This window comes from Benincasa hispida, chromosome 12, assembly GCF_027475165.1.
Source record: "Benincasa hispida cultivar pf3 chromosome 12, pf3_genome.v1.1, whole genome shotgun sequence".
NCBI classification, from domain to species: domain Eukaryota; kingdom Viridiplantae; phylum Streptophyta; class Magnoliopsida; order Cucurbitales; family Cucurbitaceae; genus Benincasa; species Benincasa hispida.
The window spans coordinates 67345518-67417606 of NC_143489.1; the positions used below are offsets into that span (position 1 = coordinate 67345518).

Sequence of the window (72089 nt, forward strand, 5' to 3'; positions counted from 1 at the left end):
TGGGAAGGTTACCGCCCGTTCACTATATGGGTTTCACGGAAATCCTTGTTATGGTAGCAGATGGCAACGTTAAGGATCCATTGTCTTATCAGAAGGCAATGGAGGATGTTGACTAGGATGAATGGGTCAGGGTCATGGATCTCGAGATGAAGTCGATGTACTTCAACTCAGTATGGGATCTTGTAGATCAGCCTGATGAGGTAAGACCTATAGGTTGTAAATGGATCTACAAGCATAAACAGGGTGCTAATGGGAAGGTACAGACCTTCAAGGCTCGACTTATGGTAAAGGGTTATACCCAGGTAGGGGGAGTCGACTATGAGGAGACGTTCTCGCCTGTTGCCATGTTAAAGTCAATCCGCATCCTCATGTCCATTGCAGCTTATTATAATTATGAGATCTGGAAAATGGACGTCAAGACGACCTTTCTGAATGGCAATCTTGAGGATACCATTTATATGGTGCAACCCAAGGGATTCATAGCCCAAGGTCAATAACCATCGATCCATTTACGGGCTGAAACAGGCATCTCGATCTTGGAACATACGTTTTGATACTGCAATCAAGTCGTATGGCTTTGACCAAAACGTTGATGAACCTTGTGTCTGGAAGAAGGTCATCAATGCTTCAGTAGTCTTCTTAGTGTTGTAAGTAGACGATATACTACTCATTGGGAATGATGTAGGTCTACTGACTGCAGTTAAGAACTGGCTAACGTCCCAATTCCAAATGAAAGATTTGGGAGAGGCTCCGTTTGTTATAAGTATACAAATCTTTTTGGGATCGTAAGAACAAAGTGCTAGCACTGTCTTAGGCATCGTACATTGACAGGATGTTGCTCAAGTACTCGATGCAGGACTCCAAAAGGGGCCTACTTCCGTTCAGGCATGGAGTCACTTTGTCTAAGGACATGTGTCTTGAGACCCCTCGAGAAGTTGAGGAAATGAGACGGGTCCCATATGCGTCTACCGTTGGCAGTTTGATGTATGTGATGCCCTGTACTCATCCAGACATCTGTTACATTGTGGGCATAGTCAGTAGGTATCAGTCTAACCCAGGACAGGGTCACTGAACCGCAGTGAAGAACATCTTCAAGTATCTTCGGTGAACGAGGGACTACATGCTTGTGTATGGACCTAGGGATCTAATCCTTACTGGATACACGGATTCTGACTTTCAGACTGATAATAACTCTTGTAAGTCCACATCAGGGCCAGTCTTTACTCCTAACGGAGGGGTTGTAGCGTGGCGAAGTACTAAGCATGGGTGATCGCCGACTCCACTATGAAGGCGAAGTACGTAGCGGCTTTCAAAGCTGTTAAGGAAGCCGTCTGGCTCATAAAGTTCTTAACAAAACTGGAAGTTGTTCCAGATATGTCTAAGCCCATTACCCTTTATTGTGATAATAGTAGGGCAGTGGAGTACTCTAAGGAGCCTATGAGTCATAGGCACGACAAACACATCGAGTAGAAGTATCATTTGATCTGCGAGATAGTGCATCAAGGAGACATGATAGTCACGAAGATTGCTTCAGAGCACAATGTTGTTGACCTATTTACGAAGGCTCTCGTGGCTACAGTATTTGAGAGTCACCTACAGAGCATAGGTCAACAGGATCGCCCACGGGTGGACTAGGGAAAGTGGGAGGTTTTCTTGTACTGGGCTTTTATGCCTTAGTTTATTATTTTGTACTAGTTTTCTGTACACCCCACTTCGCTTTAGGACAAGTGGGAGATTGTTGGGGTTGATGCTCTAAAGTCTCGTGTCCTATAGTTTATAAATAGTTTGTACAAACGCTTATGTTGTATAATATATGATATTTACTTCACATCTTGTTTTTGCTCAGTTGTATGTTTTATTTGCTTTACCACAAGCCAATAAACATAAAATCCCTAGTTATCTGTATGTAACTTAAGCATGTATGTGGTGACATATAAGTGGATTATGTCTTGAGTGATAACCAAAATGATTTGTAGTATATGGATATAGGAGGGAAACCTAATCCTGGTAACGCTACGGATGTGACCCGCTTTGTGGAATGGTCACAATTGTTGTGACTTGTCACAGATGGTCTGATCCTGATCGTTCGTGTAGGGGACATGCGAGTGGGGGCGTCCTATACAAAAAGTTTGTATAAGACCTGACCACGAAGTGTTAGCGTCCCGTTATATAACACTGTTCATGACAGAGACTTTACTTCACTAGGATGACCATAGGTAACATGACTTCAATCTTGAGTGAGTTGGGAACTCCTGCCATTGAGAGCGGTTCTTTGATTTGTATAGGTGCGAGTGGCCAGATCACCGATTCAAACCTACCATTTTAGGGATTCGTCTAATTTGGGAGTTGAGAACTCAGCTACACAAGATGGAATTCACTCCTTCCCCGAGACAGGGGCAAGTAGATAGATAGCTCCCTTAAGGGCTAATTCCAAGGCTTGGACGATGTGGTGCCACACACATTCTGTTGGCCTGAGAGGTGTTCACACATAGTTGGACTATGTTGTATTGTTCATTAGAGGAATCAGTGGTACTTAAGGAGTGAGATGTAACTATAGAGACAAAACAGTAAATTGGCCCAGTTGTACTTACGAGCATATGTGAAGGATTGTCGTACTCATGATTGGTTATATCTGATAGACACATAAATATATCTGTGGTAAAAAGAGTTTAGCTGCTGGTCTTTAGTGGAATATCTGGCAGTTAACAAATGGTGGATCTCGTGGCTAAAGAGTTTAGTCAGCTATTTAAGTATCGTTGGAGTTTCGAGCCACAAGTCCATAAGGTCCCCTAGGTAGCTTGGATAAAGTCGAAAATCAATTTTTGAGTTAATTTGAAATGTTCAAATTGACAAGAGTGAGCTCGATTATATAATTGACTAAATGTATGAGATACATTATTTTTTGAGGAAATTAGATATAAATATGATTTATATCAAATGGAGGAGAAATTACTGTAGTAGATATATGACATCAAACTATAGGGTAAGAATATAATATGATTATATTCATTTATTAATTAAATTGATTAATTTTATGATAATTGGCTGAAATCCTCTTCTTGATCGGGCGTTAGTGGGAGAATCCGTATTCGGTTATTGTAACTGAAGAATAAAATTAAAATTTATTTCATTTTGCAAGGGTTCATAAAAAAATTCGCAATCATTGTGAAAACGCCTTGATCGCTTAGTTGAGAGCCTATACGATAGAGCTTCATCGGTTAAATGATCTCACGTCTTTCTCTAAACGATCGCCTAGCGTGCCGCGTTTTTTTTACTAGAAGATCGCTTAATAAAACCTACATGATCGTGTAGCTTTGTCTAAACGATAAGCATCCCCGCTATACGATAGCTTTCTCTCCACTTGCTTATTGTCTACACGATCAGCCCATTCCTCCGACCTCTACCAAATTCAACAAATACCACGCTTTGGATTCTCACTCCGAAAATACCTAGGGCTCTAAGTGGTGGTGTCGCCCCACTTCTGCTTGCTCTTGCTTGTTCTTGTTGATGTCGTTCATGTAGACTATCGTGCTGCTGTAGCTGACTATTTTGCTGGGCGATAGAGAACGTAAAGGTTCTTCCGCTGCATTGAGTTTGAAATTGAAGAGAGTCTTCAATTGGTATGTGAACTCAATCCCTTGTATTTTATTTATCAAAGCATGCCATTAATAAGTATAATTTACATAACTGTTGATTAGAATGTGTGTGTGGTATTTCGGTCACAATGAAATCGGAAAGATCCGAACACGCTCATGGATGCTCTTCGTTAAGAGTTCCTTCAGGCCTTTAGCCGAACCACTTAAACACAAACACTTGTGTTATTTCTTTCTTACTCTATGATCATTTAGTATTTACTTAAGTATCGTTTTTACGATCGCTTAGTTCCTATCGCATAGTGTACTTGATCGTTTAGCTCCGCATCTCATCGTCTATACGATTGTCTAGCTCTTCAATTGTTGTCTATACAATCGTTTAACTCTAATCAATTATCGTCTACAAAATCGTCTAGTGCTTTGTTCTATCATTTATATAATCGAACTATCGTCTAGTTCTTTGGAGCTTCATTTACACGATTGAGCTGCCATTAGGTAATGACAGAAGAGTTTTCAAGCCTTAAGCATATAGCCCCCCCCTGAGTCTTGAAGTGTACTTGACCGTTAATTTTGTGTAATTTGTGATTGCAAACAAGAAGATCGTAGTCATATGGGACAATAGGTTGGTTAGTTGCTTCCACCATCGTTCCATGATCCTCTTCCTTACCCATGAACATAACCTCTTTGTCCACTATTTTCTAGAGGTGGTTACCTATTGGTGAAGTTTTGTTGTTGTCGTTGTTTATTTCCACTAAGGTTAATGGTTTGTGGTGAGTTTCACAGATGAAGATAAACTCCCGAATAAGGTTGCTTTGAGAATATTTTGCAGATCAAAACGATTTTTCAAGCTCAGTATCTCAAACTAAAGTTTAGACCATTTTATGCTCATTCGTCCTTGAATTGTTGCAACCATTGGATATATTATTCATCCAGTTTGATTAGGACTTATGAATATTGGGGTTGATGCCTTAAATCTCGTGTGTTTTGTAATTTGTAATTTTTTTACAAATTATTTATTTAATAAAATAAGATATTATTTTATTTGATATTTAGTATGTATTAACCCAATCCAATAACTTAAGTTCCAAGGTTATTTTATGTAACTTAAACATGTATGTGGTTGACATACAGGTAGATTATGTTTAAATAGTAACATAAATGGTCTGTAGTATATAGATAAGGTTGAGTACCTTATTCTGGTGACACTACGGATATGACCCATTTTCTAATTATTACAATAGTGGTAAAATGTTACGAAAATCTGATCCTGATTGTTCATGTAGAGATATATGAGTGGGATATCCTATACAAAGAGATTAATATTTCATTAAGATGACCATAGGTGACTTGACCTTGATTATGAGTGAGTTGTGGACTTCCGTCTATGAGTGTGATTCTTTGATCTGTATGAGTGTGAGTGACTAAATTCGCAGACTCAATAAGCCTACCATTTTGAGGATTTGTCCGAGTGGGAAACTGGGAACACAACTAGACAAGATGAAGTTCACTCATTCTCATCTTGAGAGTAAGTAGATGAATTATTCTCTTAAAGGCTGATTTCGAGTATTGAACAATGAGGCGCTTCACCCTCTTACTGGCCAAAGAGGGGTCTAGTTTATAAATAGACTATAACTAATTGTTCATTAGAGAAATCAACGGTACTTGAGGAGTTAGATGTAACTACAGGTGTAAAATAGTAATATGATCTAGCTATAGTTACGAGCAATTCGTGAAGAGTCAACTTACTATCGATTGGTTATATTCATGGATGCACAAATATATCTACAATGCGAAAAGTGCAATTGTCGTTATTTAGTAGAGTGATATACAGTTAATGAATATTGGTTAATTTAATTAAATAGTTTAATTAATTAATCTTGAATCATTAAAGTTTCTAATATGTAGGTCCATAAGATCTCATTGCTAGCTCAATGAGAATAAAACAATGAATAGTTATTTTTGGAATAATTTGAATTGTTCAATTTATTTAACAGAATTAAAGGTATTAGTTATATTAATGCGATTAATATAAAGTTTAATATACATTAGTATATAGTTAATTGTAAATATGATTTATAATTACAACTATATAATATGTGAAAGATAAATATATGAATGAGATTCAAATATTATTTATATGAATGAGATTTATATAAATATTATAGGTTAAAATTTAATGTGAATATGATTCATATCAAAATTATAGATTATAAGAGAGGTATGCATTTTAACGTGATCAAAATACATATTATATGATTAATTAAGTTAATTAATCATTTATATTATATTATATAATATAATTAACGGGGAGTTGTTCTTCAACACGTGAGTGGGAGTTACAATAACTCCCTTCCTTCTTCTTCTTCTTCACATTTGATCTGTATTGATAATACTAAAAAGGAGTGAGAGTGAAGTGGTTAATGTGAAAACACATAAGGAAACCTCTCTGAAAATTCCCTCTCTCGAACTCTTAGTAATCTTCCTTCCCTTCTTCCAAGAATTCTAAGGAGCCCACCCCACACATCCTTATTCCTTGCCGGAAAATAGCAAGGTTGTGTGGTGGTGTCATGTATGTTGGAAGAATACCGGTGTTCGTACAGAGATATTGTTCGTGATCTTAGAGAGGAAATTCGTGAAGTAGAGAAATTTTACAAGGGTGAGTCTCCCCTTCCTATTCCTCTATGTAGAAAAGCATGCTTATAAGTTTTAACATGTATATCTTATGAATTTTTGTATACATTCTTCTTTGTTATTTTATATTTTTTAAATTGATTGTCAATTACACGACGTTCACACGTTTTTGCGAGAAATTCGATTCCTTTAGTGAAACCATTGACCGAGGTGGGATGGGACTTTCAGCTTGCTCCAAGTTATGTGCATGACTTTCCATAATACGTGGATAGTTATTCATCCTCATACAACCCTTTCGGGTGGATTGAGATAGTTGGAAAAAAAAAAATTCTTCGTCACGAGTTTCCAAACATCTCTCGAATAGCATCTCATAGATTCTGGGCACTTTCATGGCCCATTACTTAGGTCACAACCTCTGTTGTCATAGGTTGTAGAATCATCCTAATAAGGTTGGTCAATGGCTAACCAAGTTTCATATTGAGGACTTCTTGCAGTATTATTCATCAAGGACGCTATGTTTTCTATACACTTTGAATAATGGGAAGCAGACCAACCAAATATATACATAAATAATGAATAATAAATCAAATAATAAACCAATTAAGTAATATGAATAAAACAACATAAATCTATACGTGTAACAATCCTATCGAGGGAAGGATAACAAACGTTAAACCACAAATATATTTATACAAGCCTTCCTCGGATTCCAAATACAGAGTTCCACATCAGCAGCCATGTCAGCTGCCATATGGCACCAACTTATCAAGTGGACTGCTTTGCTGTGGACTAGTTAAGTCCTCAATATCCATATATAGAAAATGAAAGTTGCCCTAATTTAAAAAAGCAAAAAAAAAAAACTTTATCCAAAATTTTAAATAAAAATATCTAAGTAAAAATAACCCATAAAGTTATTGACCAGACAAATAATTCAATTCTTGATTTCCTTTTTATAGTTGAAATAATTGAAGGTATTGTTTGACGTTTCGAATGAATTATTAAATGAACTACGTAAATTTATATATTCATCTTTATATTATTTTATGTGCTCAGTATTTTTTTACTAGTCAATTTCGTAATAGAAATAAGAACAAATGATAAAAAATAGTACCTTCCAAATCTGAGCAAAAAGATAATTTTTTTTAATGAAATCAAATAATAAAAAATTCTAAATCAGATAAAAAGTTCCTCTTCCAAAATAAAAGAAGGAAGTTCAAGATTTGTTTTCCTCAGCTATGGGAGTGCCAGCGGTACCGTGACGGTGGAGTGGCTCAGACGACAGTGATGGCAGTAATGTGGAATCGTTGAGTTGTGGCAGAAGATGATGATAAACTTGAAGAGTAAAAAAAACAAAGAATAAGATAAGAGGGTAAAAATTTAAATTCCACCTCATTAAAAAATTGTCACTTTTATGTCAACTTACATTAGCTAAATACAGGCACTAACACATCAACGTAACTAAAGGACCATTTTTAACTATTTCTCAAATGTGAGGGATTAAAATATTTTTTTAAAAAAATTTTAGAGAACAAATAGACATGAAATCCATACTCTAGGGATCAAAAGTATATTTTACCTAGATTTGAACCACGATCTCTTGGTCTCTAACACTTTTGTATGCTATACTCACTTTAGCAAGATTAATAGATACCTCCCCCTCCTTTCAATCGCCATAAATGTTGTAGTATTTAAATGATAATATTTAAATTTTAATTTTTAGAAATTATATGATTAAATTATATTTTTACCCATACAATAATATTATTTTTATAATGAAATTTTATACTATTTTCTTTGAATGAAAAAATTATTGGAAATAACTAGTTTAATATATATAATTTTATTTGGTTGGGAATAAACAAAATTGCTAAAATGCATATATTAAAAAATAATAAACGAGAAAATTTTCCTCGTGGGGAACCGATCCCCACGAACTCCCTCACGGAATCCTCGCCCCGATCCCCTCGAGAAATTTTGCAAGGACGGAGAAACCTTCACCGTCCCTACTCATTGGACATCTCTAGTTTAATTACTGATCTTTTATTTTAGTTTTTTTTTTTTTTTAAAAAAAAAACATGTTTGATAATTGTTTGGTTGTTTTTTGTTTTTTTAGATAATTGAAAAAAATATTGGTAATCATGGTTTTTTTAATAAAATATTAAAATAAGTTTTGGATGACTTTTTTAGTTTTATACTTTTTTATATATATAAAAATAATGTCAAACTATTTTTACAATAACTTATCATTTAATAATATATATAGTTAAAAAAAATATATCTTTACTTTTAATTTTTTTTAATCCATGAATGAATATTTTATATGCATCAATTAATCATAAACCAAAAGAAAAAAAATAACAGAAATAAACATATTGATAAAATACAAGTTTCATTTGAGATGTAAAAATGAAAATATTTAATCTAAACCCGACTAATTTACATTTTTTATACTTTTATTTCATATATAGTACTCAATGTGTCACAAGATAGAATTATCAAAAGGTAACTCGACAAATACTAGTATAAATGCATCATTTAGAAGTTGAACTCAAACCATAAGGCACACGTGATTAAATCCAGAAAAGGATTAAAAATTAGTAAAGAAACAAAAGTAGAAATTTTTCACACATCTTAGGAATTAATCCATATGTGCTATGGGAGACGAGTAGAGATGTCTACGATGCAGGGTCGGGATGTCATTCTCCATCTCCATCCCCGTTCTCCATTTTATTCCCCATCCCATGAAATTCCCTATGGGGATCGAGGTGGGGATTTACAATGGGGAATTCGCGAAGATCGGGTTCCCCACAATAAATTTTTCCTGGTATTTTTTTTTTAAATCTCATTAATTTAAATCACTAATGTGAGCAAATTTTAATTAAATAGTAAATTTATCACTAAATGAATTTAAAGATAAATTACTCAAATTTTGGCCTAAAAAGCTAATTAATTTTTTTAATTAGAAAGAAATAAATATAAATAAAATTATTCACATACATAATCTAAATTTAAATATATTCATTAACTTTCCCAAAAAAATAATCAAATTTGAAATTTAAATGTAATATTTATATAATAATAATAACATAACATTAGATAACTATGCTAAATAAATATGTAAAAGCTAATCGGGGTGGGGAATGCATTTCCTATCCTCGTCCCCTTTTACCCGTTCCCTTTTAGGGATTTTCCCCCAATCCCTCCTCCATTCCTCGCCTAATCAGAGAACCCGTTCCCTTTTAGGGATTTTCCCCCCAATCCCTCCTCGCCTAATCAGATAATCCTGTTCGAAGTGGGCCCCACGAGTTTCGTCGGGACATTAGACATCTCTAAAAACGAGCACCTTTACCATCAGAGCACCAACACAACATGCTTATTAAATTGTTAACCTTGTATTAAAGACGATAATTCTCTTTATTTTTTTCTTTTTAATTCTTTAACAATTTAAAAAATGTTTTTAAATTGAAAAAATAGAAACCTTAACTGGGTATAAACAAATTTATTTTTCAAAAACTAAAAATAAAAAGCTTCGTTTGATAACCATTTTATTTTTTATTTTTATTTTTAAAAATCAAGCCTATAAATACTATTTCTATTTTCAAATTTCTTTATTTGTTTTCTGTCAAAATTTGAGAACTAAAAAAAAATTAACTTTCAAAAAGTTGTTTTTGTGTTTTGAATTTGGCTAATAATTCAATCATTGTACTTAAAAAAGTCGTAAAAAATGTGGATAAAATAGACTTAATTTTAAAAAATAAAAATAAAAAATCAAATGGTTACCAAATGGGCTTAATTGTTTTTACTTTCAACATTTGGCTAATAGTTCAATTCTTATACTTGAGGAGAATGTAAATCATGGTAATAAATTAGAAAGAATTAGACTTAATTTAAAAAAAAAAGAGACTAAAAACGAAATGATTACCAAACACGATCTATTAAATAGACCCATAATTTTTAGAAAGTAGCTTTTATTTTAAAATTCAATTATTTTACTCACGAAATCTCAAAATAGCAATTGAGAATAAATAAACTTAATTTTTAAAAATTAAATACTTATGAAAGGGAGGAAAACTAACAATAAGAACCACAAAACCCAAAAAAAAAAAAAAAAGGAACAAACTAAAAATTGTCAACGAGTATGAAAAACCAAATCATGAAGTGAAATTACACTTCAAACAATGGTTAGACCATATTTAAATTTTGTTAACTATGTTGTTATTGAGATGGATTAGATTTTGCACCAAATTGTTGTTTATGCTAATTAACGACTTAAGATGTGTTTAATATAATTTTTCAAATGTTCCGATTTTAAAAATAAGTTATTTTTAAAAAAATTGAAATGTTTCACAATCACTTAAAATAGTTATTGAAATATTTTTAAAATTCATTTTAAATCGTTTTTATTATAAAAAGTTAAATAAAATAAAATTTTGAAATTTTTTCCCTCTCATCGATCCAAACAGGCCGTTAATATTTAAAAAAACAATAAAATTAGCGACTTAATAAGCCAGTAATTATTAATTATTAAATACACAAACTTTATTAATTATTAATTTTAAATTTTAAACTCCTCTGCAGTTGAAAAAGGAAGAAAATGGAACCAAGGTTGACTAGACCATTGATGACGCCCCTGTGTGCCGCCGGCCATGTCGTTCAAAATTCTCGCCGCAGGAAGAAACTCCGGCACCGTCCTCAAAATCCTAAACCAAACTCATCTCAAATTCACCCCCAAGACAAACGCGAAGTCTTCTGTACTGGAGATCTTCGGCGTTCGCAGCGTTCTCTCTCGAATCGGTTTCACTATGAAACTCCAACGTTAGAAACACTTTAATTTGTGGTTATGGTTCCATTAATTGTTTACAGCTTTCTTCGTTCTTCGATATACCGTTCTTCTTTCTCTGCTACATATATATACTTCCAATGGAACTCTTCTCTTCACTCATCTTCTTCTGTTTTCTTCTCTTCACATGCGAGCGCCAAAACGTAATTGGTAATGTTTCTTGTAATCTCGTAAGCATTCCTTCTGATCGACTTCTTCCATTTCGGATTTTGTCGATAACTCATAGCAATGGCTTTATTAGGCCCTGTGACTCACGCTCAGGTTTGTATTCCAATCACTTTGCCACCTATTTCAATTCGTTCGATTAACTTGATGATCCTGTGATTTGAAGGAAGTTAGATTCTAATGTTGTAGTTTTTCTTATAATTTCGTTCGCTAGCTCCATTATCGGATAATGACATTTCATTATGAATGGAACCTACTTGAATGTCATTATGGATTTATACTGGTTCTGTCACTTAATTGATCAGGTTTCGTGTCTTATCGGATTTGTAACCATTATCGTTGCGTGGATTTATTCAGAGTACTTAGTATTTAAAAAGAAGTCGATCTCTTCCAAAGTGTAAGTTTGAACTATCCTTTTTAACTGTAAATTTTTGTTGTCCTCTCTTTTCTTAAGACATGTTCATTTTTATGTCCTCTCTTTCCTTTTAGCATACTTTTACTTCTGTAAATTAAGAGGAGTGCTGAAATTAGGTTTATTGGGAAGGAGCAGTAGATTCTGCAAGAAAGCTCTTTAACTTAGTTCTTATCTACCATTTTCTACAATTCCAAATTTGTCTCTACATCTATAATTTCTTGCTAGCAACAGTCTTGGAAATCATTTTACTAGCTACATTACTTTTGATTAGAACATCAACTTAATTTATTTTCCCCCCTTTTTGAACCCTCCCCATTTCTTGTTTACTTGAACTCAAATATAACTTTTCATCTATCACTGAAAAGTTTGGTTTCTTGTTAAAAAAGTAAATCAGCTTATCAGCTTAATCAGTAAAAAGAGGAAGAATAATTAATAACAATGAGAGAATTTAGTTTATTAGAAAGCGACAATATCTGGTGCTTTTAGTTAGATATGTTGGCTTTAGATGTCAGGATATTATAGTAGAAAAGTCGTTCATCTTTTAACATCTTCCATACTGAAACTGGATTCTTTTTCAGAAGGCATTCTGATATTGGCTTGGATGAGGTAGAAAGTCATACTGGAAAAGAAGATGATAGAGTTGTTTTATTAGAAGGGGAGGCTATCAAGTCTATTCCTTCTGGAGCTCGAATTCCACCTTCATTCTCTACTTTTATCAGGTTTACAAAAGGAAGCATTAGTTTCTTCCTACATCAGCTGCTGATTCTTTAGGTTTGCTTATGTTTATTTTGCCTGCTAGGTTCATTACGCTGGAAGAGTCATTCTTGATAGAAAATCGAATGTTACTCAGAGCAGCGTACGTAAACCCTTGTATAGAATTTAAGCTAAATATTTAAATGTGACATCTCTTGAATGTTGAATTTTATCCCTTTTTTTTATTAATATATTTCTCTCTTTCTCACTTTCAGATCTGAACTTGGTCTTCTTGTAGCATACTTCTACACTTGTGACCGTACTGATATATTTGGAACAGGAACAAAGGTGTCTTAGATTCAAGAACTCTATTCTTCCAATTTCTTTTAGTAATTTTATTTTTTACATTGTTCATTAGAAACCATTCAGATATGTTCCTATTACATATGTACTTCTTCGACATTAAATGTATTATATATATATATATAAATAAATAAGTGATTTTCTTTTACACTTAAGATTGAAATTTGTAATTTATATGAACTTCATTTTGTTGACATACACCAGTTGTGATTTAATCTCTCTTATATGGTCAAATTTTGCAGAGTTACAATCGAGATCTTTTCTTCTTTCTCTTCCTTATTCTCATCCTAGTTTCAGCAATTACTACGTTCAAGATACACCTCGATAAATCGCCATTTTCAGTGAAAACCTTACTCTTCTTGAATAGGCATCAAACCGAGGAGTGGAAAGGATGGATGCAGGTCAGTCAGTCCTACACATAATTATCAGTGTTCTCTTCAATGAAAGCACAGTTTCTTACTAATATGTGTGTGTTTTTGAAATAAGTTTCAACAAACTTTCATCCATTGGACAGGCAGTGGTTTTTATGTTAGCTGCTGAATCACGTCAACTAGGAGATTTGAATTTAGTGAAGCATGATTCCTGACTACGTTTTGTCTTAATTTCGTCTCTAATCTTCCCAGCCATAATGTGAAATTGCTCACAAAGTTACAATTGCTAACTTCATTTTCTTTTTGTTCCTCTACAGGTAATTTTTCTGATGTACCATTACTTTAATGCAAGAGAAATTTACAATGTTGGTCGTGTATGTGTTGCTGCCTATGTGTGGATGACTGGATTTGGGAATTTTTCGTATTACTATGCTCGTAAAGACTTTAGCCTCTCTAGATTTGCTCAGGCATGCTCTCCTATTGATTCTTCAATTTTTTGCTAGTATATTTTGAAAGAGAAGATATTTGTGGTCAAACTAATATTTCATTGACTTTTTACATTTTTTGCTGAGCAGATGATGTGGCGGCTTAATTTCTTGGTGTTCATGTGCTGCATTGTCCTTGACAACAGTTACATGTCTACATCTGCCCCTTGCACACTTTTTTCTCTCTCGTGGTATATGGTACTATTGGTGCTCTGCACAAGTACAATGAGATTAGAACCGTCATTGCGGTGAAATTTTTTGTGGGAAACACCGGGAGTGTTTGACGTGCTTTGGGAACCATTTACCTTCATTCTAGGTAGCTTTAGATCTATTTTTATCTTTTAGAGGATAGAGAATTTCCTCCAACCAACTTAAAATTTCAAATTATTATTGCAGGATATAAAGATCCAAATCGATTGGATGAACACTTGCCTCTTATGTATGAGTGGCACTTCCGCACGGGGCTTGATCGTTATATTTGGATATTAGGCATGATATATGCATACTATTATTCAACTGTAAGTTTAAACGTGCTTGATGTTGTACTATCTTCACGTTTTTAGTACTTGGAAATTGTAGTTCTTTCATGGCATCATAAGGCGTCTTAACGTCTTTGATTGATCCAATCCAAATAAGGCTGCATTTTCCTTTAAGATATTCTTTATGATGAAATGCTTTTGATAGATTGAGAAGTGGATTGAAAAGTTAGACGATGCAAAACTGAAGCCCAGGATACTGATCAAAACGACAATTGTTGTGACATCCGCAACGGTAGAATGTTTATTACTTTAACATGTAGCACAGTCATTTATTGGTTTTATCCTCCTCTAGTTCAAGCCGTTTTGTGACTTTTCAGGCCGCATATCTATGGTTTGAGTACATATTCAAATTGGACAGTATTACTTACAACAAATATCATCCTTACACTTCTTGGATTCCCATCACGTATGTGAACCTTTTCTTATATAGAGCTTGAAATAGAAAAGCTATATATGTTAGTTAAGTATTATCTTGTTCACGTGGAGCAGGGCTTACATATGTATACGAAATATTACCCAGAGTACCCGTAGCTATACGTTGACCCTTTTCGGGTAAATCTTCTTGTTTACTATTATTATTATTATTATTTTAAAACCCATTTACTGCTTTTTTTAATCATATAATTTAACTTTTAATTGCTTTAAACCCATCCAGTTGGATTGGAAAGATTTCACTGGACACATCTCGCAGTTCCATATTTGGTTAAGGTATGAACCTCCTTTTTCAGCTGGTGTTTTGTTCCATACATAAAATGGTTTTGCAAGAAACATAATACATTTTTATGAATTTCTGAATTCGACAAGCCTTGGTGGCAAATGCATAAATAAAGATAACAATATATCAACAATTAAACTGATAATTGGAAACTGATTTTGTAGACCGATTGATTGGACTATTTTGTATATCCTTTGGATTATTTCATTCATCAATTAAATCGTTTCTTATATAAAAAAATAATCATATACTAAAATATGTACATGCTATAGTGGTCTCTACTCTACTCGCTAACTTTATCTTCCAGATCAAATGCTCCGGATGCCCAGCCGAAGAAATTACTCATTATCATCCCAAATTATCCTTTATTGAACTTCATGTTTACAACTATCGTATTTATGACGGTAAATAGTATCAGTTATTTACTTTTTACGTCTTGAAGCCTTTGAATGTGCTAAATTTTGATCCCATGTTTGCTTGTCTTGTCTGCAGATTTCCTACAGGCTCTCTGAGCTGACAAATACATTTAAAATGGCTTTTGTACCTAGCAAGGACAGTAAGTGCATTATGTATAACATGATTACCGCAGCTGCAATCATGTGAATCTTGTATGCCTTGTCATTTGTATTCCTTAAAGTCCCTCCAAAGTTGGTAAAGTCCCCTCTACTTTGTTTCTTAAAATATTTTTCCATGCTAGGATATCTCTAAACAAGAACACTCCAGAACGATATAGAAAATTCAAGAACACTAAAATATGGGAATAGAAAAGTAATGAGATAACCTAATCTTTTGAGAGGTCTAGTCTTTTCCAAATTCTCGAAAGAAAATCCCACAAGATTCTTCACACTTTTGCTCCCAACACCACTCTCTCTATTTATAACTAAAAGCATTAGAAAACTTACCATCTAATTACTAATATGCTTCTTCTAATAACCATACTAATAATCCTAATATTTTCCTAATCGAGGGACTTACATAGGCTTAAAACTTAATAGTTACTGTTTTAAAAAGATCAAATCAAGAGACACTCTCATGTGTATCAGGAGGAAATATTGGGACATGGAAGACTCATACTTCACCTAATAACGGTATTGGGTATATTATTTGATAATCATGTTCCATTTTAGTGTGATTTCAAAATGGTTCAAATCGTTTGTATCATGTTGAAAATCACTTATAGACATGTTTTTAATAATTCAAAATAAGTTTAATGTTTGACTTTACACTTTCAAACGTCATTTTCATATCATTGAAGTTGATTTTGATGGTTGAAGAGATGTTGTCACTGCAGGTTTGAGAGTCGAAGATAATGAAAGATTGTACAGAAGGGCAAAGTGCACTACAATTTTGTGTGGAAGACACATTTTAAAGGAGAGAGTGCTGAACCATGAAATATTCTTCTAAGAAAGAAGGGAAAAGAAAAAAAACGAAATTTGTTTGATAGGTTAATCCACTTTGTTCTTAGTGGGTTATAAAATGAAATAAAGTACGTGTTGCCACCACTTTAGGGCATAATTAATGAAATTTTGAGATAAGGGTCCGGTCTTCCATGTTCTTTTCCCTTTCAATTTTGTTACTTTTCAATAGTGAAATAAAGAGTAAAATTTCACCCATTTGACGCATAGGTCAATTTGACATATATAATATTATTCTATTTTCTAAAAGGATGTTTAATTACAAGTTTAATTCCTTATCTTTTAAATTTATATATCCTTAATAGCTTTTTAAACTTAATATACGGTTGAATAAGTAACTTTTTAAATGGTCTCTAAACTTTAATATTGTGTATACTAGATTCCGAAAATTTAAATGTATTGTAGGTATTTGGACTTCCAATTTTATCTAATGGTATTACAAATTTTAATCTTATGTTTAATAATTTCAATGATATATCATACACAAATTTAAAAGTAAAAAATTTACATTTTAAAGTTTTAACTGCCTATTAATTACATAGTTAAAAGTATAAAGATGATGGGTGGTAGACATTTTATAAATATAATTAACTCTAATTTTAGAATATGTTTGATACATCCATGAACTTTCAAGTTTATGTCTTATTCAATTAACTTTAACTAGTGTAATAAACTTTTAATTTTGTGTCATACATATCATTAACTAGTTTGACGTTTTTTAAATTCACAGAATTACCAAATTGAAAGTTTTAAGTCATAATAGGCATAAAGTTCAATTTTAAATCTAATGTACCAAGTATTTAAATGTTTTTTTTTAATTAGAAAACCTACTAATACAAAATTGATAGTTTATACGGTTGAGTCCGTATCGTCGCGGAGCAACAGCCGCGTCTGGATTTGATCTATCTACTCGGCAATTCATCCGGTGACTTCACGGTCACCAAAGAAGCCCCATGTATTATAGAGACCGTCAAGCACATCCGACAAAGATCAAGGGGGATCTCATTGTTGCATAACTCATGTCGAGAGGTGTAAGGCTCTTCCAATTGAAAAACAAATTCTAGTCATTTATGCTGCTGTCAATGGATTCTGTGATCGAATGAGCTAAAAAAGGTGTAATTCCATGTTGGTTCGGTTCCTCCACTAGCTGAAGCGATTGGTCAAAAAGACATTTGATAGCCTGAAAAACGGGAGTTAACAACTGCCCCCAAAAGACGCTGTTTTAGCAAGAAGTCCGATTTCAATCATTATCTACGAGGGAAATTGACTTGACGCCCAAAAAGATGGGGTTTTTTCAACTTTCACAATCTAAATGTCTGTCTACGAGCGAAAATACGTTGATACCCATTTTGACGGAATTTCCTAAAAAATGCAATCCAAAATGAAGTCTATGAAAGAAAAGTTAGTTATGCCCAAAATCACGAGAAAATGAAACTGGAGTGATTATTTGATTTTTATTTATTTTTAAAAATAAACCTATAAAAATTAGGATTGTTTTTAAATATAGAAAAATAAATCAAAATATTTACAAAATAGAGCAAAATTTTACAATTATCACTATCTATCAACGTGTATCATTGATAGTTCTAAAATTTTATTATATCTTATAAATATTTTCAACAGTTTTATCATTTAAAATAATTTTCCTCAAAACTACTCACATTTATTCATTTCTAGGTTTTGCCCAAAACTTTTTAGAAATATTTGTAAGATAAAACCCAAATTTTGAAGAGTAAAAAAAAAAAAAAAAAAAGTTTATGAAAGAAGTGGAGCTGACCCGAAGGATATAAATAAGTGGGAGCATGGTCTATCTTGACAGAATCATTGTTTGGATGAGCCGAGTTCTTGGGATTTTGATTGTGCTCTAAGTTAAGTTTTGAAATTCAACCATTCTTCTAAAATGTATTTGAAAGAGGGGTGCTCCTTATTGTTGAAGATTCAGAAACCCTTAATGCCGTTCGTGCTAAATTCCAACCCCATCATCAATCCCCGTGATCTCAATAAACAACACCTTTTGCAAGAATCCGATGTGCTCAAACGATTGAAAAAGGATCGGAATCTTGCGTCGGCGTTAGAATTCTTCAGCGCCATAGCCAATTCAAATGCCTTCAAGCACACCGCATCGACGTACAAAGTCATGATCGAGAAGCTTGGGCATGAATGTGAAATGGATGTGGTGCAGTACATTTTACAGCAAATGAAGATGGATGGAATTAGTTGCTGTGAAGATTTGTTCGTATGTATAATCAATAGTTATAAACGCGTTGGTTCCGCTGAGCAGGCGCTTAAAATGTTCTATCGGATTAGAGAATTCGGGTGCAAGCCGACGGTGAAGATATACAATCATCTTTTGGATGCATTGCTGAGTGAAAACAGGTTTCAGATGATTAATCCGTTGTATACTAATATGAAAAAAGATGGTTTAATTCCTAATGTCTTTACATATAATATACTTTTGAAGGCGCTGTGCAAGAATGATCGTGTTGATGCTGCACACAAGCTGTTTGTCGAAATGTCAAGTAAGGGCTGCCCACCTGACGTGGTTAGCTATACGACTATGGTGTCTTCACTGTGTAAAGAAGGTAAGATTGATGATGCTAGAGAGCTAGCGGGAAGATTTAAACCGAGTGTTCCTATTTATAATGCTTTGATTTATGGGATGTGTAAAGAAGGAAGAATTAAGGTAGCGATTAAGTTGTTGGGTGAAATGATGGATAATGGAGTTGATCCCAATGTGGTCTCGTATTCGAGTATTATAAATTCTCTTTGTGATTCGGGGAATGTTGAATTGGCTTTTGCGTTATTAGCTCAAATGTTTTCAAGAGGTTGTGATGCCAATATCCATACCTTTACGCCATTGATAAAGGGTTGTTTCATGAGAGGAAAATTCTATGAAGCTCTTGACTTGTGGAAACTTATGATACAAGATGGTTGTGCGCCAAATGTAGTTGCTTACAACACCCTGATTCATGGTCTTTGTAATAGTGGGACTTTGGAAGAAGCCTTACAAGTATATGATCAGATGCAGAGGACTGGCTGCCTCCCTAATGTGATTACTTATAGCACTCTAATTGATGGTTTTGCTAAAAGTGGTGATTTGGTTGGTGCGTCTGAGACATGGAATAGGATGATATCCCATGGCTGTCGTCCTAATGTGGTGGCCTATACTTGCATGGTGGAGGTTCTTTGTAAAAACTCGATGTTTGACCAAGCCAATTCAATTATGGAGAAGATGATTCTTGGAGGTTGTACTCCAAATACTGTAACATTCAACACGTTTATCAAAGGTTTGTGTGGAAATGGAAGAGTAGAATGGGCAATGAAAGTGCTTGACCGAATGCAAGGACATGGGTATCTTCCTAATATCACGACTTACAACGAGTTACTTGATGCTCTCTTCAGGATGAACAAGTATGAAGAGGCTTTTGGACTATTTCAGGAAATTGAAGAAAGAGATTTACAGCCAAACTTAGTGACATATAATACCATTTTATATGGTTTTTCTCGGGCTGGCATGCTCGGGGAGGCGTTGCAGCTTTTTGGTAAAGTACTTGTGGATGGAACTACCCCTGATCCCATCACGTATAATACTGTGATACATGCCTATTGCAAGCAGGGGAAGGTTAAGATCGCAGCTCAATTGGTGGAACGAGTTAGTTCTATGAATGAGTGGCATCCAGATATCATTACATACACTAGCCTCATTTGGGGTGCCTGCAACTGGATAAATATAGAAGAAGCCATTGCGTTTCTTCACAAGGCAATTAATCAAGGAATTTGTCCCAACTTTGCCACATGGAACGTATTAGTTCGCTGTTTCTTCGACTCTTTAGGTCATATGGGACCAATTCACATTCTGGATGATATTCTGAGAAAGGGATAAGATGGCCGAGGTTGGAAGATGATCATACAATCAACTTCGGTTGTTGCTGTGACGTCATATTACTTATATTGAGAGATTTTTGCTTCAACCCAATTGTAATGCTCGAGGAAAAGACTGAAAATTTCAATTATCAGGCAGTTGGCACTCTTCATGAATGTGCAGAATACTTACCTTTGTACTTCCCTTCCTGATCTTATGCTCCCTGTCATCGCATCTACGGCAAGGAAAACTCAGACATGGATATTTCTCGGCTGCACTTTCTACCACTGCAATTTCATCTGTGTATAATCCAAATTCCTTCAGAAAGACAGATATCTGACACATAAATCATATATATGCTTGGCTGGTTATGCTTGTCTTCACTTACTCTCTAAATAGACTTGGGGGGAAGTCAATTTACATGGTGCGCATGTCAGTGGAGCAACAGGCCATTGTTGAGTTCTTCTGGCGGCATATTCTTGTTATCATGATAGCATCTTCTCGCCGTGTGATGTTTTATTGCAGAAATAAATCGACAAGGTAATGTCAGTGCTTCTGCCATCAGTCAAGAAGCGTACATCTTTTCCCATAAAGTGCATGATTTGCAAGGTTTGCACTATATTCATTTAACGTGATTTTTAGTTTTTGTTCTAATCTTAATAGGACACAGACGTAATTCGTGATTACTATTGGAATTTTATTTTTATTTTTATTTTTATTTTTATAATAGGAAAGAGAGACCATTTATTGATTAATGAAATCATGAAATACAATAAAGAGTCGTATCTGTGGAAGAGTTACAAAAAACACCTTCGTTGTGATAGAACGGTAGATAAGCTGGGAGGAGAAGGATGACTCCATGATAAAGCAAGTGAAATCCTCTTTATTGATGATCTAGAAGTAGAAAACATCTAGAACAGCATTATTTGCTACGTGCCACTAGAACAGCATTATTTGCTACGTGCCATGGATTTAGCGATGCGGCCATCGGCTCCCTCTGGATAGAAACCCCCAGGAACATGCTCATTACCCCCACCATACAAAATCCTTAGAATTTCCTGGGGCGTTCTTGGAAATGAGAGTGAGTTTTGATTTCCAGCAAGCACGTTCCCTGTAATCTTACCCTCAGCACCCTCGTTTTTGGGTACCACAATGCCTTCATCTTTTATACCTGCACGTCCTAACTTATTCCGCAGATCTGAAATGCGCTGCGTGAACACTGCCACTGTCACTCCATATGGTTCAACCTTTTTAGTTGCATGTTGATAAAGTAGCGCTCTGATTACTGCATCTTGACCTGATTCAACACCCAGCAGTCCTGCAACAAGCTGAAACATTGGTCGTAGAATTGTGGTTAGTGTTATGTATGCATGTTAGAATTAAATTTATCTTTGAATTTCAGGGAATATAATAGGAATGCTAAGCATTCTTAGGGATATTATAAAGGTATGTTAGTGATTAGTTAGAAATGTTGTTATGGAGTTTTGGTTATAAATAAAGAGAGTAGGAAAGGAGGACGTTAGACGCTGATTCAGTTGGTTTAGTTGGCCAAATTTCTCAAATACTTGGTTTATCTTGTAAGTTTTATCTTTTATCTTGCAATATAATTTTTACCTTCTTGGCTACAGCAGACTCAAGACTTGGATTTGCTCCAACATACCCAGTGAGTCCAATATAAGGAATAATGTAGGATGCGAGAAGGAAATTCAAGCCATTAGCATAAGGATCAAAAGGTGGATACAACGGACGACCAAATGCTTTATCCATCACTTTGGCAAATGACGCTGAACTCAAGTCTAGCAATGGCCTTGGAAATCCTTCGACTGTATCTTTAATTGCCCTGCATAAATTGTGTGATGTGAAATGGCCTGCAGAGACTCGTATGGAAGTAAAAAGTCAGTGGATGTCAACTAGGAAAAAATAAAATAAAATAATACCTCAAGTGACCAACTTCCTGATAGGCAAATTGCAATATGATGTCCTTGATGAAAGGACCCAACTTAGCCATTTTAGCACCAATGGGGGGTGGCCCTCCCATGGTTAGATTTGGTGCAACTTTATCCAAACCATATCCCAGAGAGCCATATAAGAAGAATTCTGCTTCTAGGTACTCTAAATTCAGTGGGAATTCTAAAAGATCAACATCTCCTTGGGGAATGGAATGGTTTGCTCTTCTAACAATTGCATTACAATAAGTTGGCAGATAGAGGATGATGAGGAAGCTGACAGCGGCGGCGGTAATGCTCATACCATATTCTCCCATGGTTTGATATTTACTTTTCTACTGTTGTAATAATTTGGATTTCAACCTCACTTATGCCCTTTTTATAGGCTACTGCTTGGAGTTGGTAAATGTATGAGAAGAGTAGATGGCAGGCAGAGGATGCAGATTTAAAGTTTGATTGCCACGTTGATTCGATATGCTGACACCAACACCAACACCAACACCAACTGACGCAAGAACAAACAAGGTAAGTAGGTGGATCCTTACTTCCGCATGAATGGATGTTGTCTTTGCATGGCCATTCGGCGACCTTGTTTTTATGATTATCGAACTTAAACCTGTAACATAACTTCTATTGAAGGAAAAATTATTCAATTCGGTCATTGTAGATTTGGATGTTCTCTAATAACTACTCAATATAACTTGAAACACTAATCAGCCAGGTCATCTTAATATGACTGAAAATTTACATGTTCTCGAATAACCACTCAATATAATTTAAGATACTTCTCTCCATAACCAACTTGAAACATTAGTCAGTTAGGTTGTCTTAATATGACTGAAGATTTGCATGTTCTCTAGTAATCACTCGATATAAATTCAAGTTGTCTCTCTCTACAACTAACTTGAAAAATTAACTAATCGTGTTGTCTCAATATGATTAGAGATCTGCATGCTCTCTAATGACCACCTAATATAAACTCAAGTTCTTTCTCTCTACCACTAACTTGAAAAATTAGTCAGCAAGGTCAAGATTTTCATGTTCTCTAATAACCAGTTAGTATAAATTCAAGTTACTTCTTTTCGCAACTAACTTGAAAAATTAGTCAGTTGGGTTGTCTTAATATGATTGAAAATTAGCATGTTCTTGAATAACCACTTAATATAAATTCAAGTTACTTCCCTCTACAACAAACTTGAAAAAAAATTAGTTAGTCAGGTCGTCTTAATATGATTGAAGATTTGTATGTTCTCTAATAACTACCTGATATAAACTCAAGTTACTTCCCTCTACAACGAACTTGAAAAATTAGTCAATCAAGTCATCTTAATATGACTGAAGATTGTTAAACATTGTCGATCACATTGTAGTCGCTTCATTGAATAATTTCTTCCATTTGAGAGTTTAACACATGGCACAAAATGACTCTTTAATTTTTGTCATACATAAATTTTTTTTGATGTTTTATGCATGTTCTCTAATAATCACTCAAATATACTTTTTTTTTTTTTTTTTTTTTTTGTCCCTCTTGCACTTTCTCAATAAGAAAATTTTTATTAGTTTCTATCACTTATAGACATTGATAGACTTCTATCTGCTTCTATAAAAAAAGATTAAAATTTTATTACTTTGTGTAAATAGTTTCTTTATTTTTCTATTTTTGAAAATTTTCTTCCTAATATCTCTCTTGATCGATGGATAGTTTTCTACGTCTCTTTGCATAAAGTAATTGTTATCAATAAAGAAATTATTATCATGAAAAGGAGAGTGCATCCATCAACTTTTATTGAAATTAATTGAAGGCAAGAAAACATATGAATGTGTCCAAAATTTATGAGACATAGTTAATAGAAATTAATTTGTTTTGAAAAAGTTTAAAATAAATACTAATTTCAAGATAAAAGTTTTAGAAATTAAAATTTGATATTTTAAACTAAAGAACTAAAATAAGAAAAAAAATAAAAAATAAAATATAGAGATCAAAATGATTATTTTACGTATAGTAAACGTAATCCATCAAGCTGTTCCATATCATTGCAAGCATCATTTATGATCTAATCCAAGTTTCCGTCTACAAGAAGCAATAACAATCCCAAAATGTTTAAATTGGGTCAATAAAGGTATATTGGAAAACTTTGGGGTTAATTAAAGGAATATTGCTATTAATTTAAATAGTAAAAAGGAGTCCTTTTCAAAATACTTAGGTAAAAGGTTGTTTTTTTTTTCTTTTTTTTTACGTTTCTACGTCGATGAGTAGAAAATGGATTATATGAATGTATCTCTTGAAGTGATACATTCATTTAAGCTAATATTGTATTTGTACGTGTTGTTAGCATGGCTTGTGAGAAAAGAGACGTATTCTATTAGATTCTTGACACCACGTTGATGTCGAATGGTACCAAGGTTTAGTGTTTACTATTTACATCTTCTCTTCCCTTCTCTCGATTTCACTATTAAGAATCGTTTATTTTTTTAGGAATATAGATAATAAGAATCTTTAGATGCCCAAAATTATAGATATTTGACATCCTTAGAAAACTATGTTTGTTTTGTTAGAAATATTTTTGAAGATTTTTGAGAATTCTTGTGTGTGTCTGTTTTTTTTGTGTAGCATTTCTAGTCAGGAATGTCATAAATTTACATAATATTCCAAGAATGTGCTTACGACTAATCATTAAATTATAATTAATTTAATATAATTTTGAACTTATACAACATATTTGTTTTCATTGATTTGATTTTTTTTCAAATTAATATAGTTTTATTATGAGTTGTTTTCAAATATAAAAAAATAAACAAAAACATTTATAAATATATCAAAATGTCATTGTTTATTAGTGATAAACATTGATGGACTAATATCATCTACCATCAATAAACACTGATAGGATGTCTATTAGTGTCTATTACTCATAGATTGTGATATTTTGCTATATTTAAAAATATTTTCGGTAGCTTTTCATTAAAAACAATTTTCTTTTTATTATTTTCTTTGTTGTTTTTCTCAACAAAATAATATATATTAATTTAATATTCTTTATAAAAACAAATATAACTTTAAATTTAAATCCGAATATCTTTCTAGAATTTTTTTTAAACTGCAATATAACTAAAAAGAGTGAAATACATAGTTCACATATTTATAGTACAACGGCCCGGTGCAACAAGATGCACCAGCTTGACTTGGGGGGAGGGGTGGTGATTTAGTTGCAATGGGCGGCAAAGTGGCTAAATGATTAAAAAGTAGAAAGGATTCCTTCAACACAAGAATTCTAAAAATCCACGTTTCAAGAGAGTATCCAAAACTCTTGAGATATCCTAGAATGTTCGAGAATCTCAAGATGTTTGGATATCTTAAATGCATTAATCGAGATGCCCACCCATAAAACAAATGACCTCATAGTATCATCTCCCTTGAAAAATGCGTTCTATCTCACTATCTGCTTCCTTTTACTCTCAATATGATCATCTTCTTCTTTTCATATTTTTCTACCAACAACATTTTTTTTGTTCACTTCTCTTCTCATATTTTATCACTAGAAACCCATACTTACCTGCTGTCATTTTATAATATTTTTCTCTCTTCTCATCTTTTAAATTTTCAAAGGTTATCTTATTTTTCATATTTTAGTGTAGGTTTTATTTTTTAAAAACTATCTTTTTAATGATTTTTCTATTATTACTAATGTACGTTTATATTTTCTACTGTGAAAGATATATAAAAGAAAAGTTGCACAATGGTTCTTCTAAAGGTTACGTGTTTAGTTATTATTATTTTTTAGAATTTAATTATTCATTTTTCCTCCAAATGAATCTGATTTTTTATATTTCTTTACTAGTACTACTATATTTTTTTGAAACTTTGACAGCAAAAAGACTAAATAAAAAAAAGTTAGAGATTAATATTCGTCAAAATAAATTGGTGTAGAAATTAGCATGCTTAATCTTTTTCCAAATGAATTGTTTTAATATTTTATTTTTTTCTGTTTTTTTTTACAAGTACTAATATATATTTTTAAAAGTTTGACAGCATAAAAGACTATATAAGACACCATAAGAAAGAAGTCCGAGATTATTATTTGTCCAAATAGGTTGTAGAAAACAAGGTAGGTTTGATTTTAATTTTTAACATGTTTTTTTTTATGTTTTTATTTATTTATTTATTATTTATTGTTTTTTTTTTCAAAGATATTGTAATTAAAGTGTGGAGTGGGGGGATCGAATCTCTGACCTTAAGATCGATTGTATGAACAATATGTTAGTTAACTATGTTCTTGTTGGTTATGTTTTTATAATTGAATGCTTGTGCCAGAAATTTCCCGAATTGGTTTGTCATTTCCATAAAGGATATAATTGACAACTCTAAGCTCCAGATTATCCCTTTCTTGCAATAGATCATGTGGGAAAAGTGTTACTAAATTTATACCGTCGACTAGTTCATATATGATTACAGGTCGAACAAAAACAAAATACGATATTGAGATTTTTACCGAAATGCGATTGGTTTCTAAGATCGTTTCTGGTTTTGGGCCTTTTACTAGTTAGTCCCGGTAAAGCCCCCAGACGGCATATTTTTTTGAAACGAGGTCCTCTGTAACGTGATATAAAGACTTCTTATTTTTATTTTATGTAAATTTCATAAACCTAAATTAAAACTAAACTAAATGATAAATATGATAAATGAAGCGAAATCCGGTAAAGTATTGTACTACAAAACAAAGAATAATTAGATGACTTGGATCAATATCCGGATCCTATTGTATATGTAAATGATATAAAAAAATAAGAGTTCCTTTCTTGATTCTTGATTTGTTCTACAGAAATAGAACCTCTCCTTTAGTCATAAAGGGAAGTTCCTACGACATGATAGATCGGTGACCTTTGAAAAAAGGGTAAGATGTCGTTTTTCTATTTATTTGATTTTTGACATAATTGATAAATCAAATAAATAGAGAAAAGTCGGCTATCAGAATCGAATCGATGACCAAATGCGATGCTTTAACCTCTGAGCTAAGCGGGCTCACATAACAGAAATGTTACATGCATAGTAATTTACTAAATTAATGAGATCTTAACTATTCCTAATTAATATGAATATAGGATCTAATTTCATTAATAGAATATAGCGCTAGAAAATTTTGATCTATTTATCAAATGGATGTGTATCAATAATTAATGTGTTAATCTCAATTAGATAGCAAATTTTTGTTTTTGAATTTAAATGACATTTAAAATTCTTATTATTTTTCTGATTTTTGGTTATTTTGATTTTTGATTTTTTAATTATTTACTCTTTTCTTTATTTTTTTTTACTATGCTATTTGAATGTCGGTCTATTTAAATGAAATGAAAATATTACAATATTTCATTACATAATTTTGATTTTTTCTTTTTATATTATATTTTCTATTGATATTGAAATTTCTTATATTTATTTTATATTTATATAATATAATTATAAATTATATATATAATATAATAATAATATAAATATATTATATAATATAATGGGTTATAGAATAATTGGTTAATGGCTATTCTATTAATATAATAATCATATACTATATTAAATAATTTATTGAATAATAAAGTTATTTTTAGTTATGTTATAGAGGATCTGCCCTAAGGGTAGGGTAAGAATAAATAAAAAAAAATAAAATGAAAAGGTGCAATCCAAACCAACTAAATGTAATTGAGATGATAATGAAGCATTTCTCTGTTTTCATTCGAAAAGGTGGAAGCTAAGACGAAAAAAAGAATCGACCGTTTAAGTATTCAAAATTTTACTAAGAAAAAAATAGAAAGAGGGACAGATATATATGTCTATATATCTATCTATATTGAATTATATTGAATTGCAGATACAGAAATGATAGAATCATTTTGGATCGGACCAAATACGGGTCTCCGATAGAGAGATGAAAGAAGATACACAAGAAATCCAATAGGAGGAAACACTTTTCAATAGAGGAATCGGTATTCTAATGACTTCAGTGGTTCCGGTATAATACAAATGAAAGAAAACGGGGAAGGGCAACATAATGCAATACTAATCTTAAAAGAGGGGGATATGGCGAAATTGGTAGATGCTACGGACTTAATTAGATTGAGTCTTGGTATAGAAACCTGATAACTTTCAAATTTAGAGAAACCCTGGAATGAAAAATGGGCAATCCTGAGCTAAATCCTTTTTTTGAAAACAAAAAAAAGTAGGTGCAGAGACTCAATGGAAGTTGTTCTAACAAATGGAGTTGACTATTAGTAAAGGAATGAATCCTTCCATTGAAACTCCAGGAAAGATGAAAGATAAACGTATTACGTATTGAAATACTATATTGATTAATGACAACTTGAATCTCTCTTTTTTGATATTTATATATAAATATTAAAAATGATATATCAAATTGTTATGAATCGATTCCAATATCTCCAAGTTGAAAAAAGAATCGAATATTCATTGATCAAATCATTTACTCCATCATACATAGTCTGATAGATCTTTTGAAGAACTGATTAATCAGATGCGAATAGAATGAAGATAGAGTCCCATTCTACATGTCAATACCGATAAAAATGAAATTTATAGTAAGAGAAAAATCCATCGACTTTAAAAATCGTGAGGGTTCAAGTCCCTCTATCCCAAAATCCTAAAAGGCCCGTTGGCCTCTTTAATTTAATTATTTATCCTTTCATTAGCAATTCACAATTCGTTATGTTTCTCATTCATTCGACTCTTTCACAAGCGTATTTGAGTGGAAATTTAATTTTTTATCACAAGGCTTGTGGTATGTATTCTATACGATACACGTACAAACGAACATCCTTGTGCAAGTAATCCCCCTTGTAAAATTTGAATGATTAACAATACTGTCTACTGTACTGAAACTTCCAAAGTCTTATCCAAGCCTTGAAATTTCGTGGATCTTCAAAAAGAAGACTTTGGAATACTTTTTTCTGATTTACAATTGACATAGATCAAAGTCATCTATTAAAATAAGGATAATGTGTTGGAAATTGCTGGGATAGCTCAGTTGGTAGAGTAGAGGACTGAAAATCCTCGTGTCACCAGTTCAAATCTGGTTCTTGGCACATCATGATGTCTGGAAATCTATTCTTTAACTAAACTATATATATTAGATAAATGGCCAAGATTCATCTTAGATACAGTACAAATAGAATCCGATTCTCTTTTCTTATTATATTTCTTCATTTCCCCCTATGTGACTTTTCAAAACACATCTAAGTCATATGCGTGATACATAGTTCATAATGCATTTAGTTCATCCTATTAGCTCGGCTCATCCAAAATAAGTATGTTAAAAATTTGATAATCTCACCAAATCTCTAATTGTCTTTTTTTTTTATATTTCAAATCAATAATAATAAGATGAATGAGACTTCAATTACTATGCTATATCTAGAATAGAACGTACAAATTTATTTGAATATCTTGAGTTGTCGAAGTGAAGATTAGTTTCGTATTATTTAATGAGCATATTGTATTTCATAAAAATTGGAGGCAATATAATCCTTACGTAAGGGCCATTCTACCCAACTTCCAGGCATTAAAATACGCTTTAGACGTGGATGATTATCATAAGAAATTCCCAACATATCATAAGATTCCCTTTCGGGAAAATCCGTACTTTTCCAAACCCAGAAAACAGACGGAATTCTAGGATTTATCCTTGTGGAAAATACTTTTATACCTCTTCCGGTTGATCTATACCATACTCGATTCTCGTAAGATGATACACACTAGCTAACAGTCCGCCTCCTTCAACTCATTCTAAGGATTTTGTGTAGGTTTGATAAGTATGAATCATAGTTCTAATATTTATTCTAATATTTTGGAATCTATTTCATATATTCTGTGCTCCAACTAAAAAGTGTATCATGCCTGAATCTAACTGGGGTTCGCTGTGGTGGAGGAACTGGATCGGAAAAAAGAGAGATTCCAGTTGTAAGATATCTAATGAAACCGTTGCTGGAATTGAGATCTCATTCAAAGAGAAAGATATCAAATATCTGAAGTTTCTTTTTGTATATTATATGGATGATCAGATCTGCAAGGACCATGATTGGGAATTGTTTGATCGTCTTTCTCCGAGGAAGAGGCAAAACATAATCAACTTGAATTCGGGACAACTATTCGAAATCTTAGTGAAAGACTGGATTTGTTATCTCATGTTTGCTTTTCGTGAAAAAATACCAATTGAAGTGGAGGGCTTCTTTAAACAACAAGGAGCTGGGTCAACTATTCAATCAAATGAGATTGAGCATATTTCCCATCTCTTCTCGAGAAACAAGTGGGCTATTTCTTTGCAAAATTGTGCTCAATTTCATATGTGGAAATTCCGCCAAGATCTCTTCTTTAGTTGGGGGAAGAATCCGCATGAATCGGATTTTTTGAGGAATATATCGAGAGAGAATTGGATTTGGTTAGACAATGTGTGGTTGGTAAACAAGGATTGGTTTTTTAGAAAGGTACGGAATGTCTTGTCAAATATTCAATATGATTCCACAAGATCTAGTTTCGTTCAAGTAACGAATTCTAGCCAATTGAAAGGATCTTCTGATCAATCCAGAAATCATTTCGATTCCATTAGTAATGAGGATTCGGAATGTCACACATTGATCAATCAAAGAGAGATTCAACAACTAAAAGAAAGATCGATTCTTTGGGATCCTTCCTTTCTTCAAACGGAACGAACAGAGATAGAATCAGACTGATTCTCTAAATGCTTTTCTGGATATTCTTCAATGTCCCGGCTATTCACGGAACATGAGAAGCAGATGAATAATCATCCGCTTCCAGAAGAAATCGAAGAATTTCTTGGGAATCCTACAAGATCCATTCATTCTTTTTTCTTTGACAGATGGTCAGAACTTCATATGGGTTCGAATCTTATTGAGAGGTCCACTAGAGATCAGAAATTATTGAAGAAAGAACAAGACGTTTCTTTTGTTCCTTCCAGGTGATTGGAAAATAAAGAAATAGTTAATATATTCAAGATAATTACGTATTTACAAAATACTGTCTCAATTCATCCTATTTCATCAGATCCGGGATGTGATATGGTTCTGAAGGATGAACTGGATATGGACAGTTCCAATAAGATTTCATTCTTGAACAAAAATCATTTATTTATTTATTTCATCTATTCCATGACCGGAAGATACACATTACACCACGATTTTGAATCAGAAGAGAGATTTCAAGAAATGGCAGATCTATTCACTCTATCAATAACCGAGCTGGATCTGGTGTATCATAAGGGATTTGCCTTTTCTATTGATTCCTACGGATTGGATAAAAAATAATTCTTGAATGAGGTATTCAACTCCAGGGATGAATTAAAAAAGAAATATTTATTGGTTCTACCTCATATTTTTTATGAAGAGAATGAATCTTTTTATCGAAGGATCAGAAAAAAGGGGTCCGGACCTCCCCGGGAATGATTTGGAAGATCCAAAACAAAAAATAATGGTATTTGCTAGCAACAACATAATAGAGGCAGTCAATCAATATAGATTGATCCGAAATCTGATTAAAATAGTTTTAACGTCTAATTAGATCGGGGAATCATTCGAATTAAGAATATAAGCTCGTTACTTTTTATTTCTCTATAATTGGAGCATAGTGCCCTATCCATTTATTCATTCGACCTGACTTGACTTTTTTTTTTTTTTTTTTTTTTTTTTTTTTTTTTTTCCGCATCAAGAATTCAACAAGGTTTGGCCTAACCTAGTAAGGTAAAAATATTACTAGAATTTTCCATTGATACGACATGCTACTTTTTCCATTCATTCCTTTCAGGATCAGTCGCGGTCTTACAAACTCTACCGATAGTATGGACGAATCCATTGGAACCCATGGTTATGGAACCGAATCCATTAGTATGGAACCGAATCCATTAGTATGGAACATTTTCTTTTCCAAGTGAAATCCCCTAGTTCTTGGAGCCAAAGCTATTTGCTTAGCTTTACATCTGCCCCAAGGTATCATTTCTAATACATCTATGGGGCAAGCTCGGACACATTGAGTACACCCTATACATGTATCATAAATTTTTACTAAATGTGACATTGGATCTATAATTTTTTTTTAATGACTATAAAACTTCGATGGAGTAAATTTGTAAATGAATTATATATTTAGATATATAAATTATAGAATTAGAAATTCTAGAATCAAAATAATAAAAAAATGTGTCACTATGTAATTTCTAATTTTGAGTTTCTAACTATAATTACTATTATTAGCAATTTCATAATTGATTTCGTTAATATGTTATAAATAACATCTAATTGTTTTTTAAAAAATTACATAAAGACACCAAAAGACCCTAATTAAAATTTCAAAAAAAGATTTTAAAAAGAAAAAAAATTATATAATAAGATTTATAAAAACATGTAAGAAGTGCAAGAAAAAAAAAGTCTTATTTGCTTAATCAATACAAAAAATTTTCTTTGTTTTTATTATCAGGAATTAAATTGCTATAAATTAAAATAAATGAGTTGGTACAAAAATTAATTATGGCTCAGAAACGTAACCCTAACTATAACTCTAAACAAATATAAACCTCAAACAATGCTAAAACATTATAGATCTTAAAACCCTGGTCCCTTACGCTAAAAAAAGCCCTAAAACCTTTAAAAAAGAACTAGCTTAATTCAAACAAAAACTTCCTCACATTTATTAATAAAAATTAAATTGTTATGAATTAAAATAAGTACAATGCGTCGAGAAGTTGTAACATATACGAAATTAATTATGATTCAAAACCGTAACTCTAATTAAAACTCTAAATAAATATACCCAAACTGAGTTTATATCAATGATAATTGACATGACTTTCTTCTCTAAAGATTAAATATTTGATGTCCTATCTCACAACTGTTGTACTTAAAATAAAAACTTTAATTAAATAAATATAAGGGCTGATTTCAGATATTGAAATTGACCAAAATATTAACAAATATAGCAAAGGTTAAGTGAATATTCTAATTAGTTAGAATATAGCATTTCAAAGAATGTTGCATTTTGTTTGTGTTGTTATCTATTCAAATAAGAAGTAAGTGAACAATCAAGATCAATTTCAAAAGATGAAAACTCGTGGAGGACAATTGTAATGTAATAAATTAGTAAACATATAAAGTTATGAATGGTTTTTTTTTACATTTATATATATATATTTTGTTAAGACTTGTACAATAGTGTCCCTATATAAAATTTCTGGCTCGGCCACTTAGAGCAATAGAATTCTATAAAAAATGGTCTCTTGAAGTTTAAAGTGGTTCCTTTCTAAGCTCATACCATAATTCAATCTAACTTTTAAGGTAATTAGGCATCGTCATAAATTCTCCGTATAAGCAATAAATTTTGTTGTTGTTCAAACTCGTTAGCTTTGGGTAACATATTCTCCATGGGTCAAGTTGTTTTAGATTTTTAGAATATAACCCTCTTTGTATATTTTTTTGTTTCACATAGATTTACCTAGAATCGTTGCTTTAGTAATCAATATTATACTTATGAGGTTCTTTTGTTAATGATGGAAGGCTTGAGATTCTTTTGTTCTCATAATTAATTTCAAGGACCATGTTGTGACCGAAGAAACTATGAGGTTTTTGTATGGATGACCTAAATTTTGGGAGAAAAATAAAATTTGCCTCACTTTTGAAGATGAGTATTTTTTTTATTCTTTGTTGACGTTAAATTCATGTGAAATTACCAAAATGAACTCTTAAACACAGAAAATTCTATCTTGCTTTCATTCCATTTCCTCTATCGCTTCCTTTCCTCACTCACATATCGCTCTCTTCTCTTTTGTTGTCTCACTCTTGCACTCGCACTCTCGTTCTTTCTCAATGTTCTCTCTCACTTTGGTTTCACTGAAGTTGGTCAAAGTTGTACACGCAAAGAAGGAGGAAAAAAAAAGAAATATGAAGAAAAGGTAGATCTGTAATTTCACTCGTAAATTAACATTGCTTTTAAAAAAGTGGAACATATTTCATTTTAAGCCTCTATGTCAGCTATGTAATTTTCTAAAAAACCATAGTGGTGAAAATGAAAAAAAAAAATGAATATTACCAACATTACCCATGCCAAGGACTAGAAGAGAGAGGAGGGAAAGAAGAGAAAGGAGAAGAGGGAAGAGAAAAAAAAAAAATTAAAAATATACTACTTTTTTCAAATCATATTGCTACGTCATTGGTTAGTCTATTAAATTTAATGGTTTTATTAGTAGAGACCTCGAAAATTTAAGAACAAGCATAGACAATTTAAAACATTTGGAACCAAATTAATATATCCTAACTCATAGACCAAAAAATATTTTTTTTTCTATGAAAAAAATACACTTTTGATTTCGAAGTTTGAAATAGGTGTCTATTAGTCATTGAGATTTTATAATGGATATTTTTAGTCTCTAAACTTGAATAAGACCTCATTTGATCGTTATGTGACTTAACAGATTGCTAACTAATGTTTACTTCAATTTTTACTCCAAAATTAGATTAGTTATAAATTTATTAGGTGAAAATTTGAGAGAAAAAGATTTTAAAAATTGAGACGTGAAAGATTTAATTAAGAAAAAAAATTATTTTTAAGTTGCTTCGAGGAAAACTGAGCTTTTGAGATTTGAACAATAGCAGGCGGTGACTTCAGGCAGTACCTAGGAGGACAACGACAAACACTTCTATTTACATTTCATTTAGGTTCTTTTCTTTAAAATTTTCTTCTGAACTTTTTGTTTTGATTTTTATTTAGATTCATGGTTTGGTTTAGATTAAACTTTGTTTTAAGAAGAAGCCTCAATAGGTTTTTTGGATTAGAAAAGAAAAAACCAGATGAAGCTAAATGAAACGATGAACTCAAGTATCAGAACAAAAAATGTGTGAAGAAAAATTTAAAAAGAAGACGAAGCGGCAAAAAGCAGGAAAAGTTGTCAACAGTGTAGAAATTGGCTTAGAAATACGAAAATTGTAAAGTGTCGTGAACACACCCACTAACCCCATTGCGATGGCGAAATGGAATTTTCAAGTCTTTGTTTTGCAGGAAATAGGTCACTACATGCGTTAATTGCTCGAGGACAAAAATGAACAACGCATCCACACAACATGCGGCAATCGATCAAGAACGAAAAAGATCAATGCAATTGCAGCGCATGCGACGATCGATCGATCATGGATTTAAGCGATCAACACATTTCCACCGCATGCAACAATCAACAAGAGATCAAAACAATTACACCGCATGTGACGATTGATCGGAAATGTGAAGAGCAACGTATTCACAGAAAATCCTGACAAGTGTACAACGTTTCTATTGTACGATTCTGACAAATTGATCGTGGAACAGAGCGGACATTTCCACTACGCCATGGCAAGAATTATCAGATTTGCAAAATGGGACCACTAATACAGAGAGCCGATGTCTATAAATAGCTTCCTTGAATTCAATGTAAAGGAGGTTCTAAAACAACTTGATAAACCGGTCGCACTTACCACACTAGTATCGCATTAATAACAACAATTCCCGTTTCGACCTCAGGTCAATCTGAGAAACTTGTGTTGAAATTATACTTGGTTCTAACGCAAGAAAACTTGTGACACGCACTACATCATTGCATCCTACAAAACATATTATCATCAACGCATACATTTAGAACATAGTATCGCAACAATCTCTTTATCGCAAGGCAACTTGAGCGCATAGAGCATCATCATTTTCATTCATTAGCGCATAAAAAATATAGATAAAGAAAGAAACACAAATTTCGTCTATCAAGTTTTTGGCGTCGTTGCTGGGGACAAGAACTTGAATCATTCATCAATAGTGCATAAAGCATAACAAGAAGTTAAATTTTTAATATTACAATAAACGTACGCAAATAAACAATGGAATATAATAGATAAAATCAAAATACCTGAGGCAAATATTACATTCAATATATGCAAAGGTATGTTTATACTAACAATGGGTAAAAAGACAAAAAAAAAAAAACCATGAAATATCTAAAAATAACCATGAATCCGCTAGAAGAACTAACAACTTACCGTGAAACCATTTGTATTTGATTACATTCCAAATATATTTACCAATATATTTCATATATTGGTTAGAATATTTTCAAACATCTGATATAATGTTCTAAGATATATTTAAAAATAATTATGAATCTACCAAAAAAAGCAATAAGTTATTGTGCAATCAGATGTATTTGCATACATATCAGATATATTTACCATTATATTTCATATATTGGTTAAAACCTTTGCAAACATCTAATACAATATTTTAAAGTATATTTAAAACTAACCATGGTTTTTTGGTGAGTAAAACTAGTTTTTTAATCTGTGAAATATGTTAAATGGAAAATAAAATCAGATTAAATGTGTTTTCTCTCTGATTGAAAATGGGAAGAAAATCTCAAGAAATAAATGCATTCTCTCTCTAATTAAACAAAGAAATAAAATCTTAACAAATAAATATATCTTCTCTCCTGTTAAACAAAAGGAATAACATCTCAAGAAATAAATGCATTTTCTCTCTTCAACATCAAGCATGATTCGAAAATATGGCAAATGGTTTTTCAATGCCCCATACTCTCTCCAATCGCCCACCACACACAAGAAGTATTTGAGTCTGAAAACCTCATTAAACATTATATACAAAAATATAAAAAAGTTGGGGCATTTATGAAAATAAGTTAGGAAAATAGATTGAATCTTTAAATATCCCAATATTCAAACTTCGGAACTAAAAGACCCATTATAAAACCTCGGAGGCCAAAAAGGCACCTACCCTGAACCTTAGGGATATTTTGCTTTTTTTCCTTTTTTTTTTAAAAAAAAAATTAAATAAAATTCCAGAGAATTAGTAATTGAAAACTACGCTCCGTCTTACAAATACATCCGACTTTGCAGGCTCAACTTACTCAGAAAACGAGGTTACAAATTTTCGGTATCATGTACTTACACCCATATTTGGTCACTATAATTGCTAATGTGTAATCCATATATCATCAAATTGGTATGAGATCAATCATCAGTCTAACTCTACAAACCCATCCAAAAAATATACACTCACTCCCTTATGTTCCCATTAGAATTTGACATGAGTTCGACATCGACATGTAGTAACCTTGTTTCCTGTGGAAAAACACTAGCGATGAACATGACTTCGAAATTGGGTCACATATAGTTCAATGACATGACCTAAAACCTCCAAGCCTTTTAACTGTGGAAGGGCACATAATTGAGAGAAAATAATGGCAGTTTCAGTAACTTAATACCTGAAATGAAGCAAAATTCCACCACAGATTCGTAGAGTTAGCTCAATGCCTTCACATCCCACTTCGAAGCCCATGCAGATATGTCATGAAACTCACCTCAACTTCTACTGCCAAAATCAAAGCTATCCATTTATTTTTTAGTTCTATTTCTCGAGCCTCTGTTGCTCGTAGCAGCTGATTTGGTGGCCTTACTTTTGCTGTGGTTGTCGTCGTCCTTGTCATCATTGTCACTGTCAACAATGATAATCCCATCTTCAATATCATCACCATCATCCAACTCATCCTCGCCATCCCAACCCATTTCATCCATACTATCATAATCATACATGTCATCATCTTCACTGTCAACATCATCTACTCCTGCACGAAGGGTGTGAAACTCAGGCGGGGGAGGGCAATCTTCGGTGATAGCAGCATCCCTCTTAATCACAAGATGTCGAATTATTCTTTCATCCATATCTAACATGCTCTTAAATTCATTAATCCATTTGGCCTCCAGTTCAAAATTCATCAATATGTAATGTGCATATTTGGCTTTCTTTATCTTGTATGCCAATCTTCTCATTCCCCAGTCACTCAGTCTCCATATCTTCCCTTTCTTCTCCCTTAGAAAACCTGTAACGGCATTTTTATTTAAAGCAGAAACTAATGGCAAAATTATACAAAAGTCCAAAGAAACATAGATGCAACTAGGATCAATGGGCTGGTCTTGAGATGGTGAGCCTGATTTTCGACTTGCACATGAAATGGAAATCACATTCACTTCTACAACACTACTTACACAAAACATATCACGCTAGAGCTCAGGAGAATCAAGGACAGATACGAGATTTTCTCATGCTGCACAAATGAGCAATAAACTGGAAAAAGTGAAGGCTCAGAAATGCAAGTTCAGCCAAAATGGGAGTTTTGAAAGAGAACTAAAACTCATGACCACTTCATTCAATCTAACACTTTACAAGCAGCACAACGTCACTGCATAAGAGAGCCAAAGCGTCAAAATAGTTACATTACCTTGAACTTTCCCAGTTACACTCTCAACCTCTTCTGCATTCTTCTCATGAATTAGAAAGACTACCTCATAGTGACGCACTGCAGTAACAAGATAAGCAACAGATCACTTCAAATATAGGATAAAACTTTTTCCTTCTTTAGTCAATAGTTGGACAAGAAAATTACATCAACCAAATAAATACAATATTTTTCTGCTTGTGTTAGTAATTAAAACATCAACTCCCTATTCATCGTGTTATATTAATCATACTTGACCAGAATAAGCAGAAAGTAAGCTTACTTTGTTCTACTTTCGATTCACTTTCCAACTGAAGGTTCAAATATTCATAAAGCTTTTCTGCAAAATGGAGGCAAAAATGAATTTGATAACTCCTGTTCATAGCCAAGTAATCTTTATAAAGGAAAGCCAATGAATGGATCCAAAATGGAGGAGAAACAATCACCTTCTTCCGCATCAGCAAATTCGGGAAGAAATTGACCATCTTCTGCAACCTTTTTCTGCCAATTAAAACCAAAAGTCCATTCAAGAAATTTCTCAGACTTACAAAGTATATAAGCAGGTTAAACGTCAGTATATCCGAGCAGCGTCCTATCAACTTTAGCTCAAAGGAAGGATACCAGAAGTACAATACCTATCCATAGGAGTTTCAATTCTCATTTCTTAGAAGTATCTCGAGTGGCATGTCAGAAGAAAACGAAAAGAAACGCAATCGTTCTCAGAACTCTGATATAGGTAATGACAATCTAACAAACCACCACCATTCCCGACTTCTTTAATTTTAGGTCGAAACCGGTTGTAAATAGTTCAAAGAGCAAAGAATCGCAGAAATTTCAAGATAATGAACATATGACGATGGATGCGCACACACACATACATATAGATTAAAAAGGAAAAAAGAAGTAGGAAGATGAAGTAGTATAGAATTTCACCTCCTTAAGCAGAACAGCTTCAGGGAAGAAGCCGGTAGACTCGTCAGGCTTGGGTAGGGAGCGGTGACCGTCGTCCTTGTGAGTCTTAGCGTTGGTTTTCTTTACCGCAAGAATGGCGGATTTTCTTGGGAATCCAGTTGGTAGATGAAGAGTGCGAAACGAAGAGCAAACATTCGGAAAATCAGAGAAAGAGCGAGAGCCATTTCGACGAAGAATCAAAGTGTTAGCCTTCAGAGAAGGATAAACCGAAGAAGAAGAAGAAGAAGAAGGAGAAGAAGAAGGGGAGAAAAGAAGAGTATCCATGGTTGCGAAATTTCGACGTTGAGAAAGAAGGTTTTTGGTCTCTTTATCCGAAGTAAGCAGAAGCGGGGTGAAACAGCTCAATTATTTAAAAAATAAATAATAAATTATACTACTCTGTAATTTGCATAGTTCCCATTTCCCAAGCCTTTCACTGGTTCAATAGAGCTTGCTAAAGCTATCGTCCTCTATAATGGCATTTCAAAGGCTTTGAAAGCTGGTACCTACCCTGAGCTTATGTGACCCACGAGCTTGCTTTTCATGCTTTATATTGTTACGGTGCTATTGAAGACTTCTATTTAACTAAACACACATGTGGCCCCACGAGTTTGCTTCTCACACCCAAATATCTCAAATGTCATTGATTTGATTTGAAGACCATCCCAATTGGTAGACTCTTTTATATTGACATTGTTTTTCTTAGTTATGTTTGTTTCTCATGTATTCTATAAAAAGAAAAAGTATATGTAATATCATTCACGAATAATCGTAATAACTCATGCATATACATTGATTGTGTAAAAAACAGATCCTTATATCTTTCGAGATGAAACAAGTGATGTCTACTTATTTTTATGGAGTGTTTTCAAATAAAGAAAAATAAATCTACTTATTTACAAATATAGTAAAAAATCTGTGACTATCAATAGACATTGATAGACATCTATAATTTAAACATCAATGATAGCGGTGATAAGACATCTAATCTATCCGTGTCTATCAATGAGAGACAATTACATTTTACTCTATTTAAAAATATTTCGAATAATTTTATAATTTAAAATAATTAAAGATCAGCCATAAATATACCACATTTATAAAATTATTACAAAACATTTAGAAACATATCAAAAACTATAATTTAGTTCATCCATTAAAGCAATTGAGCGTAAACAAAAAACTTCCCTAACCAATATGACAACTAATACGATAAAAATGTACTTTTTTCAAAACAAAACCCATCATGATATATGAATTGAGTACTGACTGAATGGAGATTATGTTTAGACTTTGATGGTAAAGAAAATAAAACTCTATTGCATTATTTACTCGAATGATGACCTTTTTTCTTTTATCTCATCTGTATTCCAATAGAAGAAAAAACATTTCAATTTCTTTCGTCGAGTAATGGGAAGTGGGCTAGTCCCCAAAAAAGGTCGTTTCACATGTAGGGGGAAAGTTGCGAAATATGCAATGGGGGTCAATGGAGGAAACAGCCATATTGAGGTCATCTTCCCAAATAGTTCTTCATATTTAAGGTTAGTGCAATACCTTAGGGATTCTTGGATACATATTTCCAACCTGTCTAAACTTTGGGGTAAATCAGGCCATTATGACAGTTATCCGCTACGCTCTCTATATACAAACTCTTGATGCCATCCTTCCCTTTAGGGCCTCTTCAATACTTTCTTCTCTACACCATCAATATTGAAATTTTCCTATAGGAGCTATCTTACCTTACCTTACCTTACCTTACCTTGTTGTATATTTAATAATCACTCGCTACCAAACACTTCAAAATTATTAGCAGGTTTAACCAAATAACCTCTCAATAATCACCATTGCTTCTTTCCCTTCTTCTTTTTCTTGTTACCACTGCCACTATTGCTACTGTTCTTATTAAAATTTACTCCTGCTTTAGTCGGTGGGCTCTCCATGGCGCTGCCACCGACGTTGTCGAATGCGCCTGTCTGCATAGCATTCTGAAACCACTCAAAGAACTCTTCTTCTGTCATGTTCTCTTCTATATTTGATGCAGGCATTTGGCCTCCTCTTTGGCTAGAACTTGATCCTCTAGTGGTGTTTTGCTTAGAGGTTACACTGGTGTTTACATGAAAACTTGGCCTGTGAGTGTTGGCTGGACATCTCATTCCCTGCACCAAAAATCAGCAAAATACAAAGCCGTTGTGTGTAAGGGCAACATGAGATCAAGTATTACTTGACGTGACCATTAATGACTGTTACCTGACAAATATACCATGCGGTAGCATCATATATTCGGCTCTCTGCACATACATATGCACAAGGAGCATCAACCTGCACAGAGAACATAGTGTTTAGCGATAAAGGTAATAATATAATATGGCATCTTTCAACACAACCAAATTTCAAACAAATTTTTTCACTGAAAATTAGTCCAGTAGGTTCAGTCAAATCGGATAGGAGTCTTCGGTTCATTAAACCTACAAAGAGTTCAAAGCTCTCAAAAGTCTAATTACGCTGTATCTTAATTGAGTTTCTCGATAAATCATACTTCCTAGTTTGTGTATCAAATACATCTACATTAATACCCTAAAAAGCAACATTAGAACAATTAGTATGAGCATGTTATAACAATTTCTATAAGCATCGTATTAATGGAAAAAGGTAAGTCAGATAATTCAACAGAAACATATATCCACAATCAAATAAAGTCACGTCTTGATAAGAAGCCAATCCACATGTACGCAAGTACCTTTTGCAGCAATCCAAAAAGAAAAGGCTGGGAAGATTGTTCCACCCACCCATCCCCATCTTTTGCTTGATGAAAATCTTTGCATTCCTTTAGAAAAAGAAAATGTACAAAACAATACAAAAAGCATCCAACATAAGAATCTTACTTTGCTCTTAGAAATCGTGAGCATACAGTATCATCAGATTCATCACTAGGATAATCGATCAAACCTAATAAAATCAAGAGTCAGTCTAAAATAGAAGAGAAAAACCTGGCACCATCTTGCTTGAGATTTCAATTTCCTAGTGTGTATCCATAAATGAAAATTGTTGCACTTTTTGCAGGCTATTCGTCTTGATTCACCAAAAGAATCTTCTCTATTTGTTGCTGAACGTGAAAATCCAAATGGACCACTCTAAAAAATAAATGCATCCATAATTTGTATAAGATACTTGAACAAAAAACTTGAGCATAGAAGCTATCATTGAATTGAATACTCAACTCACTTCTCAAGTATAATTTAGAATTGAAGTACAACTTCTTCATGAAAAGCTAAGTATATTCCACAGAAAATGTTCAGGTCTTCTCTGATAGCCTTGCAATAACTTGAATTTTATTTTCCTTTTGTTTTCTATCGTTTGTGCTTGTGTGTTTTTCCCTTTACTTTTCTTCATTTTATGTGCCATGGGAGTGGTTTATCAGCAGATGGAACCAATACATGATGCAACTTAATTTTTTAAACCTCAGGTGAAAGAAAAAAAGTGATGGTACCAAATCGAGAATATCAGCTTTCCTTAGAACACCTAATCCTCCTCAGTGTGGCTGAATTGATGTTTTATTGTACATGAATGGGTTCAAATTTTCAAGATCCAAACTTAAGTCATGATTGATGTTTCTCAGCAGCTTGCCTTATAGTTTAAATTACCGAAAAAACACTGTAGCTTAATTTCATTTTTTTTTCCACCTTTCTATAAATGAAGATGGGTCAGGAAGGCTAAAAGGAAGTTTTACAAGGAGAATCTCTCTTTCTATTCTTCTTCTTCTTCTCTTTCTGTGGGTGTGTGTGGGTGGGGATGGGGGTTATACCTTCTGTGAATCACTCTGAAACCTGCGGAAAATGTTTAGCAGCTCTTCCCTTCTCAGCTCATCATCATAGGTTTTTCGCTTTATCGAATCAAGTAAAACCTATAAAAATTAAAATAAAATAAACGGGACTTACAACTCTCAAGAAACAATATAATACAAAACTAAAAAATATTGCATAATTCCTCCAAGATAAAAAAATGTGTTACCTCATAAGCATTTTGAAGTTTCTTAAATGCTTCTGCAGCCTTTTCATTGCCCATATTTTTATCAGGATGGACCAACATTGCCTGATAACCAGTTTACAAGCTCATTCAACAAAACTAAATACATACCATCACCACTTCAGCAGATAATCAAGATACTATTTCAAAGAACACCTAATTTCCTAAAAGTACGACACCACTAATAAACATAAGTGAGAATTTCTTCCATTAATCAAATACAAAATGCAGAGTTGAATAACAGAAGGTCATAATAACCAACATAACAAACACCTAATACGCCTAACCAACAGAAAAATCCATGAAACGGCCTAATGAATATAACTATATGAACAGTGAATAGACCATGCAAACTGTAGCAACATGAAAGCAGAAATTCACCTTTTTCCTATACTCCTTCTTGAGTAGGGAAGGATCTATGTTCTCATACCGAGACAATCCTAAAGCTGCATAGTGATCTGAACAATTCAGCAAACGAATGACTTCATCTTCGGAAGATATCTCAGAATCAGCTCCACTAGTTGAGGGTGTGCCTGGACACCGATCAGCAGCAAAACCTGTACCACTAAATTCAGAAGATGATGCTTGCATAGGATCATCGTGAAAGAAACCAGGCTGATCTTTCATCCCAGCTGTTTGTTCAGGATATCTGTTTGATCTCCTATGCTCATTTATGTTGTTCTTTAGGACATAAATCAGAGCATCACTTGAAATAAATGACAAATTCAGGCCCAAAAGCAAACCAAGCCATCCAGTGCATACCCAAGCACAATAAACCGAATACAAAGTGGTGATCAAAAGTGCAACTCGTTCGTGGCTCAATATAAAGGCCAATCCTGAAAATTGTGATGCAACACCTCAGTGAATTAGCCTTGACATGATGTTAGCATAAATGGAAAATTTGTGCTTGTTCCAAATGTAAAGAAATTACCTCCAAGAAAGATAATCACCATTGTTGTCCAAAAGTTACCGTAAAACCAAAGGAAAGCTGCTCCAGAGATGGCGATGACCAAAATAGCAAAAGCAAACCCAACAAAAATTCCAAGGGAAGCAGCTACTACCTGATCAGATTTCATAAATTATTTACTACGAGTCAATATAAAACAAAGGGTACGGGCAGCATGGATCACCTTCAAATTCATGGAAAAAAAGGTTGGTAGCATAAATCAATGCAAAATGCTAATTATCTAAGAAGCCATGCATTGACAGGGTAATGAAACACAGACTATAGATTCTATCATGCTGAACACTAAACATGGCTATCTCAAAAGTCAATATTATACCAGCACCGTTGTGTATCAGTATTGACAATCAAGTAATACAAACTACAAAGTACTGCACCAGTTGGGAACTTTATCACAAATCTACACAACAGATAGCAATTAGGACTAATAACTTGTGCCTTTCTATTTCTAGTATGAGTAATTAAATTTTCATTGGGAACAAATGAAAGATTACATAGAACATATAAAGATAAAATCCTAACCAAAAGAACCCCAAGTAAAAAAAAAATGGCTCCAATCAAGCAAACTAAAAGAATTAAGGATAGCAACAAAAAGACTTATACATTGTAGCCCCAAAGGAAATATGAAAGATAACAAGGGACTACACCCTCCTCCCTTTTATTGAAGAAGAGACCACACATCCTCATACCTCTCAACCCCTCTTTAACATTCTATTGTTTCTCTCACCCTAAAGGCCTCATAACATAGCACAAACCCCCGCAAACCACAAGAAAAATAACTGATGGATGTCGTTAAGGATAAATGCACAAAGAAAAAAGGACCTCAGCGTAACTTTAGTGGGATATTTGTCTCCATGTACATCAATGGTCATTAGAGGATTTTCAAACTGTTCTTCAACTTGAAAATGAATAACATCATCTTACTTAATAATAACTGGGGAATATTACCTTTTTAGTCCATGAGATTTTAGTAATAGGCGTGTTTCGTCCCTAAGGTTTTAAAATGTATTCTTTTAATTTCCAAGTTTTTAAGAATAGGTTTAAAAGGCCCTAGAGAACTTTATTATTATTATTTTAAATATTGACATACCATTTTAAATTAAATAAAATTATATATTCTCTCTCTCTCCTCCCTTTATTTTTAATTTAAGATGTTTTTTTTTTAAACGGAAACAACTATTTTTAATTTAAAATGTAATATCAACATTTAAAATAATGAAAAATAATTACCCTGGGAACTTTTAAACATATTCTCAAAAACTCGAAACTAAAAGGGTACATTTTGCAATCTTATCTTAAGAACCAAAATGCACCTATTGATGAAACTCTCTCTCCATCCCTCCCGTATTCAGTAGAATCTTTTTTGGGAGATGGCAAGGCACCTTCTTCCTCCCCACCCTCCTTCACCTAGACGGGAAAACTTCTTCTATACAAGTCTCACATGGAGTTTGAATCACCAAAGCTTCTAGGGACAAGCCTTCTATCGCAGCTGTGAATCCCTTTCTTGGTTACACACTACTTTCTCTTCTTTGATAGAAGCTCCTTTGAACCAAAAGTTCTTCAACGTCTAGATTGGTAGAATCTTTGGGTGGAAAAAATCTCTAACCGGAAAGGACATTTTGTTGAAATCACCAAGCTTGGAGTTAATGGAGGGTGAAATGAACCTATCTTACCCGGTGGCAACAATAAAGTTGGATGGAATGGCTTCCTCACTCTTCTTAATGTACCAACCAATCAATCCATCACCAGCCATAAACTCGACATTGTTTCCACATTACCTCTTACAAAGATACTCTCCAAAAGCTTAAGAAGTCATGTGACCAGCCACAAGACCTCCCTTGTTTGTCAAAAAAAGCACAACCACCCTCCTTCCCAATCGAGCGAACTTGCAACTTTCTACCGAGAAACAGCCATCATCACCATCCGTCAAAACTTCCATGACAATTGGTTCGAAATTCTTAGAGCTTTGCAAAGGGAAGCGTCCGACTTTGGTTCCATAAGCCCATTACAGCCTAACAAGGCAATCCTGGAGGTCAAAAATAGGAAACAAGACATAATTTTAAGCAATATCCATGATTGGTAATGTCAGTACTTTCATGGTGAAATTTGAGCCTTGGAGCATTCAGGCTTTCTATAAAAATCAAATGATGCCCCCTTCTGAAGGTTGGATAAAAGTTCTATCCCCATTGACAGATGGTCCTTTGAATCCTTCAAATTTATTGGTAATCTTTGTGGGGGCTTTTTGGAAGTGGCAAAGAAGACTGTTCCAAATGGACATGATGGAAGTTTCTTTGAAAGTGAAGAAAAATTAGAATAGGTTTATTCCAACTCTATTCATTTTCCGTCTTCAACAGACGTGATTTCCATCCATGTAGACCCCTTTTTCGAAGCTTTACCTCCCATAGGTTACATTGTCGAGAAGCATGGCGAGATCCCTTGGCCAGCGTGTGATGAACAGAGTGTGGAAGCCCACTCTCCCCTTCCCCTTGCACAAAGGACTCTAGCTTAACTATTGATTGAGCCCACATCTACCCATCTGTACCCATCGAGAAGCAAAATCGCCACCCTCATTTGCCTTAATTTCATCTGATTTGTCAGCATCAGATGTGACTTAATCCAACTCTGCACATCAGCTGCAGTTGACCGTACAAAAGCCTTTGCCATCTAAGCCTTTATTGTACCAAAGAGAAGAAAAAAGCGAACCTTTTTCTGATTCTACCCATCCCTCCCCGTCAACTATCTTATTCGACTTATGTGCCCATATGCAACCTCCTCCATCTGACATCCTTAGACTTTCTCCATCATCCCACACGTCACTCTCTACCAACCCTCCTACCCTTCCCCTTCCTACTCCTTTTTCACCCTAAATAATTCTTTACACCCTTCATCATCAGCCCCATTGCTTTCTTCTCCACCCTCCAAAAATCCTTCTTCTCTCCCTTCCAACCCTGATCCCTTTCGAAGCTCCACCAACAACCCTCAACCCATTTCCACCAAACCTACTATCTTCCGCCCCAGTATCAAGCACTTCACTGCCGTCATTACTTTACCATCTGAAGCTGACATTGAATTCTCTATGTCTAGCCCCATTCCTACTCTGTCGGTTTCTCCTCATCCCTCATCCATCTATGATCACATGGCAACTCATCAACGATGGTCCTTTTAACTCAGCTCCTCATTTGATTGCACTGGCCCCATGGTTTAGAGAACATGGTTTATGCATTATGGCAATCCTAACTAAGAAGCAAACCAACAAGTTTTCAACAATGCAAAAAGAGGGGTCTTTATTTCTTATGATAAAGAAAGCACAAACAAAGCATAAAGGGGTCTTTATCAGCATGATATTTGTTCATCGAGCCTCCATTTTCGATATTGTTTTGTAGTGGCAGTTCTGTCTTTGATGGATCATCCTTCTTCCTTCCCTATTTTATCGTGTGGCTAAGGCACTGCTAGGCTTCATGGAGTCTGAGCTTGATCATTTTTTATGTGCTCTTTGACATCTTCCGTATGATGTGCTTTGGTTTGATCGTGGTGCTACTTTTTTTTTTTTTATCCAGTTTCCTTGTATTGTTATACACATTCTTTTTAGTGGATTGGCTTGTGTCTTTACATCAACTCTGCCCTTCCTTATTTATCTTTGGTTGTATCTATCTTTATTGGTTTTTCTTCTCTTTGGTACAATAAAGGCTTTAGATGGCAAAGGCATTTGTTTGTCATCAACTTTTGTTTGCTTTATCGGTTGTTCCTATTGGGGTCTTCCTGTTGTACTCTTTGGATATTTTATTCATCGACAAAATTGTTTCTTACCCAAAAGAAATGCACCTATTGCTGAAAACTCAAGGACTAAAAATGTAAATTTTTCCAAATAACTAATTTACCGAGACTCGAGAGTCCATAAGGAATGTGATTTTTTTTATAAATGCTTGAAAACAACCATCCGTACAGCCATATAGCATTGTGTTTCTTCTGATATAAAATTATAATGAATCCCATGCTTCACCTGGTACCTTTCCATACAACATGCTTAGAATAAAAAATAACTTGGTGATTTAATTATTTTGAATATCCAGAAGACAGTACTGCTGCTGGAGACTTTCTCTAGAGGGAAAAAGTAAAAAGATGAAAAGATCACTGTTGATTCTTCAAGATATCAAACAACACAGGACATAGGAAAAAAACATAAATAAACAAGATAAAACGAGAAAGGAAGTAACACCTATGAAACAGTATTGCAGAGCTTACCAAAACCACAAGGAATTTAAGAATTCCAACCATTGCAATCATTGAAAGAATGGAGAACCATATAACTGCAAAGAAGGATGTTGTCCCCATACGAATAAAGGAATCGATGCCCCTGAGGGCACAGTCCAACCAAACAATTGATAAGAGAAGCATTATGTTCCCAAAATGAATCATCCATTTCAGAAGAATAGGATATGCCGTCATAATCTTCTTTACCACATAGTCACTTGACTTTAGTAAATTGTTCTTCATAGAATTAAACAGAGGTCTATGTTGCTCCAGAAACACATGAGCTGCTTCAAATATTGATGACATAGATTCCACGAAACTTTTCACCAAAACATTATCTGAAAAATTCAGATTATCCATCACAGTTCTGATGTGTTCTCCATTCAAAAAGAAGTTGAAACTACCATCTAAATGAACCTGCTCCTTGTCAACTGTAGATCCCTTGTATTGTTCACCTATACCGGAGCCCCCATTATTTCCATTGCAGTTCCCAGATTCTTCGGGGGGAAATGTTGGTTCCTCTGAAGCATGAAGTCCTTCCATTCCTTGTTTTTCTTTTCTCAAGGACTTTGCAGATTTTTTTAGATCCTTCATAACCTCTCCAGAGTCACTATTCACCACACCTTCCTCAAAGGATTTACTATGCTGGTTGTCATTTGGTAGTTCCGCTCCAGGAAATACCTTTATCTCTCGTGCTCTTCCCTGCCCCTTGGACTGCAAGTCTGAACCTTTTTTTTTACTGTTTGATGCATGGCGCTCTGACCCTGTTTTCTGTTGATTACCCTTACGAGCCATTGAACACTGAATTTAAGGTTCAATTTTAAGAGGTATTCAATTGAACCATTTCTAATGGCAATATGTGGTCCAGAGCAAGCAAGCAAGCAGGATAATGTTCAAGGGCTATAGCCTGTAGACAAAAGAAGTATACAGTCAAAGCTGAATTTTTTTCCCTTTGATGATAATTATAGTAACAAATATATTCACCAGAAAATGAGCAATCACATTAATGGATTCAAACATAATCTAGCATTACAGAGGAAAAAAAAATTGACGAGCGAAATCAGCAGACAGAAGAACTTTCTAATACAGGGAAAACAATTATGTAAATATTCATAACCAGTGTTGTTAGAGGCAAAACTTGCATATTTTGATGATGAGGTTTCACTATGGTGTCCACCTAACGCTCACACTCTTTTCAGTTTTTCCTTTTAATTTCTGCCGGTCAAGGTTATGTAATAAGTTCCTTTGCAAAAAAAAAAAAGGTTATGTAGCAAGTTGGTGTGTGCTTTAATATCGCACGACTACAACTACAAACTATTTTTGTACTTCTTTAAATTTTATGACCAATTGTGTAATTAAACCTACACTTGTTGCATTTCTTCTTGTGAGAAAGATCTACACATCCCTTGATCGTTTTGTCTGCATTATACCATGAACCACAAAGAACCACGACAGGAGTACCCATTGTGCAGAGTGCAGCTGTGGCGAAGAGCATTCTCAATGAAGTAGAGTCATCCGAAAGCAAAAAAGAGTATAGAAAATCAAACAAACTGACCAACGATACATGTCCAAAATCCATATTTAGGGAAATGCCTCATTTCCAGTACCAATGTAGTAGAGCGATGAATACGAGTGACAAAGATCAATACCAACATTAATATTCATATACATTCCCCACTCGTACCAACTATATAAAAATTGCATGTAGCAATTCAAGAATCACATGTTTCCGAATCAATATATAGCCGGGGAAGCACGTATTTTTTTCTGATTTATCCGTATTGCATATTCCAGAAAGACAAGGTAAAAGTTGAGAAAGAAGCAAATTTCAAAACAAAGTTTCACGAGGACAACAGAGAAAATCGTTATTTACGATGTTAGGCAGAAAGAATCCAATGAATGGGAAAAGAAGGAAAGAGCAGAATAACCTAAAATGCCAATATATATATATATATAAACACACACACAGAAATGAAAGAAAGAAACCTCAAATTTCAGCACAAGTACGCCAAAGGAAGTGAGAAAACCCTAATAACCAGAAGTCAAAAAGAGCATGAAAAGCAGAAATTGGAGTCCAGATCTTCAGGAACTGTGGAGTTGATAGGGAGGAAGTTGAAGCGGCGGAGAGGAGTTGGATTCTGCAACGGCGGCCGGAGAGGAGTGCGGCGATGGTGAAAGAGCTGGGGCGGACGGCGGAGAAGGGGGCCCCTAATCCAAAGTCCACGGCGGCAGCGGCAACGGCGGCGGCAGAATGGGGTTGAAGAATCGGAGGCTGTTTGGGTGAAATTAATCGGAATTCCAAATTGTGCGTTGAAAATACGGCGTGAGAATTCCGTATGCCGGTTAAAGCGATCTCCCCGTCCCCATTATCAACGACAAGCATAAAGAGTTGGAAATCGGCCTCTTCCAATGAAAAATTAGATAATTTTTTATTAATATTTTTCTAATAAACACGTGATATGTCACGTGACTTAAACTGTCATCTCTAATCCCCCTCCAATATGGGAACCATTAAATAATGCTTTTTTATATGGTTTGGTTGGAAAAAATTTATTATTAGTATGGACAATTTTTCATCCTACGTCACGTCAACCCGCTTTTAAAAATATGTTGAGACTTGTTGATATTAATATGAGGATTATAAATATTTATTAATACAAATTTATAGTATGAACAAGAGGAATATGATACTCCCTTTAGTACTAAAAAAAATTTCGGTTTAATTAGATTTAAAACATCGATGTTAACAAAAGTGTCAATGGAAATATAAGGAATGTGGATGGATATTTTTCAAAAAAAATATGAAAGAGTTAAAAAAATATTTACATTAATAAATAAACCTTATACACTTTTTTAAATAAGTTAAGATGTTTGTCATTTATATTATAATCATATTAATAACATATTAATGTTTATTTTTTGTGTTTAATTGATTTTAATGATATAATGAAAATATCTTTTTACTTCTCTATTAACGTCGAACACATAGAAATATATAATATCGATGAAAATTTGATATTATGATTGTGATAATATACCGTTTCAAAAATTTTATAGTACATTTGTAGTATCTATTTCATGTGTTCATATTAAGACTTTTTTATTTTATAAAAATTTACTTAATGTTGTTATGTATCCCTAATTATGAAATGATGTTAACGTAACAATCAATGAATGAAAATAGTAGCATAACATGTTTCCTAAATGTTTTTCTTAATAACGTCTCAAGATGATAGACATAACTCAACTAATTAAGACAAATAAGTGTCTCTAGGGTAAATTAAAATTTTAGTCATTATACTTCAAGGTAAGTCGATTTATTTCCTAAACTTTTGTCTCTAAAACTAGTTAGATACATAAATAAGATTTATGAACTACAAAAATACAACCTTTAAAGTCGGATGATTAAACTTGTAAGTTAGGTTTTATTATGTATTTGGAAATGCAAAGCAAACCTTGTTCAGTAATTGTCATAGCTTATAGGGGTGGTTGAATTGAAAAATTCGATTCTCATGCAACCACCTATCAATTTTCTTTTCTTTTTCTCTCTCTCTCTCTCTCTTTTTTTTTTAAACTTTTTTTACTGACTTTTAAGTCCTTAACCCTAGTCCTAGTCTTAGAGTCTAAAAACATCGTTGAAAAAGATAACTTAACATATAAGAAACTATTTGGAACCGTGAGTTAGTTGTTATAGTATATGGATTATAGTAGTTTATATTTGAGGTGATTATAATATATAGTTTGTATTTATGGTACATATTATTTCAGTATTTATTATAAATTAGGATAGATGATAATTACAAAATAGTCGTAGACGTTTTCAAATAATTTAACGGTAAATTAAAGGGATGGTCACCAAAATACAAAATTAAATCAACGAATGGATGCAACTATTTAAAAATTTCTATTCATAAAAGGCTAATTCCACTTTTTTTTAAGCAAAAAGACTAATACCATTTTCTTATAAATTTTCGTTAATTTCATTCTTATTCCTTATTATGTATGCTCCATCAATAAACCACTTCCCTCTTATCTAGAGACGATGCTCACAACGTTCATATTATTTTTTTTTCTTTTCCTTCCTTGTTTTTTTCATGAATTTTCTTGTAATAACGAACATTTGCCAATTATTTTGTTACATCTAAACCTTTCTTTTTTATAAATTTAAAAATTTCTATTTAATTTGTTAAAATCTCCATTATTAATTATTTTATTAAAATAAGATATTTGTATCATATAACATGCATAAATAAAATTAGCTTATATTCTTATTAGAACTGAGAGTAAATTCATCTTGCTCATCTCATTCATGAAAAAACAATCATACATATATACCCTATACATTAGAGGTAAAGAATAAAAGAAATGTCCAGCTAATATCCAGTCGTACAACTAATTAACAATGCAAGCAATAGAAATATTACGTTCTAATACTCTCCTCAAGATGAGTTCAATAAATTCATAACATCCATCTTGGACAACAAATCAGAAAACGAATGTAAAGGTAAAGGCTTGGTGAATATATCTGCTAGCTGAAGACGAGTTCGAATAGACATCAACCTTACATGTCCTCGAACAATCTGCTCACAAACAAAATGACAATCTAACTCAACATGTTTTGTCCGTTCATGAAAAGTAGGATTAGTAGCAATATGTACAACAACTGTATTAACTTCCTTAGTGGTGGCTGCCAATGAGCGATATTCGGCCTGAGCAAAGATCCTAAACAACATCGTTTGCTTCTTAGCTTTCCAAACCATAAGAGATTTGGCTAAAAATATGCAAAAACCAGTGATTGACTTACGCGAGTCCAAGCTTGATCCCCAGTCAACATCAACAAAGGCATGAATCTGAAATGGATTTGACTTTTTAAGAAAAATGCCTTGTTCCAGAAAACTCTTTAAATATCACAAAAGAGTATGATGAGTGCTCTTTTACTTAACCACAAATTGATTAAGTTTATGAACAACAACTGTGATATCATGACGTTTGACTATGAGATATAAAAGATGGCCAATGAGATACCTATAAACTGAAGGATCATCCAATAACTATCTATCTTCAGCATTTAATTTGATATTAGGATCCATAGGAGCATAAAAGGACTTACAAGCAAGAAACTCTGTATCTTCAAGAATTTGAAGTGTACAATGTCTTTAGGATAACAAAATCCTTCGAGCAGACCTTGCATGTTCAAGGCCAAGAAAAACTTTAAGGCACTAAGATCCTTTGCTTAAAAAAAATGTTTAGATGCAACTTTATGTTGGATTTTATGTCCTAAAACTCGCAGTTTGTAAAATGATAAACATTTTCTATAATCAATAAACTTATTATTAATTTCATAAATTGTATGAAAGTCTAAATCCAATAAACTAAGACGCATGACTATTGCATGAGTACTTGAATTTTATGTGAAGACATAAGAGTGGATCAAATTCGAGTAAATAGTCAAAATGATCTATAGTACATGAATAAGGTTAGGTACTTTATTCTGGTAACACCATTGGATGCGGCCTACTCTGTAGTTGTTACAAAGAGTTGTAAAGTGCTACATACAATGTGATCCTAATTTGTACATGTTATGACATGAGGAGTGGGTGCGTCCTATGCAATGAGTTTGCATAAGATCGGACTAAGAAATAAGTCACTTTTACTTTATAACGTTGTTTACTGTATAAGACTGACTATTTCACCTAGATGACCTAGGTAACTCGATCTTAATCCTGAGCTAACTATGAACTCCTGTTTATTCGGGATTACCTTTAGATTTGCATAGGTGAGGGATGGCTAAACAGCGCCGACTCAATAAGACTCCCATTTCAAGGGTAAGACCTAATAACTAGCTGAGGACATTGGGTGCAAGATAGAGTTCATGCCTACCCAATTTAGGGATAGAAGAAAGGTTGTTCTCTTAAGTACTGAATCCATGTCTTGAACAAGGGGTCCCACCCTCTCACTAGGCTGAAGAGAGTTTGGTTTAGTGATTGGATCACAAACTAGTTGTTCATTAGAGAATCAGTAGGAACTTGAGAAATAAGACATAATCTCGGGAGTAAAACAGATATTTGACCCTGCCGTTATTACGAACAACCTGGGAAGGGTTGACTTGCTGATTATGGTTAAATCATGTGAACATAATAGAGTGCAACTATGGACTTTAGTGGAGTGACCCATTAGTTAAGGAATGGGGATTAATTTGGTCTAATGAGTTTAGCCAATTAATCTCGTATCGTTGGAGCCCATGATCCGTAAGTTCTCGAGGTCCCCCTACTAGCTCGTAACGGACTAGCTCTAGAATAGTGTGATAAGTTAATTTGAAACGTTCAAATTAGAATTAAGAGAATTAGTAATTATATGAGATATAATTACATGTTTAATTTGAGAATTAAATGGAATAGGAGAATTTATATTTAAATATGATTTAAATATATAAATATGGATATGTGTAAAAAATTAATTTAATATTTGATATTAACTTAATTAAGTTTTATTTAAAAATTAATTTATGAAATTAATTTTAATTTTCAGTTTTTAAAATCAAAATGATTTTTAAATATCAAATTTTTATTTTGAGATAAAATTGGAAAATTGAAAAAACTAAACATAAATGGAAAAACATTGTTTTCCATTATCCATCTCCTACTTGCTCATACAAAAGCCATCACTATTGTCTTGTGTTGCTCCAAGTATGAGCTGCAACTCATGCAACTCTCTTCCTTGCATGATGGTAGTTTGGAGTGAATTTTGGGCATGCAATCAAGAGAGAATTTTAGAGAAAATTTGTGCTGAAGAAAGTGTTAAGATCTTGAGGTGGTCTACAACAAGATTTGGAGAAGATTGCAGCTGGAGATCGAACTTTGAAGAGGTTCTACAAAGGTATGTTATGGAACTCACTTGTTTTCTGCAAAGAGCATGCTTTATATTTTGCAAAATTAATGAATTAAAGTGCTTAAATGATCATTGCTGCTTCTACTATTGCTGATACAATCCTACATTTTAACTGATCAAGAACAGAAGCACATGTAATGATGATATCATCTATGTAAACAAGAAGAGCAATGAACGTGGACTTAAAGCCTCCTATAAATTAGGGGTATTCAAGTGACCCGACAACCCAAACAACCGGACCACCCAACCTAAAATGTAAGGATTGGATTGTATTAGTTTCGTTCTTAAGTTGGATTGGGTTAAACTTTTTCAATTTTTGTTGGATTGGATTGGTCCACTCCAAGAAAAGATATCTATTACAACAGTTTTTTGCAGCAGTTTAACAAATGTTGCAAACCATTATAATATTGTAACGTTTTTAGCAACATGTGTCTAAAACGCTGCTCTTGATACAAATTGGTTGTTGGACAATTTTGATTTTATGAACCTAATTCGAAAGGCTAATATATTTTTTATTGCTAAAGTTTTTTTCTTTCTTCTTATTAGTTTTTTATTCTTAATTGTAGTTGTTACTCATAGTATTTACTTACTTTCTGGACTAAAAGTAAAATAGAAAAATTAACTAAACTTTACCTATGAATATATGTTGTGTATTTTTTGTGGAGGAATACAATATTGAATAGAAAAAATTTTATGTGAAAATTTGAGGTATGATATTAGTTGTAGATATTTTAAGCCATATCTATGAACTGTTCCATTGCCAAGTTAATAATGCCTTTTATAACAAACCTCTTTGTGTCTTGTGTGTGGTTGAAATTCAAATTAGATTTTATGGAATAGAGAGAATTAGCTAGTACTCATTTTGTTGCCCAACTTCATTTCATTTTGCATCTCCCTCTTGTCTTATGTGTGGTTGTAGAAGATATTAAACCAAGTATTTATTTTATAAGGAAATTATGATGGGAAATTATGTGTTTTATTTCGACAGTATTTTTCATACATCTTATATTGATTTTATCATCCCAAATGATGTACACGTGTATTAAATACTTTAAGTGCATTCTCTCAAAAGATTGAATGACTTTTTCTTATTGTAAGGTAGCTATATATTATTATTTGCATAGAATTGTTTGACAACTTTTCTTTGTCTCTTAATTTGTTTACCTTGTTTTTATGTTTATGTATTAACTACCATTTTACTATTAATGTGGTGATTAATCATATAAATGGACAAGAGTTGGATTGGTAAGTCTAGAGTTAATAGAGAATATTTAGATGGAGTAGCCTCATTTCTAAACTTTGCCTTTGAGAATGCATCTCAAGATGGAAAGATTTTGTGTCCGTGTAAAAAATGTGGAAACACATTGTGGCTTGACAGAGACAATGTCTATGATCATTTAGTGTGTAATGGATTTGTTAGAGGATATACTTGTTGGATTTTTCATGGTGAATCTATTTGGACTGTTCAGTTGACCAAAATCAAGTTTTGAATGAATCTTCTGTTCATGAAAGTTTAAATGTAGATGGACATGATAACATGCAAGACATGTTACAAGAGGCTTTTGGATATTTTGATGAGAATGCATTTCAAGGAGTTGGGACCGATAATGATGACATGACCGGTGAAGCACCAAATAATGATGCATCAAATTTTTGTGACTTGGTTAGAGATTGTAATTGTGCGTTACATCCAAGATGTAAAAGTTTTCTCAAACTTTCATTTATTGTTCGCCTATATCATATCAAATGTATGAGTGGTTGGAGTAACAAGTCATTCTCATTACTTCTGGACTTATTATGTGAAGCATTCCAGAGGGAATCAAGTTGCCCAAAACTTTTTATGAAACAAATAGAATAATCAATAGATTAGGACTTGGATATCAAAAGATTCATGCATGTCCTAATGATTGCATGTTATATTAGAAAGACAAAATAGATGATAAATCATGCATGACTTGTGGTACTTCAATATGGGTAGAAAAAAAGGGTGTTGATATATCAATGCCTCAACCAAGGAAAAAGAAGAAAATTGCTACTAAAATATTACGTTACTTTCCGTTGAAGAGTAGATTACAAAGGTTGTACACGACTTCATTATTTCCAATGGTAGGAAGAAGATGTAGGGATATTAAGGGTTTGGGCATTTCTTCTAAAAAGGGTATTTTGGATATTTCTTGTAAAATGACAGATTGTATTCTCTTTTTTAAATTCAGTTTTAATTTTAGAATAGGTGTGACAAAACCCTTCTCCTTTGGGGTCTATTTAAAGGAGGTTAGGTTAGTTAGTTAATTAGGTGTGCACAAGTCCTTTCCCTTTGGGCGTATTTAAAGGGAACTTATCACTTATTTTAATCAATGAATAAAAACTTCAACTCCAAGATTCTTCCAAGATTTCTCCAAGACTCTTTAGTCTTCACCATTTGGTATAAGAGCGACCTCGTGAAGGGACCTCATGACGAGTAAAGGGCTCGGTAAACTCCCTACTCTTCTCCCCCTTTCTTCAAACCACCTCCTCAAACCACTAACCGAAGATTAGGCAATCTAGAAACTACCGTCAACTGCAACATGGATCATATGAGTGCTATGCAAAGTTCTATGGCAAGTTTGCAACAAGCAATTGAAAAACTGACTTTGGACGTGGGAAGAATCGTTGAAAATCAACCAAGAACTCATCAAGAAGCACCAACCAGACTTCAAGTTGGTGGAAATAATCAAGATCAGCTGCAAGAAGTTCAACAAAGGCTTGAAAACCAACATCAATTATTTCAAAGAAACCAAGATTTTCCTAGGAGGGTCCAAGAAATTTCTCCAAGAATTCAAGAACCAGCAAGAATACATCAAAAGATTTAAAGATAGAGGAGTGCGGTTGCCAAATCTTGTTCATAATCATCAACATCTGTCAGTTTACCCGCCTTCTAGACCTGTGCCACCAAATTTGTTGGGGTTGGATTATGATTCATCTGAGGATGAAGACTCGGCTAGTCCCCATCCATATTACCGAGCAAGAATGATGCAATCCACCTAATGGGAATAACCTACTTTTTCGACAACAAATTCCTTTTGCACAAGCACAGGGGTATAGAAATCAATATTATTATCAAGATTGGCATGGAGAATCAAATTGGAGGCAAGAAAATGACTTTAAAATGAAGATCGACATACCCACATATAATGGCAAGATGAATATTGAAATCTTTTTGGATTGGATGAAAATTATGAAAAATTTCTTTGATTATATGGAAACTTTGGAACACAAGAATGTAAAACTTGTTTCTTTAAAACTTAAAAGTAGCGCATCGGTGTAGTGGGATCAAATTCAGGGCAATCGACGTTTGTATGGTAAAAGACCTATCACTAGTTGCGCAAAAATGTTGAAACTAATAAAAAAACGGTTCTTGTCGGCTAATCATGAGCGACTACTTTACAACCAATTTCACCATTGCAAGCAAGGAACTCGTACAATTGAAGACTATACGGAAGAATTTCATCGCCTAAGTGCTAGGAACAATTTGGCCGAAAGAGATAGCCAACAAGTAGCTCATGGCTTGAGACAAGACAAAAAGGAAAAATTATATTTACAACCCCTATCTTCTTTGGTAGAAGCAGTATTTGTGGCATCTATAATCGAGGAAGATGAAGCATTAAAACAGAAATGAGGGGCTGGCTGAAGGAGAAATTGGGATAGAAATTCAACAACCGCTAGAAAATCCATGGCAGAAACTTCAAAAGTGCAGTGCAGTGAAGAACCTACTAAAAAAAGGGGAAAGAAGTTGAATCTAAGGGACGTCCTTCTACTTTTCCTTCTCGAAATAATAATAATCCTTATAATAGACCTATTCTTGGCAAATACTTTAGGTGTGGTCAAAACGGGACACCTTTCTAATGATTTTCCCCAGAGGAAAAACCTCACAATTCAAGAAGAACATGAAGATAAAGAACATGAGGACTACTTTGAGGAAGATATCAATGTGGTCCAACTGGATGAGGGAGACATTCTTTCTTGTGTAATCCAAAAGGTCCTCTTGACTCCAGTGACCGAAACAAATCCTCAAAGGCACGCGTTGTTTAGAACCTGTTGTACCATCAATGGGAAGTTATGCAACGTTATCATTGATAATGGTAGCTCGGAAAATATGGTGTCTAAGAAACTTGTACACCACCTTAAGCTAAAAGTTGACCCCCATCTAAGCCCCTATAAGGTAGGATGATTAAAAAGGGGGTTGTTAATGAACTTTGTACGATTCCATTGTCAATTGGAACACATTACAAAGATCAAATCATATGCGATGTCCTAGACATGGACGCTTGTCACATTCTACTTGGAAGATCTTGGCAATATGATAATCATACCAAACATAATGGTAATGTCAACATATATGAGTTTAAATGGATGGGTAAAAAGGTGATCCTTGTACCTATTGATTTGAAAACTCCTATGAGCAAACATACCATCAAGGAGAAGTACAAGGCAAACTTATTTTCTATCATGCCTTATAAATAATCTTAGGCAAATGCAAACACATTCAAACTAGCTTTATTTGTCCATGCCAAACTCGAGACCTTATTACCAATCCCTATGGACAGTAAAGTGCATAACCTTTTAGACAAGTTTCCCTCTATTACTAAGGTCTCAAGTGGCCTACCTCCACTCTGGGACATCCAACATAACATAGATTTCATCCCCAGATCTTCTTTACCCTACTTGCCCCATTATCAAATGAGCCCTAGTAAGTATCAAGCCCTCAAAATCATTATCCAAGATCTTTTACATAAGAAACATATTCAACCTAGACTCAGCCCTTGTGTTGTCCCAACTCTTTTAGCTCCCAAAACAGATGGTAGTTGGCGTTTATGCATAGATAGTCGTGTGGTCAATAAGATAACAATCAAATATAGATTTCCAATCCTAAGAATTTACGACCTACTTGACCAATTAGCCGGTTCAAAAGTATTTTCCAAGGTGGATCTACATAGTGGATACCACCAAATAAGAATTAGACCGGGGGATGAGTGGAAAACTGCATTCAAAACTAACCAAGGACTATTTGAGTGGCTTGTAATGTCCTTTGGGCTGTCAAATGCACCTAGCATTTTTATGAGACTTATGAACCAAATATTTTTAACTTGCATAAAAGAATTTGTGGTCATTTACTTTGATGACATCCTAATTTACAACAAGACTGTCAATGACCACCTTACATACCTCCAGGAAGTATTCTCTGTCTTTGAATCTAATACTCTATATATCCATCCTAAGAAATGTGTCTTCTTATGCAGCAACATCAAATTTCATGGCTTCATTATTAGACAATAAGGTGTCCAAGCGAATCCTCAATGTTGGGGTTTATGCCCTAAACTCTCGTTGGGCCTTGTAGTTTGTAAACACCTGTATTGAACAAATGCTTGTGATGTAATAATATGAAATATTTTCTTCACCGTTGTCTATGAAACATGAGATGTTTTATTTGCTTTACCACAAACCAATAAACTAAGATCCCTGGTTGTCGTTGTAACTTAAGCATGTATGTGAAGACATACAGATAGATCATGCCTTAGGTGATAACTAAACTGATCTATAGTATATGGATATAGGAGGGAAACCTTATCCTGGTGATACTACGGATGCGGCCCGTTTTATAGATTGTTATAAGTGTTGTGATGTGCTACAGATAGTTTGATCCTGATCATTCATGTGGAGACATGCGAGCGAGGGCATCCTATATAAAAGAGTTTGTACAAGATCGGACCACGAAGTGTATAGTCTCGTTATATAATGTCGTTCATGACAGAGACTTCACTTCACTAGGATGACCATAGGTACCTTAATCTTTAGTGAGTTGAGAACTCCTGTCTTTGAGGGCGGTCCTTTGACTTTCATGGGTGTGAGTGGCCAGATTGTCGACTCAAACCTACCATTTTGGGGATTCGTTTGATTTGGGAGCTGGGAACTCCACTACACAAGATGAAATTCACTCATTCTCCGAAGCAAGGGTAAGTAGATAGATTGCTCCCTTAAGGGCTGATTCCAGGGCTTGAATGATGTGGCACCACATACCTTCTCATGGCCCGAGAGGTGTCCACTCATAGTAGGACTATGAGATATTGTTCATTAGAGGAATTAGTGGTACTTAAGAAGTCAGATGTAACTACAGGGGCAAAATGGTAAATTGACCCAGCTATACTTACGAGCATCTGTGAAGGGTTATAGTACTGTTGCTTGGTTATATCCGATGGACACAAAAATATATTGTGGTGAGAAGAGTGCAGTTGTCGGTCTTTAGTGGAGTGCCCGGCAGTTAACGGATGGTGGATCTCATGGCTAAAGAGTTTAGTTAGCTATTCATGTACCGTTGGAGCTTTAAGCCATAGGTTCATAAGGTCCCATTGGTAGCTCAATGGATCTAAGTTGAGAATTAGTTTTTGGGTTAGTTTGAAGTGTTCAAATTGACAAGAGAGAGTTTGATTATATACGATATGATTAAATTGGTTCAGTTATATATGATATAATTGACATGATGTATGAGATACATTAATTGGAGGAAAAGGATATAAATATGATTTATATCTAGTAGAGGAGAAAAGGACTATGGTTTAAATGTTGCATATGATGTGATATTAAAACTATAAGTTATAAATATAATATGATAAGTTAGTTATTGTATTTATTTATAATTAAATAATCATGAGATAATTATTGGTGGTTTTATCCATAATCGTATGTGAAAGTGGAAGGTTGCATTCATTTTCATAACTGAAGGATAAAATGAAAATAGTTTTCATTTTTGTTGAAGAATTGGTTAATTGCTTCACAATTTGCACACTGCCTATCGTTTAGCTAACCAAAGCCTACACGATAGTTCAAGTATTTCCTAAACGATCGTGTACACACGCAGTTTCCTAAATGATCGTGTAGCTTTTACTAAGCGATTGCACGTGAGAACAAGATTCACTAAACGATCACACCTGATTACCTATACGATCGTGTACCTTTACTAAATGATCAAGCAAAAGTCTATACGATAGACTCTAAACTCTCCTACTTGCTTGGTCGTTGAATACGATCGTTCTTTCCTTCTTCCCTTTATCAAATCCAACAGAGCCCATACCTCATGGATTCTCACTCCGAGAATACCAAGGTCACTAAATGGTGTTGTCCCAGTTGTTGTTTGTTCGTGGAGAAGACTGTTCGTTTACTGAATGAGAGCGAGAGATTTGGGTAGACGATCACAACGACAACAAGAGGTGTTGTTCTTAACGAGAGCGAGAGAAAAATAGAAGAAGAGTTCTTCAAAGGTATGTCTCTCGTTCTCTTGTATTTATTTTTTGAGAGCATGTCGTAATTTGTTATGAAATTCATAATTTATATGTAGTTTTATGAATGTTTGTATTTCTATCACAATGAATTTGGAACGATCTTGCTTCTGGTCATAGGTACTCTTTGATAAGAGTTTCTTCACTAAAAAAATTGCAGCCATAAAAGAATGGCTGATACCTACATCGGTCAAAGAGATGCAATCTTTCCTTGTGGGTGTCACGTGCGTGGCATATGTTTTGCCAAAATTCTTATTATTTTCGATTTTTTTTTACATAAATCCAAAGGACCAGCAAATTTATTAAGAATTTTTGCTCCATAGCTACCCCTTTAACTCATTGCCTAAAGAAAGATAAATTTGCATGGTTTAAAGAGACTACGAATAGTTTTAATGCTTTAAAAAACAAATTAGCTAACCCATCGATTTTAGCTCTCCCAGATTTTAGTAAAGTATTTGAAGTAGCTATAGATACAAGTTCTATTGGCATAGGGGCTATCCTCTCACAAGAATCTCATTCTTTAGAGTTTTTTTAATGAAAAGTTAAGCAAGGCTAGACAAAAGTGGTCCACCTATGAACAAGAACTTTACGCATTGGTCAAAGCCCTCCATCAATGGGAACATTATCTTCTAGGCAGGAATTTGTTTTAATAACTGATCATTATTCATTAAAATTCCTTCATTCTCAGAAAAACATAAGTCGAATGCATGCTAGATGGATTTCTTTTATACAAAAATTGAATTTTATCATCAAGCATACATTTAGAATTACTAACAAAGTGGCTGATGCCTTGAGTAGAAACTCATCTCTCCTTACCATGCTTCAAAGTAAAATTATTACCTTTGACCATCTACCAAATTGTTATAAGAATGACCTTAATTTCCATGATATTTGGTATAAATGTTTCTCTAACTCTCCTTCTAAGGACTACCACCTTTTGGATAGTTTTTTATTTTTGTGGTAATAGGTTATGCATCCCACAAGGATCTCTACGTGAGACTATCATCATGGAAGCCCATTCGGTGGCCTAGCAGCTCATTTAGGTTGTGAAAAAACCTATGAAACCCTTAACACACGATTTTTCTGGCCTTAGCTTCACAAAGATGTCAACAATTTAGTAAAAAGGTGCTTTACTTGCCAAATCTCCAAAGACCACACTCAAAACATCGATTTGTATACTCCTCTTCCAATCCCTACTAACATTTGGGAGGATTTGTCAATGGATTTTATATTAGAGTTGCCAAGGACATAAAGGAGGTTTGACTCTATATTTGTCATTGTGGATAGGTTTAGCAAAATGACTCATTTCTTACCTTGTAAGAAAACATATGTTGCTTTGAACATTGCTAATCTTTTCTTTCGAGATATTGTCGGGCTTCATAGACTTCCAAAGACAATTGTGTCTGATAGAGATGTCAAATTTATGAGTTTTTTTTGGAAAAGTTTGTGGAAACGTTTTGACACTAACCTCAAATTTAGCTCTTCAAGCCACCCACAAATGGATGGTAAAAAAGAAGTTACAAACCGAATATTGGGTAATATGCTTCGATGTCTAAGTGGAAATCAACCAAAACAATGGGACATTAACCTTGCACTAGTGGAGTTTGCTTACAACAACATGCAAAATAGATCTACAGGGAAGTGTCCATTTGAGATTGTATACATTAGACCCCCTTATTTGACTTTTGATCTTACAACTCTTCCTTCTAATGTAGATATTAGCAAAGAAGCTGAACAATTTGCTGAACGTATTCAAGAACTACACTCAGAAGTTATTGACCACCTAGAGAAAGCAACCTCCACATATAATGCTCAAGCAGATAGTCATAAAAGACATGTTTTATTCAAGTCGGGAGACATTGTAATGATATATCTTCGAAAGGATTGCTTGCCAAAATGCGCATACAACAAACTTAATGACAAAAAGCTCAGACCATTTTCTATCCTTGAGAAATACAATGATAATGCTTACAAGATCGACTTTCCATCTTCATTCAACATAAGCAATACTTTCAATGTTATAGACATCTTCCCTTATCAAGCCCCAAATGAGTTCAAGCTTTCAACTTAAAACTCAAAGACGAGTTTAATTCTAAGGTGGCCGAGTTGATGTAGGAATATTAAGGGTATTTCTAGCATTTCTTGTAAAATGACAGATTGTATTCTCTTTTTAAATTCAATTTTAATTTTAGAATAGGTGTGACAAAATGCTTCTCCTTTGGGTCAAAGGAGGTTAGGTTAGTTAGCTAATTATGTGTGTACAAGCCCTTTCCCCTTGGGCCTATTTAAAAGGAACTTATCACTCATTTTAATCAATGAATAAAAACTTCAGCTCCAAAATTCTTCCAAGACTTCTCTTAGACTCTTTAGTCTTCACCCTAAAGACCAATTAAGAGTGGTGTAAATTGTACTTTGAAAGACATGTCTTGGATTCAAGCACATCGATATATATTGTTCAATTATGGAGTTACCACCTTTCCTAGGTAACTATATTATATTATATTACATTACATTACATTATATTATATTATATTATATATGTGTGTATATATTAATTCAAGTACTCAAATTATGATGACAAAAATATCATAACAAGTATTGTTATATGTAGAGAGTATGAGACAATAGTGAAGAGACTCAATCGCAGTCGTCGACCATCTCGAAATGAAATTGATAAAATTATCAATGTATCATTTCATGAGTGGTTTCAGTCACATGTAAGTGTATAAAAAACTCTCAATTCATATATATTTTATGGATTATTCATTTTGTACCTATACTTAGAATAGATTTTTACATCAGATTTCAAAATTAGAAGATAAAGTTTCAGATGAAGTTAGATGACTTGCTCAAGGTCTTAATAAAGTTGTAAAAAAGTATGATGAATATAACATAAATGGGTTTTCCTTCCGTACAAATGATAAAGATGCATCCATGAAGACACAAAATAATGGAGTGTCGGTGGTAGCACAAATTACAAGCTATGCTAGTTCGCGAGACAGAAATCCAGTAATAAGAGATGTTGTATACTATGGAATTTCAAGAGACATTATTGAATACTCAAGGTTATTTTGCTTAAATGTGACTGGGTGGATCCAACTATAGGAATTGGTAAAAAAGTTGACATGTATAATTATACTTGAATTTCTCGCGTTTAGTTCATAAAGGAGAATTAGTAGGGCATGAGTTTTTTTATATTTGCATCTTAAGCAAAAATGGTATATTACATTCCGGATCCAAAAGAACCTGAATGAAATGATGTTCGTACCAAACCTCGTGATTTGTTTGATATGGGAACCTTGTCAAGTGAAATTGAGAGCAATCATTTTGAGACTACGTCATCTAACATACCTTCGTTGGATGATGTTTATGATAATGCTTTTGCTAATTTAAATTTAGCCAGGGATGATGCCGATGAAATCACTATTAATCATTCATTAGATGTTAGTGCAAATGAAAAATTGAGTAATATACTTGACTCCGATTCTTAGGCATCTAAATAAAATTGAAAATTGTAAGTTATATCTTTTCATTCTAACAATTTTGGCTTTCTTAAATTTTGTATTTTTAATATGAAATTTTTCTTGCTAATTCTTTTATCTTTTAGGTGAAATATGCCTAACTAGAAGTCACCGTCATCGTCATGTGGTGGTCACTGAATCTAATCCTTTAGAAGGAAACACTAGCAATTTGGAAGAAGCTATATTGATATATAAGCTAATTTAACAGTTAATGGTGATATCAATGTAGTAGGTATGTATGAATTTATTATATGAATTGACATTTAAGTTTTATAATTTAAATGTCTAATTTTTTTTTCTTTAAGCAAAGATTCATCTGGGATACATAAGACATATGGTCAAACACGCATGTCTGATATTTAGAACTTAAGATCAGAAGATTGTAGTCGAATTCAATAATTTGAACCAACCTATAAAAGCTGGTTTGAATGCTTTGGGAAATTTCTTAGGGACTATTGCAAGAATCTGCAATCTTTGTCCCCTAAATTATAATGATTGGAGAAAGGTAACTAATATATACAAGGAAGAAGTTTGGCATATCATTAAGGCATGTAAACCATGTTATGTGTTGTATGAATTTTGCATATCTATGTTACTTATTATTATACTTGGCTTTGTTGTTTTTTGGTCATAATTCACTGTTCAAGAAAAACAAAAACTTCAAGAATGAACCTGTAACTTTCTATCAAAATTAAAATTCACTCTTCAAGAAAAACATGCAAAATTAAAATTCTCTCTAGCTATCATATTCTTTGATACGAAAATTTTCAAGAATGTATGAGTCAAAATGTAGATACCTTAGGAGTTATGCCTACAAAGAAGGAAGTATTTGAACAAGTCATGGGTAAAGAGCATTATGGACGTGTTCGTGGAATGGGATTAGGAAAAACACCCACTGAAGTTTTTAAAACTAAATATTATCAATTTGTAAGGGTTGAGATCACTTCTGAAACAAGTATGGAAAACCATGAAACTGTAGAAGAAAGATCTATACTAACAAAACTAGAGTCCAAAGTAGCATATATGCGGTCAAATATGAAGAAAGTACTTTTATTATTGGGACAAATGAATTCTACACTAATTAGCAGCAGTAGTGTGGCATCATTGGATGACAATTCAAGAGAGGTAGGAAATATAAGTTAATTTATTTTAGTATTATTATTTCAAATATATTTCTCAATCTAATACATTCTTTTAAAAAAAATTAACAAGATCAAAGGGAAAATGTATCGAAAAGTAACAAAAGATGTAGATCAAGTTGACGCAAATCTTAGTAATAAAGTGTTTCAAACTTAAATATTGAATGGTGTTAGGTGATGGGTAGTTTGTTTTCACTTTCTTTTATTGATGTTGGACATATTTCATCAAAATTTGGTATTGCATTTTGGCAATACTTCATAGGATTTTGAATATTTTAGCTTGCAATTTTTCTGTTAATTCTTGATTACTATATTATTACTTCCTCTAGCAATTTTTAGTTATTATAATTCTTGGAAATGGAAATGAAATTTGGAAAATGTATGTGAAATGCAAAAAGAATTATAGTTCCAATATAAATTTGTTAGGAAATAGGTTGTAACAATTGTTGTGATATAAGAACTAAAATTGTTCGTATAAGATCGATTAATTATGATAGCAGTTACCAAACAATTGTAGTGTTTAAAAAAATTGTGGCAATAAAGAAAAAAAATATCATTGCAGATATCCAAACTATTGAAGCGTAATAAATCTTGCAATAGGATCAAATTATAACAGTTATAAGGTGCTCTTATTGTTTTTTTTAACCGATCTGAATTAGCAGAGGTTACTCATCGCTGCTAATTTACTTAAAGAACTGTTACCATTGAAATCGTAATTGCAACAGTTCATATATGATCGCAGAGGTTACTAAACCCGCATGTGAAACAACAGTTGCTAAAATGTTGTATTTTGATGTAGTTAACCGCTACAATATAGGTACCTATTGTAGTGGCTATTGAAGCTGATTCCAGCGGTTGTTAAAACTGCTGCAATAAACCCTTTCAACACAGCTTCTACCAGCAGTTTGTTAACCGTTGCGAAATACCTCCCAACAGTTTAAAACCGTTGCCATAGTACATAAAAATCACTGCAACAGACTTTAACTCTTTTAGTGGTCGTGGGTTGGCTAAAAAAATTGAGTTTGACCCAACCCATTTTGAGTTATAAAATTTTTAGTATTTTTCTTTTGAAATCGTTATGATATATATATATATATATAGTTTAAAGTTTATAATAAATATCATAGATATTTGGTATTTAACATGTGAATTTTTATGAGATTCTAGTTATTAGTCATGTGTTGTAGACTTTATTTGGGTTGGGTTGGGTAGGGTTGGAGATTTTATTTGGGTTTTTTAGAACCCGACCAACCAAACTAACCAACCCAAAATTTTAGGTTGGTCCAAAAAATATCCTCAACCCAACTCAACCAACCCATGTAGATCCCTAGTACTATAAACAAAGAATAGTTTGCCTTAGATTGCACAAAACCAAGTAATAACAAAGCTTTGGAAAACTTATCAAACCATTGTCTTTTATGCTTGCTTAAGCCCATTTATAGACATATGAAGGTTGCAAACTAAATGCTCCCCTTGTCTAGGAACAACCAAATGTTTGTAACCAAGAGGAAACCCCATATGCACTTCTTCAAAAAGATCTCCATGCAAGAATGTATTATTTATATCTATTTGTATCAATAGTTAGTCAAAAGAAACAACTATTAGCTGCAACTAACTTTGCAATAGGAAAGAAGGTTTCAACGCAATCCAAACCTTGTTGTTGAGTGTACCCTTTTGCTACTAAATGCGTCTTGTATCACTCAATTGATCCATCAACCTTATGTTTCACTCTATAAACTCATTTGCATCCAATGGAATGTTTACCAACGGGCAAAGAAACAATAGACCAATATATGGTTGTTTTTCATATCAATTAAGTTCACCATCCATGGTCTTCCACCAATGAGCATGAAGCATAGCTTGATGATAGAATGAAGGCTCAAAGGCAGTTGAAACAGACAAGACAAAATGTTTAAATCCAAAGCTAAGAGCATCATAATTCAACACTTTATGTAGCGGGTACTGTGTAGAAAAGGGGAATCTGTGACACCCAATAAGAGGTTATAATAGTAATAGTCTCTTAAAATTTTGGTGGCGTAGTTTATCGACGAGATACTATAGGAAAAACATCAGAAGATTCATAAATACTTGGTTTGGAAGAAACAATTATATGATCTAAAGGTTCATTAACCATAGGATCTGAAGGGCCATTTTCGGGGACAGAAACAACCGATCCGATGGATTCTGAAACAACCAGAATAGACCAAAGAATCAGTTGAAGAAACTTCCTTTAAAAAAACTCAAAACTTCATCTGAACCATGAAAATCAAAAGCTTTCGACAAGACCAAATCAGGAAACAAGTCTGGAACTTTTTGTCGCAAAGTCACTTGATGAAAAGGATAAACATTCTCATGAAAAATCACATCACGAGATGTTATAAACTTCTGATTTTGAGTATCATAAACCTTAGTGCCTTTTAACACCAAAAGGATAACCCATGAAAAAACAAGCAACGACATGAGGCTGAAATTTTAACCGAGTAGAGTGCAAAATAGATGCAAAACACAAGCAGCCAAATGTATGCAATGACGAATAATCAACACGACAATTGTGCAATCAGAAATAAGGAGTTTTCTAGCCAATAATAGGAAAAGAAGTGCAATTAATCAGAAAAGTAGTAGTTAATACACACTCTACCCAAAACTAAATAGGAACTATGGACTAGAATAAAAGAGCTTTAGCAACATTGAGCAAATGCTGATGTTTTCTTTCAACAATAAAATTTTGTTCTAGGCATTCAACACAAGAAAACTGATGTGTAACCCCTTTGAAAAGGAAAAACTCTGTAAAAGACAACTCATGAGTATTATCCGATCGAAAAGACTTGATTTACATGTTGAATTGATTCCCAACAAAAGCAAAGAATTCGAGAATGATAGCAAGGGCATTAGACTTTTGCTTCATTAGGACAATCCAAGTATACCGAGAGAAGTCATCAACAATCATTAGAAAATATGTGTATGTTGGGGTTGATGCCCTAAATCACATGGGTTTTGTAGTTTGTAAATTTTATACGAATTATTTATTTAATAAATTAAGATGTTATTTTATTCTACATTTAGTTTTCATTAACCTAATCAAATAAACTAAAATCTATAGTTATTTATGTAACTTAAACATGTGTTTGGTTGACATACACATGGATCATATTTAAGTAATATCTTGAATGGTATGTAATATGTGGATAAGATTGGGTATCTTATCTTGGTGACACTACGGACACAACCCACTTTGTAATTATTACAATAGTTTAAAGTATTACAAACGGTGTGATCCTAATTGTTTATATAGAGAAATGTAAGTAGGGGTATCCTATACAAAGAGTTTGTATAAGACTGGACCGTGAAATGATTAGTCTCTCTTTATTATACCGTTACATGAAGAGATTAACATTTCACTAGGATGACCATAGGTGACTTGACCTTAATCTTGAGTAAATTGTGAACTCCTATCTATAAAAACAATCCTTTGATCTGTATGGGTGAGAGTGACTACATTTGCTGACTTAATAAGCCTACCATTTTAGAGATTTATCCGAGTAGGGAGCTGGGAATATAGCTACACAAGATGGAATTCACTCATTTTCGTCTTGAGGGAAAGTAGATGAATTACTCCCTTAAATATTGATTCCGTGTGTTGAATAATGAGACACTTCACCCTCTCATTAGCTAGAGAGGAGTCTAGTTTATAGAACTATAGTTTATAGTTGAACTATAACTCTTTGGTGATAATATCTCTCATGTATCTCATCACATACTATCTACATTTAGTGGTTCCAACTTGTAAAGGATACTGCAATAATACATAAACTAAAAAAATATATGTTGCATACACACTAGGAATAACCTACATATATAACTTAATTAACGAATAAATATGTTTATATTTACCTTTACGATTTTCCATAACGTTTGTTTTTGACCTCTTTTAATATTTTTTTGGGATTGAAAGATCGCAATAGCCTTATTACCAAAAAATACCCACAAAACAGTAAAATAAAGTAAACTTTAAAATGACGAAAAACATCATAGGAAAATAAGTTAACTTATGTGTCTGTTACGTACCTGATATCTCTCGAGATGATGTTCATAATGAATCAAGATAATAAACGATATTATCATACATATTAATAATCAGTAGTGCCCAATAAACACTAAATAAAATACAAGTAGTATATGTTTATTGTTAATACAAGAACTTTTAATGAATTAACTAGTAAAACTTTACTTACCTTGAATTAAAAGGAGCAAAAATGATTTGGTTTTGTTGTGAAGTCATTAATCTGCTACATAGGTACCGAGCCCTAATTTCTTGAGTGATTTGTCTAGCAGATATAAGGGATAGGTCAACAAATATGTATTTTGAAATTACTTTTAAGTGCAAGTACCTACAAAAGATTAAAAGTTAATAAACGAGTACCTATAAAAAAATTAGAGTACCAAAACGAATGAAATAATATTACTTACGTCATATATACAACCAACGTCAAAGTCTTAACTTCTCTCATGCAATAGAAGTAAATAATATCCTCCCACAAAACACAACTCTTTCTACTGATACCAAATAGCTCAACAGGTAGTTGGAAAGAAATGACAGATTCTTTTACAAAGTTACCTTTTCAACAAACTTAAGTATCGATTTTAAAGGTAGTGGCAAATTGATTGTGGACTCACAGACAACATCTTTTTTTTAGCAACC

At 33.5% G+C, this 72089-nt stretch overlaps 5 protein-coding genes across 8 annotated transcripts; 2 read left to right on the plus strand and 3 right to left on the minus strand.

The window, feature by feature from the left end:
• Positions 1 to 11336: 11336 nt before the first annotated feature.
• On the plus strand, positions 11337 to 16423 carry RWA2 (O-acetyltransferase family protein). The gene is given in 18 exon segments (XM_090308726.1): positions 11337 to 11626; positions 12223 to 12363; positions 12444 to 12500; positions 12613 to 12685; positions 12943 to 13101; positions 13389 to 13538; positions 13647 to 13707; positions 13710 to 13809; positions 13811 to 13872; positions 13953 to 14074; positions 14241 to 14327; positions 14413 to 14501; positions 14585 to 14647; positions 14751 to 14776; positions 14779 to 14803; positions 15118 to 15214; positions 15303 to 15366; positions 16102 to 16423. Coding segments are annotated over 18 exon segments (1644 nt in total). The 5' UTR covers positions 11337 to 11471; the 3' UTR covers positions 16215 to 16423.
• A 1561-nt stretch (positions 16424 to 17984) lies between these two features.
• Positions 17985 to 22699, plus strand: LOC120067908 (Pentatricopeptide repeat (PPR) superfamily protein). 2 transcript variants are annotated; one of them, XM_039019535.2, is made up of 2 exons: positions 17985 to 20696; positions 20818 to 21402. In XM_039019535.2, the coding sequence occupies exon 1, from the start codon at positions 18126 to 18128 to the stop codon at positions 20106 to 20108; it is 1983 nt and encodes a 660-aa protein (XP_038875463.1). In that variant the 5' UTR covers positions 17985 to 18125; the 3' UTR covers positions 20109 to 20696; positions 20818 to 21402. The 2 variants fall into 2 exon arrangements, with proteins under 2 accessions (XP_038875463.1, XP_090164914.1); XM_090308788.1 differs by adding an exon at positions 22419 to 22699 and having other exon boundaries at positions 18043 to 22324.
• LOC120067910 (desiccation-related protein PCC13-62-like) lies at positions 20783 to 22448 on the minus strand. Its single transcript, XM_039019539.2, has 3 exons — positions 22025 to 22448; positions 21702 to 21927; positions 20783 to 21415 (listed from the first exon to the last, which is right to left on the minus strand). The coding sequence occupies exons 1-3, from the start codon at positions 22348 to 22350 to the stop codon at positions 21038 to 21040; spliced, it is 930 nt and encodes a 309-aa protein (XP_038875467.1). The 5' UTR covers positions 22351 to 22448; the 3' UTR covers positions 20783 to 21037.
• A 12574-nt stretch (positions 22700 to 35273) lies between the features above and the next one.
• LOC120092503 (Translation elongation factor EF1B/ribosomal protein S6 family protein) lies at positions 35274 to 39852 on the minus strand. Of its 3 annotated transcripts, none has more exons than XR_005486055.2 (6): positions 39277 to 39694; positions 38790 to 38844; positions 38627 to 38683; positions 38347 to 38424; positions 37333 to 37947; positions 35274 to 35668 (listed from the first exon to the last, which is right to left on the minus strand). XR_005486055.2 is itself a non-coding variant. In XM_039050599.2 (5 exons), the coding sequence occupies exons 1-5, from the start codon at positions 39577 to 39579 to the stop codon at positions 37463 to 37465; spliced, it is 978 nt and encodes a 325-aa protein (XP_038906527.1). In that variant the 5' UTR covers positions 39580 to 39852; the 3' UTR covers positions 37024 to 37462. The 3 variants fall into 3 exon arrangements, 1 of the variants encoding a protein (XP_038906527.1); XR_005486054.2 differs by lacking the exon at positions 35274 to 35668 and adding an exon at positions 37024 to 37189 and having other exon boundaries at positions 39277 to 39813; XM_039050599.2 differs by lacking the exon at positions 35274 to 35668 and having other exon boundaries at positions 37024 to 37947; positions 39277 to 39852.
• A 742-nt stretch (positions 39853 to 40594) lies between these two features.
• LOC120092502 (Chaperone DnaJ-domain superfamily protein) lies at positions 40595 to 50941 on the minus strand. Its single transcript, XM_039050597.2, has 10 exons — positions 50519 to 50941; positions 48524 to 49439; positions 44249 to 44378; positions 43699 to 44153; positions 43303 to 43383; positions 43097 to 43195; positions 42282 to 42425; positions 42032 to 42118; positions 41542 to 41613; positions 40595 to 41450 (listed from the first exon to the last, which is right to left on the minus strand). The coding sequence occupies exons 2-10, from the start codon at positions 49325 to 49327 to the stop codon at positions 41133 to 41135; spliced, it is 2190 nt and encodes a 729-aa protein (XP_038906525.1). The 5' UTR covers positions 49328 to 49439; positions 50519 to 50941; the 3' UTR covers positions 40595 to 41132.
• Between the last annotated feature and the right edge of the window lie 21148 nt (positions 50942 to 72089).

Coding starts and splice junctions, on each gene's coding strand:
- LOC120092502 (XM_039050597.2), bottom strand. CDS start 49,327: ATGGCTCGTAAGGGTAATCAACAGAAAACAGGGTCAGAGCGCCATGCA. Junction 44,154..44,248: donor GGTGATTATCTTTCTTGGAG/GTAATTTCTTTA, acceptor CACAATTTTCAG/GATTGGCCTTTATATTGAGC. Junction 41,451..41,541: donor CCGCATGGTATATTTGTCAG/GTAACAGTCATT, acceptor TTTTTGGTGCAG/GGAATGAGATGTCCAGCCAA.
- LOC120067908 (XM_039019535.2), top strand. CDS start 18,126: ATGTATTTGAAAGAGGGGTGCTCCTTATTGTTGAAGATTCAGAAACCC.
- LOC120092503 (XM_039050599.2), bottom strand. CDS start 39,579: ATGGATACTCTTCTTTTCTCCCCTTCTTCTTCTCCTTCTTCTTCTTCT. Junction 38,845..39,276: donor AAGCTGTTCTGCTTAAGGAG/GTGAAATTCTAT, acceptor TTTAATTGGCAG/AAAAAGGTTGCAGAAGATGG. Junction 38,425..38,626: donor TGAATCGAAAGTAGAACAAA/GTAAGCTTACTT, acceptor TTGTTACTGCAG/TGCGTCACTATGAGGTAGTC.
- LOC120067910 (XM_039019539.2), bottom strand. CDS start 22,350: ATGGGAGAATATGGTATGAGCATTACCGCCGCCGCTGTCAGCTTCCTC. Junction 21,928..22,024: donor CAGGAAGTTGGTCACTTGAG/GTATTATTTTAT, acceptor CAATTTATGCAG/GGCAATTAAAGATACAGTCG. Junction 21,416..21,701: donor AGTCTGCTGTAGCCAAGAAG/GTAAAAATTATA, acceptor CCAATGTTTCAG/CTTGTTGCAGGACTGCTGGG.